The sequence below is a fragment of the Magallana gigas genome, chromosome 1 (genome assembly GCF_963853765.1).
Source record: "Magallana gigas chromosome 1, xbMagGiga1.1, whole genome shotgun sequence".
NCBI lineage: Eukaryota > Metazoa > Mollusca > Bivalvia > Ostreida > Ostreidae > Magallana > Magallana gigas.
In genome coordinates this window covers 25,159,033-25,231,121 of record NC_088853.1, presented here as the reverse complement: position 1 = coordinate 25,231,121, position 72,089 = coordinate 25,159,033, and the positions used below count along the sequence as shown (strand labels likewise).

The following is a 72,089-nucleotide window of genomic DNA, read 5'->3' as shown; positions in this document are numbered from 1 at the left end:
TAATAATGTTATATAAGAATTTGAGATATTTATATTAAACAATTTATTGTTTTATATGAGTCATAGCCTACATGGTATCTTTTTTACAAGAAAATCTGAGTAGAAGACCCACAGCAGTACTCACCCAAAGTTCGACCTATGAGACAAGCATAGCATCAAAAGCCAATGACGGGAAAATTGAGCTTGACTTATACACTGCTTGTGCTCATACTGCGCTAGATCGCAGGAAGGCATGGCTACAGGTCGACTTGGGACAATCCTATAGAATAAACAATGTAAAAATTTATTACAGAAACCAAGGTATGAATTGCATTGATTGTTTTTAAAATGTACACCTAACATTATTTTAAGATGAATGGTGGTATTATGGATTTTCAATATGTTTTAAAATTACGAGCTTGAAGTTGTTAATATATGTTTGAATGAAGAATCTAAATAGAAAATATAATTTGTGTACACGATTTGACAACGTCTAAACAAATACGCCCTCTGTCTATTTATTTTTCATATATAAAAGAGATTTTTTTTTCTTTCAATATTTGTGCACTCTTAGTAGATCTAATGTGTTTATTCATTGTCTTCTGGTCATATCTCATCAAAGCATATCAATTTGCCTTAATAAAAACCATTTGTGTTTAAAACCAGTTTGCTTTTTCATCCAAATGGTTGTAATTAGTGCTGTTGTTTTCTTTTTTCAATTTTCCATTCAAATGTTCTTTACATTGTTTTAAATAGGTAATGATCCAAATGATTGGAAGCAGTATCGGTTCAGACAATTTTACCTAGATGTCTCGAACTCAACAGCATCAGAAACAACAACGTCACAGAGAACTCGTTGTTACACGGACAATTCAACTGCCCCAAATCTTCCCCCAAGCATCATAGACTTACCTTGTAAACACACAGCTAGATACGTCATTGTGGAGACCACCTACGACTGTCCTGAAGATGATCCTACTACAGGAGCTATGCTTGAAATTTGTGAAATACAAGTTTATGGTAACCAAATTTAAATTCAAATTTAATGAATCAATATTGTAATTCTGATGATTCGTTAACAGTTTTTGCCGAGATCATGCAATGATTTACCTTGGTCATTATTTTTCATTATACTACGAAAGTCATCAGTAATTTATTAGATAGAACAGTTACAACATGTCAACTTCAAAATGGTCATAGGTATCAAAACGTAATGCTACTATTTATAATGTCATATATGGGGTTTTTTTTTAGGTTAATGATTATCTAATACATTTTCTAGAATTTTAGATCGAATCTTGGACACTTCCCTTCATAAAAACTCACACACAACTCCCTATTGTGTTCCCATCATAATTCCCTGGGCGATAATTTGTTAAACAAATTTGAATATACACGACCTCAAGATGTTCCACAGAAGTTAAAGCTTTTCTGTTTAAATTATTTTTTTTCTCATTTAAATATGTAAATTAGTTCAAAGGTATCTCCTCTTGAAAAAGGGCGTGGTCTTTTATTTTAGCTAGCTTGAATCTTCCTCATATTTAGATGCTTTCTGTGAGGTCTGCTTAATAATGGCGAAGTGATAAAGAAAAAAGAAGTAAAAAATATAAAACATTAGCAAAGATATAGAGAGTAGAACGCCGAATAAACAGTGATCAGTAAAGATGAATTGAGCTTTCAGCTCAAGTAAGCGACCAACAAACCATCAATCAACAATGTGCATTCATTGTGTTCAAAAAATAAATGCACTTTCTTTTTTTTTTGTTACAAAGCGCGACCCTCAACAATATTCCTGTAAAGAGAATTTTAGCAGGAACAAAGTATCTTCAAATAGAATAGTCTGTGTTAAGAATTTTTATTATAATATTTAAACGAGGTCAAATCCCAATAAAAACATAATATATAACTCCTTCTTAGTTATTTTTGAAATATTGAGGATTACAATTTTTTTGTACATTTTAAGGCACCAAAATTCTGTTTATGCATTCATCACGTCTCTGTTTAACGAATTTAATGTATAATTGTGGGATGTTTAACAATTGTTCAATCATTCTAAATTAGTTAAATATGCATGATAATAATTGCTAGGTAAGAACGAAAGTGAACTAAACCAAATTTACATGACTGACAACATAAAAGAAGCTGACTATTTTACCCCTTAAACTTTTAAAAAGTTATTTCCTTGATGAAAAGATAACAACTTAAATTTTGTCAAAATATCTGCGGTAAATGATTACTTTTGTTTCATTTTTAAATGAAGGAAAGTTTATGCATATATTCATAAAAAAGATTTGCATGAATTCCAAGGTTTTTTTTCTCACAGTATCTGGATAAAACATGCGCGGCCCATAGACCCCAATGTGAAATTTAAGGTGCAATTAATTACAATAATAGAAAAAAAATTGAACCTTTCTTTGATGGAGCACTTTTGTTTGATAACACCTTCAAAATAAAATATTTACAAAGAATATTGGACCATTTTTAGATAACAAAAAAACCTTGTCATTATAAAATTGATGCCTTAAACAGAGAGGCAGTATACTGTCTTAAACGGAAGACATAAATTTGTTGGAAAAGAATATTGATGATTTCATTCATGTTGATGTAAGTATTTAGTCATTAACATAACACAACTTACTTAATAATGTTTATAACAAACCTTATTTTGGTTACAATATATTAAAGCAGCTTTTTGGGGTTTTTTTGTGTCCGAAAAATAGCTCGTAGTTTACATTCTATAATCTCAACAATACATATCTATTTTATATATAATTTATGTTTTCATAACCGTTTGCTTTACTGTTTGCATATCAGTGTGTAATTGAAAGCAAACAAGTTCTGTTATGTAACTATGACTCGACGTTTAATTTAATATAAACATATCAATTTCACCATGCAAATAGCAAAAAGTGCTCAAACACTTTTTTTATTATCCCCTACTGGTAAAAACGGGGGCGATATTCTATAACGCGGTTCGTCGTGTCTCCAATTTGTTTAGGACTTTTTTGTTTTGGTTTGGCGAATTGAACCAACATTTCTGTGTAACTTTTTAATTAAGTCCCAACAGATAAAGCAAAAATATGTTCTTTTCTTTTTTTTTTTACTTTTGATTAACAAGTATTTATGTAGTAGATTTTTAAATGTGACTATTATTGACAATCGGGTTAGACTTGCGTTTCAATAAATGAAAGTGGGAGCAGATAAGACAGGACTCTTTTTTCGTTCAGATCCTACCAGTACCATAGTTTTTTTTAAAAGTAGTACAGTGTATTCATGATCTAGTAAGTGCTACGCCGATGCGTCTATTTACCCGATTAGACCCAAAGTTAAAAAAATTGATTTTAAAGGACTCGATATTCATTAACTACCGGAGTTATTCTTTTAAAAACTTTTTAACCGAATTTCCTCCACACTTATTTAGCCCCCCAAAACGACAATTGTTTGAAAATTGGACGGTGTCGGTATTTGCATATATTTCTTGAACTACTCTAAAAATGCATCATATTGTATCAAATTTAGGATGTAAGACAACTTGCAAAGGTATTCTCTGATTGTTTTAGGATGCGGTACAACTTGCAAAGAAAATGTATGCGATGGCTCTGGTAACTGTACCAATGGGTGTAGAAACGGATACTGGGGACCTGCTTGTAATTTTCAATGTCCTGAAAATTGTAAAGAACCAAACTGTGACAGCAAAACTGGACAATGTACCAGCTGTAAGTCTGGGTATTGGGGATACACGTGTCTTTCACAATGTCCAATGCATTGTTTCGAAAGAGTGTGTGACAAAAACAATGGGAACTGTAAAAAAGGATGTAGACCTGGTCAGTATGGAGACACGTGTAATAACACATGTAGTCCTGGGTGTGTAGGAGTGACGTGTGACCAACAGAGTGGTGCCTGCAATGCTGGATGTAAACAAAACTTGACAGGGGGTATCTGTGATGGTAAGAACTAAAAAAAAAATACTTGTGTATTTAAGGAAATATACTTTATCTAATTCAGGATACATACCCTGAAACGTGCTACAATACAAGTTGCACGGTTCGCTTCGATACGCTTTTTGAACGGTACGGTTTGCTCTGTCAACGATACGGTCCGTTTTGTGAACGGCACGGTTCGTTTCTTGCACGGAACGGTATGGTTCATTTTACAGGTGTAGTAGCACGTTTCATGATCTGTAATTTGATCGAACTAAGAAGAAATAGACATCATGCAGTTATTTGTTCTTTAAATACATGTAAATTTGAACAGGTTCCCATCCTGTGATTTTATTTTATAACACTTTGTAATCATAAAGCAAACTTATAGGAAATTTATTAAAGTCCGGCAATATAAAACAAAGCAAATTCATTCTGGTTTATGTATATAATAACATTCAAGACAATTATTTAATTGAGAATGTATGTAAATACTTAATAATACACCTAAATATTACCTAATAACAAACGATGTTGACAAAATTAGCTTATTAGAAAAATGAATTTATTAGATTTAAAAGACGTGATTTTCAATACCCATCGGAGTTATTCTTTAAAAAAAAATTAACCTCAAAATCTATTTAGCCCCCAAAACGACAATTGTTTGAATTGGAAGGAGCCGGTATGGGGCATGTATTTCTTGAACTACTCTCCAAATGCATTATATTGTATCAATTTAGGATGTAACACAACTTGCAAAGGTAATTTCTGCGATGACTCTACCAACTGTACTGATGGATGTAGAAACGGATACTGGGGGCCTGCTTGTAATTTGCAATGTCCTGATAATTGTAAAAACTGTGACAGCAATACTGGACAATGTACGACCTGTAAGTCTGGATTTTGGGATAACACTTGTAATTCACAATGCCCAATGCATTGTTTCGAAAGGAAACAGTTTGTGTCAAAAGCAATGGGAACTGTAAAAAGGGATGTACATCTGGTCAGTATGGAGACACGTGTAATAATACATGTAGTCCTGGGTGTGTAGGGGGGACATGCGACCAACAGAGTGGAGCCTGCATTGCTGGATGTAAACAAAACTGGACAGGGCGTATCTGTGATGGCAAGTACTCCAAAAAAATTGCTTATATATTTTAATCACAAATACGTTACCTAATTCAGGACAAAATTAATCGAAAGTGATAAAAAATAAACACCGTGCAATATTCTGTTTTTTAAAATGCATGTAAAATTGAATTGTTTCCCATCCTGTGATTGAATTCTATATAAAGGAAATAATAATTAAAGTATAGTAATATAAAAAAAAAAGCAAACTCATATTTTTTTCATAGTAATATAGTTTTAAAAAAATTATTTAGTGGATGATATATAATAACACTAAATGACAGACCTAAGTATTACCATAACGACAAGCGATATAGCCATAACTGGTCTTAACCGATTAGAAAACACGTTTACTTGAGTGACTCAAATGGTGTTTATCAAATTGTTTCATAACATGTAAATGATGACAAATTAGTTTTATTTTAATGCAGATAGAATATACTGTGATTTATTGTCTATAAACAAGGTCTTTATGTACTTATTTTTTTAACAGTGTGCGATGCGACACATTATGGAACTACCTGCTCTCTGGAATGCAATATTAATTGTTTAAACAATGCCTGCAATAATGTGAATGGTTCCTGTAAAGATGGTTGCGCTTTTGAAATGCTGGGAGATTTTTGTAACGAAACGTGTGATGAACTTAGCTTCTCTTGCTGTGAGAAAATTTCTGAAAAATGTAAGTCTAAAATCGTACAAAAAAAACTCATATGTCCTAGCTCTGATTGCTTTCCTTGTTTTACAGTTTTCAAGAATTTCAGTGTACAGTTATAACTATATTTACATTGTTCAGTGTCTTTGTCTGTGATAACACTACAAGTCGGTTTTACAACGTATAGTCCAATACATTTCTTCAATGACTATTTTAATATTTAATTGTACTGCTAAACATTATATATAAATCCGAGGATATATATGTGTTTTCCAGGAGTGTATGAATACCTATTTTGTATATATCTTTACTATGTGAAGTTGATAATTTTAAATTTTCCAATATAGACGTGGTTTAATCCATGACTACTAAAAAATATGGGAACTGTACATTCTGCATTTGCTTAGCTTGAAAAATGTAATAGTGTTACACATATCTTATCTTGTCTTTACAGATAAGAAATTGAAGGATTCAAACTCGGAAATCCTGTTTATTTTGTATGGGGTAATTGCAGCTCTTAGTATCAGTCTCATCGTCCACGGCTACATGATAATATGGTATGTTTAGTTTTACATTTCCTGTAAAAGTTCCACTAAAGGGTTAACGTACAAATGCCTGTATATTCCTCATGACTTTTATTTATATATACTGAATATCACCCGTGTAATATATTTTTATTGCAATTAAATCTATGCAGTTTTACTAGAAATACTGTTTAAATAAGATTATAGTTGTTTCGGAAAAGGTCCAAACAAAAGGAATCAATACAATACTAAATGGTAAAATTTTAAGGCATATAATTAGCGAAACTACCTAGATGATATATTGATATTAATGAACAAGATTTGGGAGGGACATTGGTGAGGTTTGGGTTGGTTAAAATCAAAATACTTTTTTGTCATGCCACTGACAAAAAGAATCTCGAGATATTGTTTAAGCTGTACATAAATTGCGTAGTAGACAATGGCTCCTTTACATAGTTACTTTACGTTGTACACTACAAGACAGTCTCACCATTTAATACATACAGCTGCCAAACAATCAATGCCACGTAAAATGATCATCAATTAAGTTGTTTTTTTAAAGTCCCGATAGTACTCTTTTATTATTTTCCTGCATTCACACTGAATTTAATAAAACTAAGATAATTACAAAATCAATACAAATGTCCTAGGCGTAGGATACAGGAGTACAGACTTATTAAGATATGCCTCTTATATTAGAGTAAATATACTATATTCGCCCCTTTTGCCTTCGTTGTTAGCGGGCGAATTGAAGATTGGCGAATTCCAATGTATCCAATTGTCTCTTTTTAATCACACCTGTGTCTGAGCAAACTCAAGACGTGGCGAAATTCTTTGCAAGTGTAAAAGTGCGACAATTACACAATATAACAGGGCCAAAAAACTCTGCATAAAGTATTTGATTTGATTGATACAGGATTTCAAGACAGAACAAAAGCAGAGGACAAGACGTAAAACAAGAGGCGACGAATTGTAATTCTCCTCAGGATTTCATTCAAAACCAAGAGATGTATGAAGCAGTGGAGGACAACCCAGAATACCAAAATTTAGGTCAACTCAGTGGATCTTCTCATTACGATCAACTCCAAGGGCGAAAAATCTAGTTATTTAACAATTACAGTAAAACACGGTTATAGCGAACACGCTTATAATGAATTGACGCTTACAGCGAAGTGAATTTCATTCCCCAAGTCTCTATTTCATGTTGTAAACTTGACGGATATAACGAATTACGCTTATAACGAAGTTTACTTACCCGTCCCTGGGACTTCGTTATAAGCGTGTTTTACTGTATTAGTAATCAAACAAGTATCGAGTGTGTTTGTTATAAGATTAAAGCAAATTGGTTGAAATCATGGAAGCTATCTGGTCAATTAAATAAGATGAAGAGAAGATCAACATGTATAAAAGCGTTTGATCGTGATCGCAGTGAGCAAAACAAAAACTTTAGTAGTTTCTTTTGCTGCAAAGTAAAATCTTAGTATTCGGAATTTTAGAAATATGTATTAATTTCAGGGTTTTTTTTTTTATTCTTTGTGATTTTTTTAATTGTCGTTTTTTCAGTCATATTATATTTATTTACAAAACCAAGAGCAAACACAGAGTATTGCAGACGATTTTGTACAATTCACTAATCACATTTATGCTGTGAACAAGTGCAATTACTTAAAAATGTTTTCGAAAATAGAAACATTCAGATATGCTTCCCAAAAGAAAATATTTAATATCAGTGATTATATTTTTTTTTATTTTTTTAGTTAATAATTGTGTTGTCGCAAATTACTTGCATGTACTGTATGTTTATTCATATTAACATATAATATCGCTGTTTCTTTTCATTATTGCCGACTGTGAATACGTTTTAGAAACATAATGTAAACTATAGCCTAATTCTTAGCTGAAAGATCTTTTTTATATAGGTGCGTGTTATGCTTTGTTTTTAATGTTTATAGCGTCATTTTCTGAGCTCAAAATAGTTGCTTTCCATATGGTGACATGTAATTTTTTTTAAAGATTTTTCCTCATCAGTTTTGTTAATGTCCGATTCTTTTAGCTGTATGTAGTAATAAAGACGCACAGTCTATGTATATGTACACTATTTTTTTTTTATCAAACAGGAAGGGGTTTAGAAAACACGTAATCAAAAACAAATGCTGGTGTATGCACGAACGTAATTCTTAAGCACCGTATTTCTAAGAAAGTGATCACAGACGATATTGATGCATAAGTGACTTTACATCCGTATCCTTGTGAAAGGTTCTTTCTCTGAGCCCTCAATATACTTATCCTGTGTTTCATGGTGTATGGGAAAGAGATGATGTAATATGCTAAATCAATGATCTAAATATATCGAATCTCATCACCTTTCTATTAATATTTAAGAAATAAACAACGATTATTTAGCGAACATGGGGTTATGAATAGCAACTGCTCTGCTAGCGCATCATGGAAAATATGCCAGCAGAGCAGTTGCTATTCATAACGCCATGTTTACTAAATAATCGTTGTTTATTACTTATATTTGCATGTTACCACTCGCAAATACCCTGCATTAGCCGAAACCTTGACATTTAGCTATTGCATAAAAAATAAACGTTCAGACTGTAAATGTATTTTTTTTTCTTCACATAGATTTGTTAACAAAATCAATGATATGTTATAACAGTAATTCCTTTAAAAGTTAATATAAGACATGTTTTAAATACATCAATTTTAGGCAGTTGGAAAAAAACACATGATGATCGTATAGTGGTTTAAATCTATAGCGTCATTGATAATATATGACTTCATAGTACGCCAACAGTGAGGTACATAATTCATGGTATAGATCGGAAGAGTTATCTTTCCTTATACATTGAATTTTGTACATGAAAATATAAAAATCAAACACTTTCGTTTTATTTAGCCACATTTTTATCATACAATAATAAATAACATTTGTAATTGATTAAAATTAAATATGAATAAAACTATAATACCTTGTATTTTATTTTAAACTTTAGATGATTTATATTAAACACCACATATTTTTTTTATTAGAAATATTCATTATATATATGATTAAAAATCATTCTATAATTGTTGAGAATTCGCTACCCGAAAGTCATTGAGGGCAATTGCGCATACAGACAGAGCAATTGCGATTATAGAGTAATAATTGCAGCTCCTCCGTATGGGCTTACAGTGGGAAAGAACAATGGATATGCAAACATAATCCTGTAAATGTATGAAGAAACCATATTACGCCATCGAATGGCCACAAATTCAGTATTGATGTGTCCTTCCCATTTGATATTTTTTTTGCTTTTACCCTTTATTTTTTTGTCTGTCTTAGTTAAACATACTTTAAATTACATGTACGTGTAAATCTACGTAAAATGTTTACATGTTTCATTACTTCTTTACATATATATTTAAATATAGTGAAAGTGAAAAGGATAAAATTTCGCGGGGGCAAAATAACGTTTCATGACTAAGACTATGATCACAAACTTCAGGCACAAAGGGATAAGTAAGTAAGCAGATGCGAACGATTATGATTTCTTGTGAAAACAGTTTGATTTGACAGATATCAAATAAGAGTAATGATTTCAATCTTAAATGCAGTTTCTTTTATTTTTAAATTGTTTTGCATATTTTATCTTTTTTTAAAGTGTGCAATCATTATAATAAATTATTGGTATTATTGCTTTTTCTTAATTTCTTTTTTCAATTTCTTTATATTCAATAAGTGAAAAGTAAATACAAATTTTAAAAAAAAATAAGAAGAGACTTGTACTCAACAGAAAAATGTGCTATTAAATGAAATAAGTTGCAGATTAAATTGCAAAATATTATTTTTTTAAAGGACAACAACTTGTCGTTATATATTTATATTTACATATACTTTCTTTCCCTCTATAAAATTGCATTGATTGACTTGAGTGTTATTCACGCAGAACACAGAAGACCCAATCACCAAATCTGGTGCGTATGAATACATCCAGTATTCCTTCAGCATTTCTCGAAGGTCATGAACTGACTCTTCTCGCGACTTCAAACCGGATAACGACCTGATATTATACTTACACCAATAAATATTTCATTGCTGTAAATATAATTTTGACAGTTAAATGAATTCAATTGATTAATTTCTTAGTATGCCAAGAGTACATGCATTAAATTACAGAAAGAAAAATAAAATTGTGTTGTTAGAATTTAAAACGCTGTGCACTGTTTTTGCTAGCATATTTTGGCTGTTCCAATGGACATTCCGTTAATTCCGGATTACTTGTTGAATAAGACAGAGTTTTTGAAAAATAAATCGTATTTGCGGGAAGGAAATACATGTTTAAAAAAAGTAAACATAAGCATTGAATCATTATTTTTGTCAGATTTGGTCTTATAACTGCAACGATGAGTGCAAACGAATTATAACGCGCTAGCGTGCGTTATTCAATTTGTATGCACACACCGTTGCAGTTATGAGACCACATCTTTCAAAAAATAATGATTCAATGCTTAAGTGACTCTGAATAGATGCATAATGTATGGCGTCTTAACCTAATGTCTTTTAATGGAATCAAAATTTAAATTAACTACATAATTCAGCGCACTTATAAAGTAATAAAATGTGACATTGTTTTTATTATCACGAAACGCACATTTTTAATTGAACTTTAAATTCAACTTCTCCTGAATAAATCCATACGTGTCCATGACCATTTGTTGTTGATATCGACGATATCGACAACAAAATAACGATATCGAATTATGAAAACATCATTTTCAACAATATCTTAATCATCCTAAACTTTCTCTATCGTGTTCAACCCCAAATTATTAACCGGGTTTTCCAACGGGAAAATACGGTTACTAAAAAATGAAAATGGCAGACGGCTGCCAAAAGGGTACCCTCATTGTACAGATAAATCCTCCTACAGTTTTAAAGATAGGAAGTTGTTCTTTTGCAGATCAATTGTACATATATAGGAGGTGTGCATATTGCTAGAACTTTGATTTCTGATATTTTATGAAAAAAAATACCAGCTTTTGAACTTATTCATTGTTTGGCAAAATGTTGCATAAAGGGTACCCTTATTGTACGGATAACCCCTCCTACAGTTCCAAGTTAGGACGGTGTTTTTTGCAAATCAATTGTAGATATATCAGAGGTGTGCATATTGCTAGGAGTTTGATTTCTGATAATTAATGAAAAAAAACCAGCTTTTGAATTCGAACTTAGTCATTATTGGCAGAATAGTGCATATAGGGTACCCTTATTGTACGGATAACACGGACACTACTTTAAAGTGACCAATCTTGTTAAAAATGCACTTCACTGTATGCATTTCTGTACCTAAAGTAAAAAATAAGATCTGCAAATAATTATCACATTTTCGTTTAGATGTTTAGAATACGCTATTACATTAGGTTTTTGTATTCTTAGATTATATATTCTTCATATTTCCCAAAAGATTGTCAAATCATTTTACAAATTATAAACCTATATTCATATTCAACAGGGGTTTTTATTTTAATAATTAAGTCATTTGTATCAAATCTCTATATAAAAAAACCCCGCAAACGACAAATTTATGTAGTACTTTTAAATATACAAAAGGATACTTTAACAAGTGAAAAGCTGTCAGTGTGACAGCAAACCGGGTTTTCTTTTATGTGAACTTTATCCATAATCCATGTCAACCCATATCCAGTGAAATGGTGTACCCCTATATGCAATATTTTGCCAAAAAGTGACTAAGTTCAAAAGCTGGTATTTTTTTCATAAATTATCAGAAATCAAAATCATAGCAATATGCACACCTCTTATATACCCTATGTACAATTGATCTGCAAAAGAACAATTTCCTATCTTGAAAACTGTAGGAGGAGTTATACATACAATGAGGGTACCCTATATGCAATATTTTGCCAAAAAGTGACTAAGTTCAAAAGCTAGTATTTTTTTCATAAATTATCAGAAATCAAAATCATAGCAATATGCATACCTCTGATATAGGTACAACTGATCTGCAAAACAACAACATCCTATCTTGAAAATTATAGGAGGAGTTATCCGTACAATGAGGGTACCCTTTTGGCAGCCGCCCGCCCGCCCGCCATTTTCACCATTTTAATAACCGGAATTTTCCTTCGGAAAACCCGGTTAAAAATCGGTTATGTAAACTTAACAGAATTACACGCATTTTTTTTTTACCGCATTACACATTTTATAAAATAATTTAACTAATTAAAAAATAAGACAACTTTTTATTTTTCTGTCTTTTATTATAACTTTTTTACAAAATACTATGTTACATACTTTTTTTTTATATGAATCCGTACTGTTACTTCATTGTCGTTTTGATGTATAAGTAAACAAGAGGTCCATGGGCCACATCGCTCACCTGAGGAACAATAGGTATGATAAAATCAGCTTAATGGAGTCATAATACAAACTATCTGGACAATGTACAATAATACATATAGATCCTGTATAAAAAAAATACATTTTTTTTCCCCTGGATATTCTTACGTTTACAATCATTAGTCCCTTTTCTAACAGGATGATTTTATAGTCATATCATATGTTGAGTATTGCAGTTCTCAAAAATATCCTTAACAATAGTTTATATATGGGATATAAACCTACATCAAACTCTGAACCTTCTTGTGAGGCCAAAGAATTGTCCTGGGGCCAAAGTCTTAACAATTATAAAGAATCATCTGGCTGATTAGTTTCTGAGAAGAAGATTTTTAAGGATTTACTCTATATATTCTTTTGATAAACTTTGACCCCCTATTGTGGCCCCACCCTAACCTTGGGGATCATGATTTTTACAACTTTGAATCTACACTACCTGAGGATGCTTTCACACAAGTTTCAGCTTTCCTGGCTGATTAGTTTCTGAGAAGAAGATTTTTAAAGATTTACTCTATATATTCATATGTTAAACTTTGACCCCCATTGTGGCCCAAACCTACCCCCGCGGGGGTCATGATTTTCACAACTTTGAATCTACACTACCTGATGATGCTTCCACACAAGTTTCAGCTTTCCTGGCTGATTAGTTTCTGAGAAGAAGATTTTTAAAAATTTAATCTATATATTCCTAATATGTAAAACTTAAATCCCCCAATGTGGCCCCACCCTACCCCCGGGTGTCATGATTTTCACAACTTTGAATCTAACCTACCTGAGGATACCGTCACACAAGTGTCAGCTTCCCTGGCTGATTAGTTTCGGAGAAGAAGATTTTTAAAGATTTACTCTATATATTCATATATTAAATTTCGATCCCCCATTGTTGCCCCACCCAACCCCCGGGGATCATGATTTTCACAACTTTGAATTAATACTACCTGAGGATGCTTCCACACAACTTTCAGCTTTTCTGGCTGATTAGTTTCTAAGAAGAAGATTTTTAAAGATTTACTCTATATATTCCTATGTCAAATTTCTACCCCCAATTGTGGCCCCACCCTACCCACGGGGGTCATGATTTTCACAACTTTGAATCAACACCATCTGATGATGCTTTCACACAAGTTTCAGCTTACCTGGCTGATTAGTTATGAGAAGAAGATTTTAAAAGATTTACTCTATATATTCTTATGTTATACTTCGACCCCCCCCCCCCCATTGTGGCCCTACCCTACCGAGGGGTTATGATTTTCACAACTTTAAATTTACACTACCTGAGTTATGCTTCCACACAATATTCAGCTTTCCTCGTCTTATGGTTCATGAGAAGAAGATTTTTGAAAATTTCTCAAAATTTTTCATAAATTCCTAATTATCTCCCTTTGCAAAAGGGCGTGGTCCTTAATTTTAACAACTTTGAATCCCTTTAGGCTTAGGATGCTTGTGCCAAGTTTGGTTGAAATTGGCCCAGTGGTCCTTGAGAAGATGGTGAAAATATGAAAAGTTTACAGACAGACGGACAGACGGACGACAGACAAAATGTGATCAGAATAGCTCACTTGAGCTTTCAGCTCAGGTGAGCTTAAAACTGTACACTTTGTATGACTGATTGGCAAAGCCAAGGGCCAGGCACACAGACTTGCAATGATAACCTAGGTCGTGTCAAATGCACAAACCGTATTGCAGGAAATTTGAAAGGTAAATATCCTAAATTAAAAAAATGATGAGTTATTCATTAGGAAAGTTCCATTTGAAGGAAACTTAGTTATGCAAAAGTGATATCTGAATTTTTCACTGTAAAAGGTATTACTGTAAATAGCTATTTTCTACAGCAAAAAAAAAAAAAAAAATGGCTGGGTATTCTTAAGACGAAGATTCATTACCAGACAATTTGAACCCGGCTGTAACCAAAAACAATTCCTGTTTAGCAAGGAGAGATGTTAAATGCAAGATGTAGTGCGCGGTTGCGAATCAAATGCAGAGGCAGCCAAGTTTCACATGAAAGAGCTAGCAGCCAACGGGCTCGGAGGAGTCAACTTGGAAAAGTCTGTCGGAAGGGCTCTAATGACGGTTGTGTTCGGAAAAAAGATGTGCACCATTCCAATATGGATGGAGCGATGGAGTTAGGGGAAAATCTGTTTCGTTATGGTATCAAATTCGACAAGTAAAAATCACAATTGGGAAATAACGAAAACTGTCCATCAAGCCAACAAAAACCATTTTAACACTTGAATAACGACATGCACTAATCAAGTTTTCATTAAGGAATGAATTTAATTTTTATTTGTTTTATACGATATAAATTGGTTTGGGGCAGTTTACGGTTTATGAAAAAGCGTAAACTGTTTCAAACCATTTTATATCGTATAAAACTAAGTAATATTGAATTCCTTGCTGATAATTTTTTTTAAATTAATATTGATACGATTTCGATTTAAGTACAGATAAATTCAGTTCTTAACATAGGCTATTCGATTTTGAAATAAAAATGTCTATATCAACAGCAAGTTAAGAGAATAACAATGAGAAGAACGCTATAACGATTGCAAAATGTTATTAATGTGAACGTCTATATCGCCAAAACTTAAGATAGGCATGATACAGTTTTCTTAGTTACTAGATTTCGTTTTACATTTATACCAATCCATATCGATACGATATCCACGATATCGACAACAAATATGAACAATCTTAGTTGTGCACCTATGCCGACTGATTTCGATACGATATAGACAATAAATATTGACAGCTTTTGTCTGAACATACATGTTTACCAGTCGATATCGATACGAAATTCAAATGATTTTGCCCGTCCCCTTTTTTAAACTACAAAAGGTCAGAGTTCATGATTTCCAATTTTCAAGTTGATGAAATGTAAACAATTTCGTGAAAATGTGTACAAAATAGACATGTCTTGGTCAATTTAAGGAAGCATATAAGTTACGTTTTATCCAATTTACTTCAGTTCACTCCTTTCTTGTTGACCATAATGATACAAATACGTTACTGTTAATACTCTGATATTAAAACAATGCCGTTAGATTTGATCATTATCTAGTGCCAATCCTTATGATCGTTACGTCCGAAGCTGGTCATAGTGTGAGGGTCCACTGACTTGACCTAATTCTTGGTACCCTGCGTTGTCCTCTGCTGTGTTGTATATCCCTTGTTGTGAGACGAAGTCATTTGAATGCGAATCACCTTTGGACTTTTGTCGCGTAACATCTCGTTGCTTACACCAGTTGTGCCTTAAAATCCTACAAAAAATGCACCAAAAAAGTTGTTCTAGTTTCATATTATTGATTCTATTCTTAAATTGATGTAATAAATAAATGTATAGCAATCTGTTAAATATAATCAAATTCAAATCCTGTATATAATTTGATTTGATTACATGTATCAAACATTTTAAATAACTTTAGTTAAAAAGCTAAATCTCAAACGTTTTGCAATTATACTTTATATTTATTTATGTGCAATGCGGCAATAATGCGCAATGCGTTAACTTTTCCAAATAAGTTGAGGATATAATTTGTTTTTCGTGTTCATTCGTTTCTCTTAAAAGCCTTAACACATTCTTTACAAATCATATGAAGGTAGAGTGGAATTAACAACGTCTTTAAAAAATATATTATACTTATTTACCATGTAATTGTACAACCATTCACTAGGACACTTATGCAAAGAATCACACATACTCCTATCAAAATGGAAAGGTTTTCTGTGCATGAATCCTGCCTCGGTTTAACTGTAAAATCAATATATTTTTTGTTGTTAACATCCAACAACGAAGAAAAAATATTATTAGATATGTTTTAAATTTAGCGTTATTTTTTTTTCAAATATAAGTATATTCTTACTATTCTCAGTCCTTGATTCACAACAAGATAAGCATCGATCATCGCACGTTTCGTTACAGAAATCTCCAAATTTACCAAATACACATCCCCCCTCGCAGCTGCCAGTGCTTTTGTTACATCTGTTTTTACAATATTCACTGCATGTTTTGGTGCAAAATTCTCCAAACATGCCAACAGGACAATCTCCAATACATTGTCCCGTTATTCTGTCACACCCTGTTGGACAACTGTTACAGTCTATATCGCACTGATCTCCGTAGAATCTCTGCTGACATCCATACATACAGGAACCAGTGGTATTATTACAGGTGTTGTTTACACAACTGTCATCGCATTCCAAAGAACAGGTTGGTCCATAATGCGTTGTGTCACATACTGTGAAGAAAAGTGTTGACTACTTTAATTCATGCATTGCAATCAAAAATACCACCACCAACTATTTCATAACACTTTATATTTAAATGGTCTGTTTAAATAATCATATTCCGATAATTACCATTTGGCGCACTTGTAATATGCATTATAAACAATAGAGATTAAAGTGACTTAGACACGATCTAAGATCAGAATTTTTAATTTTACTTTTCCATTTTTATTGCTGAGTTAATATTGGTTTATATTGGTATTATAAATGCTTTATCAAAATTTAAATGTCAAATATTGAGTAATACTGAGTTTGTTAACAAAGTTCGAGTCCTGTTATCGTTTATATATGTGATTTATTAGTGTAAGTTACAGTCAAATGCTGCAATCTTCTGTTGATACTATTATTTATGAACACATTGAATCAGTTTACCTTGATAGAGTTATTGTGTTAAAGAAATAATTATTCCTTAAATTACGTTGTTTGTAAACGTATATAAGACTCAAGCTTTGTTTACATAACAATGAATTCCTACATTCAATGTTCGGTCATTTAATCTGCACAATTAAACCATTTATACAGCGAAAAATAAAACATCTCAAATTGTGTTTAAGTTTCTTTAAGACATTGACCCAACATACAATAGTGACATGTTGTTGTCCAAGAGTCATTTATTCACTAATTGCATACTCAACGAGTGTTATAATAAATGAAAATCGTTTTAACGACCGTTTGAGTTCTTGTATCGATGTTTCAATAAATATGTCCTAACTTTTGTTGCTATTTCTTTGCAGAGATGACATATTATCTTTACAAAAACTGCATCTGAAAGCGTTTGTTCCGGAAAAAATATTACAGTGTATATACAATGCACTATGATGTCATAAATCATTTTTAATGGCACCATCCCAAGTCAAGTATTCCATGTATTTGAAAATAGATGATGGGATTGCATAACTATACTTTTGGAATAGAAAATCGCCGCCCCCCCTAGAAAGAGCTTTTGGTAAAGAAGACCCAGATGTAAAACACTGGTCAAGAAAACATTTTTTTGTATTGTTACTAAATTTGAGCAGTACGGAACTACTGGTGACAGAAGAAGAAATACGCCTATAAGACATAGGTCAGGGCGATCGGATAAAATTATTGAAAAGGTAAAGACAATTATTCAAGGAGACTCCAACGGAATCAGTGAGGAATGTATTTTGAAAAGTGGATTTCAATGTCAGTTCTTTACCCATATATCGAATTTTGAAACACGATTTGAAAATCACATCATTTAAAATTTCGATAATGCAACATCTAAAAGATACAGACATTTCATCTAGTTTAAGTTTGGCACATTGGATGATAAAAACATTGGTTTAACTGACGTCATTTGATTTACTGATGAAGCACATTTATTTCTGGATAGACTACATGCGTTTCTGGGAAACTTCAAAACCAGTCTGTGATAAAGAAAGACCACTTTCTAACCCTCGAATCTTGTAAAAATGTTATCAGGAACGTTAGAAATAGAATGATACTAGTGACCGAGAAAAAAGGGCGGGCATAAAACATGTCTTAAAATGACGTTAAACTAAGTACTGTCTAAGTTTTAAAATGCATGTCTGGAAAATAGATGATTCAGCTTTGTTTTAAATTTTGATTTGATAAAATTGTATGAAATGCTCTTAACATTTTTGCAAAATTTCAGGTCATACATGAAGGGTTACTTTTATTCTAAAACTGTAAAATAGGGACATGTTTGCTGAAACATCCTGTACTAGGCATTTCATTCTTTTGTAAAATTGATATTCCAATCCATTCAAAAATATAATAAAAACTAGAGCAAAGCTCGTTGCAAAGCAACGAGTGGGTCTTCCGTTAATGTCGGAAATAAAGCTGGAAGTTCCTGTGAGAAGCAGAGCTCTTAAACTAATAACAAGAGTAACTAAAATAAAAAGATTTTAAAAAATCAAATTATTCCTGGTACGACTTAACAAAATCCGAATGATTTTAAGTACGACTTAACAAAAACCTTTCTTATTTCAAGAACGACTTATCAAAAAAAATCCGAATGTGATACAGTACGACTTAACAATTATTTTATGTACGAGTTAATTTAACTTTGAACATTACGCTATTTTTTAAACCAAGGACGCGGAATCAAAATTTCCGGAAAAATCAATTTTTAAACCCCGATATCTCTGTAATGCATCGTCCGATTTTCAAAAGGATTTCAGTGTTAGATTCAGCTTAATAAGCTCTACAAAACACATATTCATTTTTGATTTGATCAGAAAATTCATTTTTTCGAAAAATTTGTTTCACTTCCGGTTTCGACCGGAAGTGACAGATTTTCACTTCGAGCCTTATTACAGAGGTAAATCGACCAAGTCAGAACCTTTGAAAATTTCAAGCCTCTATCTTAAAGCGTTTTTGAGAAACGCCGCGGACAAAATGACTTTTTGAAAATTTTAAAAATGACGTAACGTAAAAACGGAAGTGACGTTGCTATACAAACTTTAACATCTTCGAGGCATTATAAATGCACATTATCTCTGAAAGTTTCATAAAAATCGGTTAGAAACTTTTTGAGTTATGAAAGCGAAAAGGAGTCAGAAAAAAAAAGAAAAAGTATAATAACTAGAGCAAAGCTCGTTGCAAAGCAACGAGTGGGTCTTCCGTTAATGTCGGAAGTAAAGCTAGAAGTTCCTGTAAGAAGCAGAGCTCTTATACCAACAACAAGAGTAACGCAAATAAAAAGATGAAAAAATTGAATTATTCCTGGTACGACTTAACAAAATACGAATGATTTTAAGTACGACTTAACAAAAACATTTCCGATTTCAAGAACGACTTAACAAAAAAAATCCGAATGTGTTCAAGTACGACTTAACAATTATTTTCGGTACGAGTTAATTTTACTTTGAACATTACGCTATTTTTTAAACCAATGAAGCGGAATCAGAATTTCCGGAAAAATCAATTTTTAAACCCCGATATCTCTGTTATGCATTGTCTGATTTAAAAACGGCTTTCAGTGTTAGATTCAGCTTAACAAGCTCTACAAAACGCATATTCGTTTTTGATTTGATCAGAAAATTCATTTTTTCGAAAAATTTGTTTCACTTCCGGTTTCGACCAGAAGTGACAGATTTTCATTTCGAGCCTTATTACAGAGGTAAATCGACCAAATCATAACCACTGAAAATTTCAAGCCTCTATCTTAAAGCGTTTTTGAGAAACGCCGCGGAAAAATGACTTTTTGAAAATTTTAAAAATGACGTAACGTAAAAAGGGAAGTGACGTTGTCAAGAAAACTTTAACATCTTTGAGGGATAATAGTTTCACATTATCTCTGAAAATTTCATCAAAATCGGTTGGAAATTTTTTGAGTTATAAAGCCGAGAAGGAGTCAGAAAAAAAAAGAAAAAGTATAATAATAACTAGAGCAAAGCTCGTTGCAAAGCAACGAGTGGGTTTTCCGCTAATGTCGAAAGCAACGCTAGAAGTACGTCTAAGAAGCAGAGTTCTTAATCTAGTAACAAAGAAACCTAAGTACAAAAAGATAAAGAAAACGAATGATTTTTGGTACAACTTAACATAATCCGAATGGTTTTAAGCACGACTTAACCAAAAACCCTTAACCATTTCAAGAACGACTTAACAAAAAAAACAATGTGTTTAAGTACGACTTAACAAATTTGACTTCATTTTAGGTACAAGTTAACTTTACCTTGAACTAACATCTTTTTTCTTAACCCAGAATGCAAAATTAAAATTTACGTAAAAAATCAATTTTGTTTAAAACATAATTCTGAGCAACTTTTCCTCTTCACTGCTTTTCAAAGGGTTGACCTTTCGTACTGTGTGCTCGTTGCGTCATTAATTGTCAGAAACTTATCGATGTAAAGTTTACTTTACTGTACCTCTGTGAATATTTTCTATGTAAAATTACTATGAACCAGACAACATTGAAATGGTGAACATTTCAAAGGGCCCCGCTTATGTTATTTCAGAGAATTTTGCTTTGACCTTGACCTTTAACTTGAAATTTTTCCAGCTGGCATAGAACTTTTAATTCAATTTCATTCCCCCTAACATACATGCATTTTTGTTCAATCTGACCAAGATTTAGCATATTTGGAAAATAATCTACTGTCTAAAACTAATTTTAAAAAGGTCTGCTATGACCTTCACATTGACAGACTTGGTTCAAGGTCACTGCAAGCCATTAACCAATAAACTCTGTAAAGGTAAAATATTAGCCAAATAGGGGCTAAAAGGAGAGTATATCTATGCTCTTAAAATATGGATTTTTGTGTGTTCTGATATGACCTTGACTCTTCATCTACAAATATCATTCGAGGTCATTGCATATATTTTGATCAAAGGCATCATGTGGGTGAAGTATGAGGCTGAATGGAGCAAAGGGAGAGAAGATATACTCCAGACAACGATTTTTAAAAATAAAATTTTGCTATGACCTTCACAGTTTCTTTTCACTGAAAATAGGTTCAAGGTCACTACACACCCTTTACTCAAATGCTCTGCTTATGTGAAGTCTGAGCCAAATAGGGGTTAGTAGAAAGTATATATGCTCTCAAAAAAGGATTTTTGCATGATCCGATATGATCTTCACCCGTTACCTAGAAATTTCATGCAAGGTCACTGCACATCGTTTAACCATCGAGACACTCTGCGAGTATTAGCCAGATTGGACCAAAGGGAAAAAAGATATGCCCCAGACAAGGATTTTATATATATAATTCTGCTATGACCTTAACCTTATACCTAAAAACATGGTTCAAGGTCACTGCACATCCTTCAACCAAAGGAACCCTGTGGATGAGGTATGAGCCAGATTGGGCCAAGGGGAGAGAAGCTATGCTCCAGTCAAGCAATCTCGGATGGACAGACGGACAAATTGATCACTAGAAGGAGCCCGCATAAACATGCCTTTTTATCTAATTTAAAATAGTATCCATGCTATCTGCCCTTGGTGAATAGTCATCAAAACCATTCATCAGCAGAATTTGATTTCCCTCCTTTTTAAGGTGGTATGGGACATCTGTCGATATTAATGTGGATTAAAGTACTATATAATTGAAAAATTTTCACCGGTTTAGAATTTTCAAATTTTACAATATTTAACCAAAAAATAGCTTTTAAAAATATTTGAAAAGGTAAAAATTGTAAAAACCCCAGCGGGATTCGAAGTCATGACTTACAGGTTCCTAATAAACCCTCTAACCCACTGCGTTAAGGAGTTAGGTGACCATTTTTGAAAAGAAACTACATGTACTTATATAATTACACTTTATTTTATTGTTTATTTCTATAAACAATACGTCACAACATGGTAGTGTCCCATATCACCTTAAACTCGGACCACCTCTGACCTAATAAGATCGCCGCATTAAATACAAAGTTTGATTTAACTCTTATTTGTTTATCATCAAGAAATTCTGCATCGCTGACAAATAAAGTTTTCTTCTGTATAATGAAATACCAATTAACTGACTATTCGGACAATAGCAAGTTTATTGTCCCACTCCACAGCAACTATTTCCCTTGGCTTTGCCTCATTAAATAGTTGCTGTCTTGGGGGACAATAAACTTGCTATTGTCCTCATACCCAGTAAATACTAAATAGGCATATAATATCCCATCCACCTACATTTCATGTTATATAACCTCCCGTTTGTAACCGTAAAGTCAACACATCTGTCATAGCCGCAAGTTTCACAATTTATTTCTGCTTCTCATGTACTTAAAATTAGGGGCCTTAATATTGCTTACCAATTCCAACAAGAGACATCCCTCTAACTATTGATAATCATTAAAATTCATTTCATGAATCTACGCAACAATTATAAACCTTCACGTACAGTCACTCTCAATTTTACAAAAATATTGACGGTACTTTATCCGAAACTGTTCCTTGTATCTTTAACTTAGTACACTAACATTTTTATGAAAAGACAGTTTGTTTTAGAATAAAAAAGCTAATGCAATTCTGAGAAAAAGAATACCACATATTGCCAATTCCATTGAGGTTTAATAAAAATATGGCCATTTAAGTGAACCCACCATTTCCAATTTCCTTTAGTAAACACAGATTTACAGGGTTCTCCATAGTAAAACATCCTTATCTGACCTTTTAGAGGTCAACTTTTGTTCAACCACCTTTAAAAAGAAACCTTATTCAATACAACATATGCCTACATGATATAATCATGATAAAAGCTTCACATCACTTAGAAATACCCTTACATGTATACCCCCCACCCCCACATCTTTTGATTTTCATAAAAAGTCATGGTTTGAAATGTTTTACCTAATTTTATGAAACATGTGGCAATTTCCTTGAGTCATTTCTCACACATATTTGAAAACAATCATCAATGATTCTAAAATGTGATCTTTATTTGTTTATTGTATGATTTGTACCATTTTAATTAACAAATAGACAGCTGTCCTGCTTGTGATTTCTTGTTTTCATGAAAAAAGTAAGCTAACAATCATATTTAGTGAATATCTAATCTATTCTGATTTCTAGTCTTCTTCTTACCATGCTAAAACAGTAAGTTACAACCTACAAGTTAGACATCTGCCTTAAATTAGAATTAAATTCAAACACACCCAGGTAGCTGGAGACAGAGTTGATTTCAATGAAAAATGTTCAAATTTGACATGTTTTTCTACTTTTTTATGCATATATACCTTAGAAAGGTAGAAATAGGTTGTTTCTTGTTCATTTCAAAAGTAATTATCATAGCAGATGTTATTTCAAAGTCAAATGTACATTTACATATCCTACATGTAATCTTAATGCAGACAATTAAATAGAGGGGGGGGGGTTTCAATTATGTAAACACATCTAAATATCTTTATGAAATAAAAAATTAAAGAAAACATAATTGTATACTTTTATTGAAAAACAAATTTTCACAGCAATTATGAATTTCTTTAAACAGCCTTCATTTTGTTTTCATAATTTCTTATCAAACACAAACCACAACATGGCATGATGCTTTCTTCAAGTTCCATTATTGTTCATGCATTATCGGATTTAATTTGAATTACCAGTAAATAGTCTGTAGAACACAAGGAATATGCATGTGGATAGAGGTGACAGGTTAATCTCAGGAGCTGACCCACAAGAATTAACAGGTACCGGTAAAAGCCATGTGGTAACAAGAGTCTGTTTTGAGCTGAAATAAATAAAAAAAATAATTAGCTGTGTTTACATACATGTACTAGTAATAGCTGTGTTTACATTAACATATGCATAGTATTTCTGTAAAAAATACACTGACCATGCAGTGTAATAAGTATGACATATCCGAATGCATGACATAACATTTAGGCAGTACAAGATCAAAAATTTGCATATCAAGTCATAATATAATATTAAAAAATTTTCATACGTATAAACACTTATCAAATTGAGAAAGAGAGAGAGTTTGAGAGAGAGAGAGAGTTTATTACCATACTTGTAGTGCAACAGTCAATATTTCAATTCGTAAATTACAAACGAATATTACCCACCGAACAGGGTCAAAGTACATGTACTGGTATTAGCTTCTGGTATACCATTTTTTATCAATTCTACTGTGTATTTTTTGTTTGCAAATAAATTTAGCGAGGGTTTTTGTTTATTTTCTTATAAATTACATGTTTTAAAAACAATACTACGTGTAATAAGCATAAAACATGTATGAGTAAACTTAATGAAGAATTTTTAATAGATTATTTTTCAAAGAATGTGGTACATTACATGTATGTCAATCTTTATAAAACTAGCGTATATTTCGTGCGCCATAAATTGCAAGTTTTTTGTAAATATCATTTACTTGCATGATAGGTATATATGGTCTAACCAAAATTTTCTTCATAAAGCTACAGCTGTATGTACCACATATATGTTTTGTCACAAGTATACATTTTAAAAAAAAATACCCAAATTCCAACAGTTTAAATAAACTCAACTCATTCTCTGATAAGTTCATTGTGTTTTGTGCGTGCATATCTTATTTGTCTGCTGCAACAGCAGCCAATCAGCGGTAAGCTGAAGCCACAAAAAGAAAGTTTGTGTTTTAGGAGTGGGTAAATTGTTTATGCGACACTGTCAAGAAAACCACACCAAATAATAACAAGAAACATAAATATTCACTTAAATGTATTCTGTTGTAAAGTAAAGGTTTTTAACACTTATTGCATCTTGCATAACATGTGATGACCTTAATCATCTGTCATATATCTGATATACATGTATATGTAAAAGATGGGAGAAATAACGACGGAACAAAGTGGGATTCGAACCTGGCCCTCTGAATCTTTAGTCAAGTGCTCTACCAACTGAGCTACATGTATCTGGCACCGGTATTCAAACCAGTCTGACCGTCACATTCCTCCCCCTTAAATGATCTTCACCCTCGAAGATCATCCCTGGCAGGATCGAGTTAACCTGTTAGTTCCAGGGGTTGGTCACAACACCAATATTGTAACAGGATGGGAGAAATAATGAAGGGATTTGAACCTGGGCCCCCTGAATCTCTAGTCAGGTGCTCTACCAACTGAGCTATCTGGCACTGGTATTCAAACCGGTCTGATCGTCACATATATAAAGAATTATTTTAAACAATGTTGTTCAATTAAAAATAACACTCGCAACCTTCAGTTTTTGTCTGTAATTAATCAATATTGGAGTGCGATCAGTTCTCGCCGAGTACCATTTCTCACCAGTGCATTGTTACGTCATTTTATCAACACATAAAATTATATACGAAAATATGATGTAACAGTGCACCAGCAAGAAATGGTCTTCGGCGAGAACTGCTCGCACCCCAGTACTGCCAGTAGTCAGATTAAAAAAAGAGAATAAAAAATTACATTTAAAACATTAACAAGGACAATTTAAGTACACATCATAACTGCTAAACAAGAAAAATTATGTGAACTGGTAGAATGGTACGCATAGTTCTAACTTGTAACCTACATGTACAAGTACATGTACCGGGTACCCGTTGGTCTGCTATACCTCTTTTATGATACAATGATCGGCATCATAAAGATATTAAAGTCATGTTTTAACTCTGAAGTCTGAAGTATACAATTTTATTTACTTGAAGTTATGTCTACAGGGTATTCATGACTACATTTGGAGCCCTCTGCACAAGAATATATGATATGTTTCTAATTAGACCCTGCTTTGAATTTTGAGTTGAAAATTCACAATCTGTTATTTTTTTAAATAGATAAATTCAGTTACCCTTTCCAGTCCCCCATGAACCTCGAGCGAGTCTAAACACCCATGAAACATGTAAAAATTACACGTTAGTAAACAAACACCCACACCATAACAAAAACATCTAACAGTGTGCACGTACTTACATACGTACATCTATACTATATACTAAATTTTAACCAGTTAACAAGAAACTTTAAAAGGAGTAAAAGACTCACCTTCTTCAGTAACATCCACATAAATCACACACTTTAATGTCCATCTTTTCTCCTTTATTACTCGTAGCTTATCAACGGCTGATCGTCGACAGAAGTGTTGCTGTCAGAATTTCCTCGTAAACGATTCACACGAGAAAAATATCCTCCTTAAACAAATATGTAGTATTGTTCCCTGTGCATGTTCATATGTTTCACAGCAAATTGAAAATGCATGTGTACACCGAAAGAATACACAACTTCTCTTCTGCATTACGGCTCTCTTTTCTACAATGCCGTTCGTTACTGTTTACATTCGGCGCGCGCGCGCGGGGGTCACAAACAGGGGCGCCCGACAAATAGTTGCACATAGAACGTTTAAATAATGTGTGTTCATTGAATTCATAAATGATATAGATGAAAAAAATGAAATTGAATCACAACAATTTATCTAAGACGCAACACAACGTAATGCAGTAAATGCCTGGGCCTTAATGTGGCATTTGTTCGCTTGTGTGTCTATGTAGACATATTAACTCGTTCATGTACGATTCTCACATAGGCCTATTTGTTTTATGAAATTTGAAAAAAAAATATAGGACAGAACTTGTTTAATTTGATACCAAATGACATTATTTAATATATTAACAATAACTAAATTAATTTTTTTTTCATAAAATGATAACGATTTTTGCTATCAGAAAAATACGTGTATGAGCTGCTGACCCCTAATTATAGGGGCCAGCCCTTTTTTCTTAATTTTAAATGAAAGCTCTCGTTATTCTAAACAACTTTTGTTCTATATGTATTAACAAAATATTTTTAGTTTAAAGGTTATAATACAAAAAGCAACAAAATTTCAGCCCCGAAAAAATCTTAAACTTTGGCGACAAATAGCTCAAAAACTAACAAAGAAATTACCAAAATTTTCATGCCAGCAAAATTATAAAATGTTACCGACAATTTCGCCAAATTTCATGCATCTATCATCTGTCGTTCCCGAGATCAACTCTGGACAAAAGACCCCCCAATTTTCAATTAAAGGGCAATAACTCATAACCGGAATTGAATTTTAAAAATTTGAAAAAAACGTCTAGAGATATTAATATCATCTACATACCCTGAAAGTTTCATAGCAATCAGACAAAAAATGTTCGAGAAATCTCGTGCACAAAATTTGCGGGAAAAAAAAAAATAATAATAAGAAACAGTAGAATAACAGAAGGGTTTTCCGTTGAAAAACGGAAAACCCTAATAAAAAGAAACCGAAGAATAACAAGAGGGTCTTCCGTTGAAAACGGAAGACCCTAATAAATTTATAAGCAAAAGGTTGTTTGCAATTCATATGTTGCATTGCAATAACATGGATGGATAGAAATGCATAAACATGATTTAGTATTCGAAATACCTCGCATAGTGTTTAACCTTTAAAGTTGTTTTAATTAAATGTGCAGGTATATTCAAATTATTTTCACATTACATGTTTATTTATCAAATAACCTTTTAGTTTCATCATCGTCTGTCAATTATTATATGTTTTGTCTTTACGTGAACAATTAAGTTAAATATGCGAAAATATCATAAACACTTTTGGCTAGCATGAATATCATGAACTTTACCATTAACCCACCAGTTTACATTCTAAACAAATTGATTTTGATTCATTGAACCTATCAACTAGTTAATGAATCTGCGTCACTATATACCTGCAAAAATGTTAATTTCCACATTCATAATAAAGAAGAAGAAAAAAAGGTATTTAAAACAATTACTTTAATAATATTTTGTTGTGCCTTAAAGATTTGCAAAATTATCATTATAATTAAAGTTTTCCGCTCTCAGCGGAAAACCTTACTATTATTCTGAAAATTTTTTCAAATTTCTTATTATTTTTTTTTTCTTCTAGACGCCAACTTTGATCCTTAATATCTCGCTCGTTTGTTCACTGATTGGTTTGAAAGTTTCAGGACTGATAACATGCCGCGTGATGTTGTAGTTGCATATTTTAGTTGAGGAAAATCCCTATCCGGTTTTGAGTTATTCCCCTTTAAGTAAAATTTAACGACTTCTTTTGTCCAGGGGGTTTAGCTTTAACGATGACTGGCAGAGTCTCAAAGATGGGCTGGTTTGGAAGCTAATACATTGAATTTGTGCGAGATATATTTTATTTATTATTTAAATGCAAATAAAAGGGAAGGTATAGATGTTGAAACAAAGGTAAGAAAAAAAATCAAAAAAATTCGCGTATTTTCCGTGTTAGTTTTCTACCTGATAAAAATTTGTTATAACATGTATTTTAAAAGTTCTTGGTCTTACCCAGACCTTTCATTCGGTATACCGAAAAAGGGGCTGGCCCTTATAATTAGGGAGTTTGAGGCGTCCAAAGTTTCTTGTCAATAACTTAAAAAGGAATAAACATTTCTAATGCATTATTTAAGCAACGTTGTAAAGAAATTGATTTTGAATCCTTCTATAGTATTGAATTTAATGTTTTCGTAATTTATAGTCAGTATTTGCAGAATTAATTGTTGTCAGTTCGGTCCATTTGTGTGGGGGTGCGCACGTTTATGAGGTTATGAAAGGGCTTCTTGTAATGCACTAACTGATACATGTAGCGCGCAAAAATAATTCCACATAAAATTCCCAAATGTTTTATACATATGTACATTTTCATTTCATATAGATAAACCTCTTTGACCTTATTTTTGTTGTTTGTTTCATAACTGTGCCCCTGTCTATATTTAGATGCATTACGAGACTCAGGTAACCGATCGATAGGACGCTAGCTGTATTCAGGCCGTCGCCTAGACGACAGTGCATGTGCTTGTAGAGCTGGACGTACACGATTAACGCCCCACTGTGTTACTGTAACAGAGACATTTTGAATTGTTTCAGTACTGGGAGATGTGTTAATAAAATGGTTCCAATGCATGGTAATTAAGGTTTTCCGCTGGGAGCGGAAAACCTTACTATTATTCTGAAAAAATTTCAAATTTCTTATTATTTTTTTTTCTTCTAGACGCCAACTTTGATCCTTAATATCTCGCTTGTTTGTTCACCGATTGTTTTGAAATTTTCAGGACTGATAACAATCCGCGTGATGTTGTCGTTGCATATTTTAGTTGAGGAAAATCCCTATCCGGTTTTGAGTCATTCCCCTTTTAGTAAAATTTAACGACTTCTTTTGTCCAGGGGGTTTAGCTTTAACGATGACTGCCAGAGTCTCAAAGATGGGCTCGTTTGGAAGCTAATACATTGAATTTGTGCGAGATATATTTTATTTATTATTTAAATGCAAATATAAGGGGTGGTATAGATGTTGAAACAAAGGTAAGAAAAAAAATCAAAAAAATTCGCGTATTTTCCGTGTTAGTTTTCTACCTGATAAAAATTTGTTATAACATGTATTTTAAAAGTTCTTGGTCTTACTCAGACCTTTCATTCGGTATGCCGAATAAAGGGCTGGCCCTTATAATTAGGGAGTTAGAGGCGTCCAAAGTTTCTTGTCAATAACTTAAAAAGGAATAAAAATTTCTAATGCATTATTGAAGCAAAGTTGTAAAGAAATTAATTTTGAATCCTTCTATAGTATTCAATTTAATGTTTTCGTAATTTATAGTCAGTATTTGCAGAAACAATTGTTGTCAGTTCGGTCCATTTTTGTGGGGGTGCGCACGTTTATGAGGTTATGAAAGGGCTTCTTGTAATGCACTAACTGATACAAGTAGTGCGCAAAAATAATTCCACATAAAATTCCCAAATGTTTTTATTCATATGTACATTTTCATTTCATATAGATGAACCTCTTTGACCTTATTTTTGTTGTTTGTTTCATAACTGTGCCCCTGTCTATATTTAGATGCATTACGAGACTCAGGTAACCGATCGATAGGAGAGTCGCTAGCTGTATTCAGGCCGTCGCCTAGACGATAGTGCATGTGCTTGTAGAGCTGGACGTACACGTTTAACGCGTCGCCCCACTGTGTTACTGTAACAGAGACATTTTGAATTGTTTCAGTACTGGGAGATGTGTTAATAAAATGGTTCCAATGCATGGTAATTAAACTCAACTTTTCTACAATACGTTTACACGACAGTCTTATAAAGCACAATGTGTATTACTGACATGACAAATGTACACTGGCAATTTAAACGAACGCGGGATTGCTCCCGATAGAACAATTCTTTTAAAGCAAAAAAAAACAATACTGATTTGCGATGGATATAATATAATTATCATCGTGGAGATGATTTTAAAAAGTGAACTAAATATTCGTATACGATAATATTTGAATCCAAAGCCGCTAGTTTTAAGTTACGGTTATCAGGGATATTAATTATGACTTGCCCCGCGTTTCAGGTTTTTTACTTGCAAAACATCTACAAACGAAAATACCAAACAACCTTCAGCAGCAACTTATAAATTATTTATTCCATACACAATTCTAAAGAGGTAATTAAATAAATTTTATAAGTGCTTTATACTTGTATACATTCGCTATCTTCCATGGAAAAAAGTGGCATGGAAAAAATGTTCAATGTTCATCAAATACGCTGTAGTCTTAGCAATCGAAAATAATTAACAAACTGTATATTGATAGATTGACATATCAACAAACATTCAGACCCGCAATGTGTTTTTTACAAGTTCTATAAAATGTAGAATCAATGACTGAATTCTTTACCGTTTTCCGTGTTGGTTTTTTTGAATCACGTGTGTACGTTATGTGTAGCCATATAGATGAACACTTTAAGTGTTTAATTTTTATAAGAAATTGTGTACATGCAGAGCAATGCGATGCTAGGACAATTAAATTCCAACAATGTATATGGTGAGGCCGGTCAGACTGATACTGGTTCTGCTTGTTCTACAAATAGCGAATTAAGACGAAGTATTTAGGTGTTATATTTTCAACAAATATAAGTATTGCTTTCTTTAAAGCTTGCATTACTCAACAAAGTATTTTATTGGAATCATTCTTAGTTACCTTAACTGCATATGTACCGCTCGGTCTGTATCCCGGAAAAATTGACTACCATCCGAAATTTTTCATACAAGGTCTACATACTTGCAGCTAACATTACCTTTAAAAATACATTTTAGAATTTGCCGCTGTTTATAAATTCATTAAAAAGACGCGCAGAATCAAGTGGTAATATGTCGTTTGATATGGGATTTATGACGTCTATTTATATTGTTTTCATTAAAATTATTTCATTATTTCAAGCTTGTGGGTGGAATGAAATCAGTTTCACATGTTATATGACATAAAGATGTCCTCTCCCCACTTTTTCTCGCAGGAACTATTTTTTTTTAAATTTACATAAAAAATTGAATTGTCATGGAGTTGCCCCCCCCCCCTTTTTTTTGTAGCATGTATAAAAATGGTATGAAAATCATGATATTATGAGTGAAATTTTGAAAATTTTAGAAATTTCTTTAAAAAAAATTCTTTTTTTGCTTGTCAAGATTTGTTGGATGAGTTTGCCCCCCCCCCCCCACTTTCAAAAACGATGCTACGTGCTAGGAAATTACTCCTCTTTAATAAACAAAACAAACTAACAAACATAACCGATCCAGATAAATATAATTACATCTATCAAAAATAACCTTAAAAAACAAACTACACATTCATCCTTCACCCACAATATTGCCTTTTCGATATTTGTCATCGTTGTAGACCCGTGTAACAATCTGTTACATTATATATGTAAGTAGGTGCTTGCACAACAAAGAACCCCTTGCTGATCTACATTTTCAATAACGCATACAAAGAAAAAATATATTTTGATTTATTTTTGAATTTCTTTTGATGTAAAAAAAAAAGAGAAGAAATTGGTTCTCAGTCTCTCTTTATGCCTGTTTGTTAGCGGTTAATCCAAGTTCGTTTTGTATATCCTTTGGTAATTTAAAAAATGCGATGTAAATTTTTTTTCATGCAATATTTTGGATAAAGCAATGAAGAGTTGTTTCTTGAAATTTTATTAGACCATAAAATTGTAAAATGCTAGCATTGAAAATTGTGCCCGATTTCTTTTTTTTTTTTTAAGGTAAAACTTTATTGATTTAAAAAATGATTCTTTGAGACAAACAAATTGACATAATCAATAGGAGTTTGACAATCTCTAACTGCAGGTCTGTAGCTTTTAGTCAGAAAAAATATCGGATGGACGACCTAGGACACAGATCGTCCATCCGAATTTCTTGAAAATTGCCATTATTTTCGTACGCGGACGCAATACTCACCGAAACTAAATGGTTCGTATCTTAAGTATTAACTGCTTTGAAAGGTTATATTGGTTTTTTGATAATTATGAACATGAATATTTAAATAAAAATGGTTAAAATTATAGTAAAATTACCGGCATTGGTCTTCTCCGTGCGCGGATCTAGAAGGGGAAGGGTTCCAGAGCCCCCCCCCCCCCCCCAGCGAAATTTCTTTCAATTACGTGTACATTATAAACTTACCAAATATGCCTCACACATCCCTTGGCAAAGTCAAATAACCGTCTGACTTTTCAACCCCCACCCCGGAAGAATTTTCTGATCCGCGCATGTTCCCCCTCCTCGAAATACAAAATTATTCTTCAAAACCCCTTGTAAAAGGATCTCCGCATATATACTAAGAGATTCATTGGCGCTTGCGTTTGATAAAAATGTGTGTAAAACGTTTGCCAATGGTCTTTTTACCTTCGTACCGGGCATAACCACAGTCCCACTCTGTGAATAAAATGCGGCGAATCAAACTAGAGACAATGTGTTAAGATCTGTATTTGCTTATAAACATGTAGCATCATCGTGCAAATTGCACTGTTTAATTATATTTTTTTTTTTTTGACTTTACTTGTAAAAATCGTAATTTTTTCTCACAGTTCATATCTTACAAAGTTACTTTTTTATTTAGTGATTGACACTTTTCAGACTTTATATGTGATTTCAAAGAGACAGAGTGTCATGTCTCAAGGACTGTTAATCTCTTAAAACATCATTGTGCAATTATCAGATTTTCATTTCTTGGACATTAAAGACTCATTGAGTTTATTTAATTATTTTATATCTGTGAACCTTTCACTCAGCTTACTTATATCATTACCTGTCAATTTATACTCATTGTTAAGATTCTTATAAATAGTTATGTACAATTGTCAATGCGCAGTCTGGAATACGTCGGCCAGCCCCGGCCACGTCCGACTCTCCCAGAGTCTTGAGTCCGGAGGCCACTACTGGCCATATCCGAATTGTTTGTAACATGTCTGTCTGTTAAATTGTTATAATGTTGCCATCGTTGAGTCTCGTCCAATAATGTGGAATCTTGCATCAATTGCCTGTTTATTTCTCTGGAACTGTGTACTGGTGGACCTTCGGGAATACGGCAAACCTACCCTTCGTTTTAGCTTACGGCCCACAGCGCGCCACAACCTTATACACTTTACGCCAAAATTCCCTCACCCGGTTCGTACTGCACACGACCGATGCAGATCCAGACGAATTCTCTATCACTGTAAAATCTACGCAGTCACAGATATATAATACTTTGTTTCTCAGTGTTTACACATCTAATATTGTACTATGGTCAGCTATCAATTTTTTGTAATACGTCACAAGTATGACACAGCTACGACGGAAAACCTAATCGTTGCTTGCAACGAGCTCGTCTCTAGTTAAACTCAACTTTTCTACAATACGTATACACGGCCGTCATATAAAGCACAATGTGTATTACTGTCATGACAAATGTACGCTGGCAATTTAAACGAACGCGGGATTGCTCCCGATAGAACATACTGATTTGCGATGGATATAATATAATTATCATCGTGGAGATGATTTTAAAAAGTGAACTTAATATTCGTATACGATATTATTTGAATCCAAAGCCGCTAGTTTTAAGTTACGGTTATTAGGGATATTAATTATGACTTGCCCCGCGTTTCAGGTTTTGTACTTGCAAAACGTCTACAAACGAAAATACCAAACAACCTTCAGCAGCAACTTATAAATTATTTATTCCATACACAATTCTAAAGAGGTAATTAAATAAATTTTATAAATGCTTTATACTTGTATTCGCTATCTTCCATGGAAATAAATGGCATGGAAAAAATGTTGTTCAATGTTCATCAAATACGCTGTAGCCTTAGCAATCGAAAATAATTAACAAACTGTATATTGATAGATTGACATATCAACAAACATTCAGACCCGCAATGTGTTTTCTTACCAGATCTATAAAACGTAGACTCAATGACTGAATTCTTTACCGTTTTCCGTCTGGGTTATTTTGAATCACGTGTGTACGTTATGTGTAGCCATATAGATGAACACTTTAAGTGTTTAATTTTTAAAAGAAATTGTGTACATGCAGAGCAATGCAATGCTAGGACAATAAAATTCCAGCAATGTATATGGTGAGGCCGGTCAGACTGATACTGGTTCTGCTTGTTCTACAAATAGCGAATGTAAGACGAAGTATTTGGGTGTTATATTTTATACAAATCTTAAAAGCTTGCATTACTCAACAAAGTATTTTATTGGAATTATTCTTAGTTACCTTAGCTGCATATATGTACCGCTCGATCTGTATCCCGGAAAAATTGACTACCATCCGAAATTTTTCATTCAAGGTCTACAGACTTGCAGCTACATGTAACATTACCTTTAAAAATACATTTTAGAATTTGCCGCTGTTTTTAAATTCATTAAAAAGACGCACAGAATCAAGTGGTAATATGTCGTTTGATATGGGATTTATGACGTCTATTTATATTGTTTTCCTTAAAATTATTTCATTATTTCAAGCTTGTGGGTGGAATGAAATCAGTTTCACATGTTATATGACATAAAGATGTCCTCTCCCCACTTTTTCTCGAAGCAACTATTTTTATAAAATTTACATAAAAAAAATTGAATTATCATGGAGTTGCCCCCCCCCCCCCATTTTGGTAGCATGTAAAAAAAATGCTATGAAAATCATGAAATTATGAGTGAAATTTTGAAAAATTCCTTGTCAAGATTTGTTGAATGAGTTTGCCCCCCCCCCCCCCCCACTTTCAAAAACGATGCTACGCGCTTGGAAATTACTCATTTGTTTATTCCCCTCTTTAATAAACAAAACAAACTAACAAAAATAACCGTTCCAGATAAATATAATTACATGTATCAAAAATAAACTTAAAAAACAAACTACACATTCATCCTTCACCCACAATATTGCCACAACGATATTTCTCATCGTTGTAGACCCGTGTAACAATCTGTTAAGTAGGTGCTTGCACGAAAAAGAACCCCTTGCTGATCTACATTTTCATTAACGCATACAAAGAAAAAATATATTTTGATTTATTTTTGAATTTCTTTTGATATAAAAAAAAAGAGAAGAAATTGGTTCTCAGTCTCTCTTTATGCCTGTTTGTTAGCGGTTAATCCAAGTTCATTTTGAATATCCTTTTGTAATTTAAAAAATGCGATGTAAATTTTTTTCATGCAATATTTCGGATAAAGCAATGAAGAGTTGTTTCTTGAAATTTTATTAAACCATAAAATTGTAAAATGCTAACATTGAAAATTGTGCCCGATTTCTTTCTTTTTTTTAAGGTAAAACTTTATTGATTTAAAAAATGATTCTTTGAGACAAACAAATTGACATAATCAATAAGAGTTTGACAATCTCTAACTGCAGGTCTGTAGCTTTTAGTCAGAAAAAGAATCGGATGGACGACCTAGGACACAGATCGTCCATCCGAATTTCTTGAAACTTGCCATTATTTTCGTACGCGGACGCAATACTCACCGAAACTAAATGGTTCGTATCTTAAGTTTTAAGTTTTAACTGCTTTGAAAGGTAATATTGGTTTTCTGATAATTATGAACATGAATAATTAAATAAAAATGGTTAAAAGTACAGTAAAATTTCCGGCATCGGTCTTCTCCGTGCGCGGATCTAGAAGGGGAAGGGTTCCAGACCCCCCCCCCCCCCCCCAGCGACATTTCTTTCAATTACGTGTACATTATAAACTTACCAAATATGCCTCGGACATCCCTTGGCAAACTCAAATAACCGTCTGACTTTTCAACCCCCACCCCGGAAAAATTTTCTGATCCGCGCATGTTCCACCTCCTCGAAATACAAAATTATTCTTCAAAACCCCTTATAAAATTTCCAGGATCTCCGCATGCTAGTAAAAATGCTAGTAAAACGTTTGCCAATGGTCTTTTTACTTTCGTACCGGGCATAACCACAGTCCCACTCTTTGAATAAAATGCGGCGAATCAAACTAGGGACAACGTGTTAAGATCTGTATTTGCTCATAAACATGTAGTATCATCGTGCAAAATACACTGTTCAATTATAATTTTTCTTTTACTTTACTTGTAAAATTCAACACCTGTTTCGTAATTTTTTCTCACAGTTTATTTCTTACATAGTTACTTTTTTTATTTAGTGATTGACACTTTTCAGACTTTATAGACAGAGTGTCATGTCTCAAGGACTGTTAACCTCTTAAAACAACATTGTGCAATTATCAGATTTTCATTTCTTGGACATCAAAGACTCATTGAGTTTATTTAATTATTTTATATCTGTGAACCTTTCACTCAGCTTACTTATATCATTACCTGTCAATTGCAATTTATACTCATTGTTAAGATTCTTATAAATAGTTATGTACAATTGTCAATGCGCAGTCTGGAATACGGCGGCCAGCCCCGGCCACGTCCTACTCTCCCAGAGTCTTGAGTCCGGAGGCCACTTCTGGCCATATCCGACTTGTTTGTAACATGTCTGTCTGTTAAATTGTTGCCATCGTTGAGTCTCGTCCAATAATGTGGAATCTTGCATCAATTGCCTGTTTATTTTTCTGAAACTGTATACTGGTGGACCTTCGGGAATATGGCAAACCTACCCTTCGTTTTAGCTTACGGCCCACAGCGCGCCCCAACCATTTACCTTATACACTTTACGCCAACATTCCCTCACCCGGTTCGTACTGCACACGACCGATGCAGATCCAGACGAATTCTCTATCACCGTAAAATCTACGCGGTCACAGAAATATAATACTTTGTTTCTCAGTGTTTACACATCTAATATTGTACTATGGTCAGCTATCAATTTTTTGTAATACGTCACAAGTATGACGCAGCTACGACGGAAAACCTAATCGTTGCTTGCAACGAGCTCGTCTCTAGTTATATAATATTATACTTACTGTTGCAATAATCCCCTGACCAGTTCTGTTTGCATCCATTGAGACAAATCCCAATCTGTTGATCACATGTACCATTTGTACATCCAGAGCTGCATATTCGATCACAAATTTCCCCATTCCGTCCCGGTGTACATCCCAGTGTACACTTACCATTAGTTTTGTCACAAACTCCCCCGTAGCAAAATGATGAACACAGTAATGTACAGGTGTATCCCCAATACCCAGAGATACAGGTGACACAGTGTCCAGTAATTCTGTTACAAGACAGTTCTATACAGGTTACAGGGCATACTGAATCACAATTACGTCCCCAATATCCATCCACACATCCTTGGATACAGAACCCAAATGCATCGCAGTCTCGGTTAATGCAATTTTTATTACATCCTAGTTTTGAAATAAATATATACTTCAACATCGTTGTCGGAACAGGAAAAAAAACAAATTCAAATCGGAGCTCTATTCAACATAACAAACCAGTTAAATATATAACAAAAATTATAATTGACCTTTTAATTCACGCTGGTTTGCCAAAACTTAATTGCGCTGATTTAAGGAGTAAAAAGCTTATGATTTATTAACTTCGTCTTTTTAGATTTGTTTTACGATTTGATGGAACAAGAACTTTTATATAACTGCAAAATCTTGAAAGAAAATGTTTACCATAAACTTCTATTTCACATATCTCAAGGATAGCCCCATGTACACCATTTTTATCATCTTCAGGAGCGTCGTACGTTGTCTCAACAATAACATATCTAACTGTGTGTATACAAGGTATGTCTATTTTATAGGGAGGCAATGATGGGGCGGTTGTATTGTCCTTGTAGCAGCGAATTCTTTGAGTCGTCGAACTTTGTGCTGCTGAGATATTCGACACGTCAAGATAAAACTGTCGGAACCGATACTGCTTCCAATTTGAAATTCCATCATCTAAAATAAACCATCGTACATTTTGAGATTTTAAAGTCCGATGTTGTATATAATGACATTGAACAAAAAAAATCCTTACCATGACACAGTTATTCCATACCATTAGTCATGTTCAGTGGTAAAAAAAAACCAACCAAAATATTTGTGCAGTAATGCAAATTTAAATTATAATATTAAAAAATTGTACATTTTGAAAATGTGCACTACAAAACGTAGTAATTTTGTTCCTCAGTCATTACTACATGTATTTGTATTTTTATCTTGCCATTATATCCTGTCATATTAACAATGAAAAAGAAGACGGAACAGTTTCTATCAATGTATGCCTTAAAAAAGTTGTTAAAATCTCATGAAAATACATATACCACCCTTAACTCAAATGTATATAAAGAACAAAAGTATACTATAATTCTGTTTTCAAAAGAGAATAATTACTTTAACATTATGTCATATTTCCAACATCATAAATCGGATATTTTCTTAGTTTTTTGAAAGGAAAATTTGTCCGCCGCCGATCTCGACAAAGAGTATAGCAAGGCCAAGGTACGCTCGTTCACATTAAAATGATTTCCAATTGTTATGAAAGTCTATTTTTCATGATTTTTTGAAATACAGGTCCAGTTGTCATTTTATTTGCAATGTGGACAGTCAATTGTACATATTTCTTAATTAAGGTAATATAAAATTAACAGAAATAAAACATTCATACCGTCTTTTCTATAATATATCTTGACACTACTAATGCTGTAAGGTTTGCCAAGATCCACCTGCAACCATGCTCTCTCTTGATTAACATCAGTGTGTGAACAATATATGGAAGTCGTGTTTAAAATACCGTCATTCGCTTTGCTTGCTGAATAAGACTCGAAGGTCGAACTTAGAGAAATGATTGTAGTAGATCTTCGTGAGAGATTATCTGTAAAATATGATGATCAAAGAAAAAGTAAAAATGAAATGATTGGGTACTTTTTATATTTTTCACGGTGTACCTTTTTGTTCACAGTAGGTAACACCTTAAACGTCTAACGACGTAACTCTATGTTCTTCTTTGACAAAATGTTGTAGTCAATTTCAATTAGTACTTTCTGAATATATCCCCTCAAATTTAGACATACAATATTAATAGCATACTGAACTTGAGCTCTAAATGATATTTAGTTGTTTCATTCATAATGCCTAGAAAAATGGCTTTTGACAATATATTTGCCTATTTTTTAATTAACAACAAGGTTTTTCAACCCCCGTCGTATTACTTCTGCATTGTTTTTAATCTATATATAAGTATATAGAAACCAGGAGGGCAATATAACTCTTAAGATATATGACTTATTTTCCTCATTATAGGCATTCGAGTATTTTTATTATGATCAAAGTATTCCTTTAAATTGTTTCTGTACAGTTAAAAAATAAATTTGATATTGTAACGGTAAATACTATGTTTTACGGTGCTACTGTTATGGCAGGCGCAGCAAGAATTACACATACCTTGTATCATTGTCAACTTGTAGTTTACGTCAAATAATTTTTGAGAGAGTATTGCCTACAATAAGTATGCCAAAGGTACTAATGATAATGGTTATGATACATACAGCGCAACCTACTACACACAGAGAGAGAGAGAGAGAGAGAGAGAGAAAGAGAGAGAGAGAGAGAGATATTTAGTTCAAAATGTCTTATTGTTTATTTCCTCCCTACTCATATACTTACATTGTACCTGGCTACTGTACATGCATGCACAATTAGCTTAAAAATGAATCGATATGACAGTAAAGTATGGCTTTTGCTGGTGTATATATATATATATATATATATATATATATATATATATATATATATATATATATATATATATATACCTGACTTATGCATTTGGTAGACCGATTGTATTATTTTATCTTTATTAGGGAGACCAGTAGATTAGGGAGACATATTTTGGTCTCCGTATTATTTTGACCTTGTCTAAAATGTACTTGGCTTATCTTTAAATGAATGAACGGTGTATATTTGCCTAAAATGCATCAATGTGTCTATTATTTGACATCCAATAGTTGCCTTTTGTCTATATTTTTTCGTAAAAAGGAATTCAATCTGCCTCCATCGTATAATTAGCAATGACTATTTTTCTGCATTTAGGAGACCAACGAAAACTTGCAATATTGCAAAAAATCTAACATATATAATTTGTTTAGCCTTTAATTATTCTAAATGAACTTGTTTTCAAAATACTTTTTCACTTTTTATGTATAAAGCCTAACTAGAAAAAAAGTCGTTAATTTCTTGACCATGTTTGAACATTTGGCAAGTGCTCTCCGCCATTTGTTCCGAGTACTCTCGGAACGTCTCGGGTTAAAACAATGGACCTTTTAACGCCAGCGTGTTGCCTTTTAGGAATCAAAGCCATTTTATGGTAAGTACTTTTGATAATCCTACTACAATTGAACAAAGTAGTGTTTTTATGAAGTTTTTTTTTAAAATATTCAAATAAAATAGGGCGATAATGTGTGCAACTTGACTATTTTACACCTAATGTTGATTAATCTTCGAGGACATTCGAAACGAAGTTAACAACAAAAGCATGATTTTCATTTCCACTGTACGTTTGATGTAATATGTAATTCAAGGATTTATCAGTACCTTCTCCAGAGCAAAAGTCGTCCCCATTCCCAATTGGAAATAAGTTCACTTCAGCAGCTGTCCAAATTATGATCCCAATTAGTATAGCAGTATTTTTCCCCAACTGGTAAATAGTTCTTATGTTTATTTCTTATCAAAAAATACTTCGTAAAATAACCAGAATGTCCATAAATGTTCAGTATTAACAAATGATTAAACCCATTTAGCAAAACTGCAGTCATAAAAGTTTCCAAACACGCTGTAAACATCGCCAACTTTTAATCCGATTTTCCTCTGTTTTTCTAAAACATCGTTATTTTGTGGTATACAGTACAGTACTGTAAATGGTACATGTTTTTTTTTACACACACTAGACTGATATAAAAGTAAAAGGTAAATGTTATGAAATATTTCAAACAGAAAAATACATTCTCAATTTAAAAGGGGATGTTGATAAATTCTTAATATTTACATTCTACTGTGTTTTTCCATTAAATTCTGTGATCTTCAAATGCCTCTAAATGCAACAAGTAGTCAAAGGTCAAATTGACGAGTTTTTGTTATGACGTCACAAACGTTAAACGTTGTAAACTGCAACGCCACAAGCAAAAATCAAAGTTCACGCTTGTGGCTGTTACTGTGGCTCTTCCATTAATATTAACTTACCCTTAGGATAAGATAGGAATTTTAAGGTATGAATCGCATTTGCAGACAAGGCAAGAAGTTAAAAAAATATAAATATAAGCATTAAATCATGATTTTTTGAAATATACACTCTCATAACTGCAGCGGTGTGTGCATACAAATTTTCATAACGCGCTAACGCGCGTTACTCAATTTGTATGCACACACCGCTGCAGTTATGAGAGTGTATACTTCAAAAAATCATGATTCAATGCTATAATAATGTAATACTTTTATGACCAGTGTTGAAGGTGTTTATTTCAGGGAAAAAGACTTGTTCTAATAACTAAATATAGGAATATTATACATATATCTATATTGTGAAGTTAATTAGATTCTATTCAATTAAAGTCTAGCTCTTTGATTTTCCATTATGATAATAAATTCAGAAATCATGATGTATGCAACATATGATTTCTCCCAACTGCATGAAATTGTCGATACAATTTTCCCAATTCCAAAAAAATTGGCATTTTCAAAATAAAAAAAGGCTGAAAAATCCCTGTAATTATATAGCTAGTTTATTGAAAATGGACAGAAAAGTTAACCGAAGAATGTCGCTTTATGTAAATAGATCGACATGAAGAATTTTCTATATTACAGTTATATGTACCAGTAATATTGTTTTAAATTAATTATGTACGTAATGTAGATATATGTACATGTACCCCTTGTTACCTAAATGAATTAAAAGCAAATTAAGATCAGTTGCTCTTTTTCACTTGTATAGTGGAAAGATAGCCGACTATTCTATGTACGAATTGACTTAATATTATAGGTAAGATAGTCAGGCCTCCATGTTTACAACCGGGATGCTCACCCCACATTTACAATTGTGACCCACATTTACAAATGTGACATCATAGTATCACTCTCGTTTGGCTTTTCGGATATTATCAGGTTTGTAAAATTTTTGGCTTTTGATGATTAATAATAATGTAAACAATGTGTCTGCAGATTCCCGTTGGGCTGAGTGTGATCTGTTGACCAGGCAAAACATTATATGTCTTGATTACACAGCGTTGTGCACAATGTGCTCTCAAGAACATTCAATCAAGAAGCATGACCAATGTAGCAACACTTTTAAAACTACTTTTTGATACTTGTATTAATTTTAATGTTTATGCGCACCCGGGGCGCCCTTCCCCCTGTAATTGTTGATTTATTAGAATAACATGACATGTTTCATACATGATAGCATTAGAAATGGTCGATGGTTGTAAATATTTTGTTGTTTACCAATTTAATGTATGTTCTCACTAGAACATGCACATATGATATATGGTAGACTATTATCACATTCAACTCTCTCTCTCTCTCTCTCTCTCTCTCTCTCTCTCTCTCTCTACAGCAGCGATTCATCTTATGACCTTTAAAAATCATGCACCTGCAGTCTTGCGAGTATACAAAATGTTGTAAAATGTTCGTACTATATATTGTTCGTGCATTGCACTGCGATGATTTGGATCACATTCAGTCGCGTCTGAATAGTGTGCATGTCCACAATTTTTAAGGAGACTTGATGCAAGCACTAAAACGCATGCAACAAATGCGAGACCTCATGCAATATATGAGAGAGCTCGTGCGAATCTAAAACATTCCGATCGCAAAGAGTTGTAAAGTGCTCGTACGCCAATTGTGAATGGGGCTTAATGTAGATGTTTATGAATCCAAAAGTTTTCTTTGCATATAAACAATGCTTTCACACAGGTGCTTGTGGTTTTAATGTAGGTTTTGGAGTTATTAGCACAACCAGTCATGTCAGTGGAGATTTTCTCCTGCAGGAGAAACATTAACAGGACAGGATGGGGAGGAGAGATTGAAGACAAGCACAGAAAACAAAATATTTATCTATAAATATAATGGAAAAGAACTTTGGTAATACGATTTATACATATTTACATGAAGCTGGAGGTATGTAGCTCCTGATGTGAAAAAAAAAATTGAAGCAACGTTTATCCAAATTTTTTTTTCAGACCAGGAGATACAGACCTGCAGCTAAATGTAATATTTTAACATTTATGTATGGCAGTAATGTTTCTAGAAATAACTATAAACAATTCTAATTAAGTCAAGCAAAAATACCAGTAATTATATGCTTCTTATTTAAGGTTTGATTTCTTTTTATGTACACTGTAGTATTGATGCTGTCAGGAGTGAACAACCATACATGTATCTGCCAGTTTGTAAATGATGGCAAGGACGATGCAAACTCCACCATAAATTCAGAGTGTATTATGGAAGGGAACACCTATGATTGTTTGCTAAGAGAGACATTGTGGTTGGGGAAGAGATACTTCATGTATATGACTATGGTTGTGATGGGAAAAGCTTGCGGTGGCGCAGCAAGGTAGGAAAATGGTTGGATTAATTATACACAAAAAATAATTATTAAGAGAGAGTTTAGTGATTTACAATCAGGCTTTGGATATCTTGTTATCTGGCTTTGGTTTTGTTTTTGCATTTTTTCGTACATTGATTTGTTTTAAACTAATCTAAAAAATAGGTTTTTCTCAAGAATTTAAAAAGTATCAGAATAGATAATTTATATGTTTTTATTGAAAAACAAGCCTAAAACTTCTGTTAGTGTTGTTAAATAGGTTAAAAATCGTGATCAATTAATCAGCAGAATTGGTTGTCTCTTGCCATCTGATGATCGGTCAATAATCGAATCGGTAACAAATTATATTAAATTCAATAATATGGGGCACTAAATTTTATGCTATGTATAATCTAAAATATATAAGTGCTATTTTCACTTCCTTTTAAAAGCGTATAAGACTTTTGCTGTATTTTTATTAGGTAGAATGTTACACATCTTTTGAGATTGAAGAAAACCCCCAGCTCACAACAGTTTTCATTTCATTCAATACAGATTAGAAAACAAAATGATAGGTATAATATTAATGTAATAAACCCAGACTGAGTATAATTGATTATAAAATCTAAAATCGATTATGATAAATCGACAACCTTTTCAACTGATCATTGATTGAAATTCAATCATCGTGACAACACTAGCCCCTGTTCATGTAGGTACATGTTTTTACCGGTACTAGTTTTGATTGATTTCAGAAAAGGCTGTGATCCTTTTGATTTTGGTAATGGTTTTGTTAGGTTTTATTTCACTTTATTAGGGTCTTCCGTTTCCAACGGAAGACCCTCTTGTTATTCTACGGTTTCTTTTTCTTTATTAAGGTCTTCCGTCTTCAGCGGAAGACCTTACTGTTTTTCTACGGGTTCTCATTCTTCTATATTATTATTATTTTTCTCCTTGGTAGACACCCTTAATATCTCAGCCATTTCTCAATCGATTTTAATGATTTTTACAAGGATAATGTCTTTGGTGAATATCTCTTTGCATCCCACTTCCTGTCTGAAAATTTACTTCCGCTTCTGAATTATCTCCCTTTTTCCTGTATTTTGGAGCATGATGTTGTCCACGCATCTCCTCAGGAACCGTTATAGTTAGAGACTTGAAATTTATATGCAAGACAGAGTGGTTATTGTAGATATGCTTGCTTGTTTTAGATTTGTCAAGAAGCCATTTTCCTTGAAGCTCGCCTGGACCCGAAAATTGGGATTAAAAAACGTTGTAATTTTTTGTGGTTTTCTTTAATTATCTAATTTCTGAAAAATATTTTGTTAAGACATGTAACGTAAAAATAGTTTCTATTTACAAGACCTTTCTTTTAAAATCAAGAAAAAGGGGCTAGCCCCTCACATAAGGGGACTAAACGGCTCTAAAGTCTTTAATATGTAGCCCTTTACTAAACGATATTTTGTGAAATGTTATATAAGCAAATATGTTCATCTCACAGTTATGTATCCAGGCAATGTAATGATTTTTCCATGTGTTAGGTAATTAAGGGTTTTTAGGGGCCAAAAGTCCAAAATTTTGATCACCCATATCTCAGAAAGGAAAACTATTTTGAAATGCAGTACAGAAGAAAATTTGTTCAAATGAAGTTTTTAACAATATGCAATTTTCAAAATTTCGTTAAACGGCCCCTATAAGGAGATAAGGGACCAGCCCCTAAAATCTTTTTTCTCATATATCTCCAGAACGGTAACGAATTTGTAAACACTTGTTAAACAAAATGTGTTTAGAATTAAGTGACCTTTTATTTGATATCAAGAAAAAGGGGCTGGCCCCTTAAATTAGGGAACCAAAGGGCTCTAAAGTCTTTTATCTATAGCCCTTTACTGAGGGATATTTTGTAAAATGTTATAGTAGCAAATATGTTTATCTCACAGTTATGTATCTAAGCGATGTAATGATTTTATCATGTGTTACGTAATTTGGGGTTTTTAGGGGCCAAAAGTCCAAAACTCTAATCACCCATATCTAAGAAAGGAAAAATATTTTGAAATGCAGTACAGAAGAAAAGTTGTTCAAAATGATGTTCTTAACAAAATGCAACCTTCAAAATTTTGTTAAACGGCCCCTATAAGGAGATAAGGGATCGGCCCCTAAAACCTTCTTTCTCATATATCTCAAAAACGGTAACAAATTTCTAAAAACTTGTTGGACAAAATTGGTTTAGAATTAAGTGACCTTTTATTTGATATCAAGAAAAAGGGGCTGGTCCCGTAAATTATGGATCAAAGGGCTCTAAAGTCTTTTATCTATAGCCCTTTACTGAGGGATATTTTGTAAAATGTTATAGAAGCAAATATGGTTATCTCACAGTTATGTATTTAAGCGATGTAATGATTTTATCATGTGTTATGTAATTAGGGGTTTTTAGGGGCCAAAAGTCCGAAATTCTGATTACCCATATCTCAGAAAGGAAAAATATTTTGAAATGCAGTACAGAAGAAAATTTGTTCAAAATGATGTTCTTAACAAAATGCAACCTTCAAAATTTCGTTAAAAGACCCCTACATGGATATAAGGGATCGGCCCCTAAAACCTTCTTTCCTATATATCTCAAGAACGGTAACGAATTTCTAAACATTTGTTGACAAAATGTGTTCAGAATGAAATGGCCTTGCATTTGATTTTAAGAAAAAGGGGCTGGTCCCTTAAATTAGGGGATCAAAGGGCTCTAAAGTCTTTAATCTATAGCGTTTTACTAAGAGCTATTTTGTGAAAGGTTATTTAAGCTGAATTAGGTATAATACGTTTATATATCCTAACAATATAATGATTTTCTCTTGCGTTACCTATTAAGGGTTTTTTTAGGAGCCAGAGGTAAATAAGTTTAATCTTTTCTATCTTAATTTGAAGAAATGCAAGTATTTAAAAAAACAATATAAGAGAAGTTATAAAATGTGATACAAAAAAGCATTAGTTCTCCACTCTTTTTTCCATATCATGTTTTTTTGTCGAAAATCAAAGTCGATGATGTTAAATTTCCTTCCAAAAATCGGACGGAAGACCTCCTCGTTGCTCGCAACGAGATCGTGTCTAGTTATTCTTTTTTTTCTTTTTCTGACTTTTTTGGAGCGCTATTTCTCAAAAACGATACAACCGATATGCACAAAATTTTCAGGACTGATAAAGCATGATCGGTGCTACATATTATTAAATTTTCAAATGATGACGTCACTTCCGGTTTCAGATATTGACGATTTTGTAAATTTTTAAGGGTCATTTTGTCCACGCATCTCCTCCAAAACTAATCAAGATAGAAGCTTGAAATTTTCAGGGATTGTAGATGAATGTATGTAGATGTACCCCCATGCTTCCAATTATGAAAATTGCTCAAGGCCTCAAAGCTCGCCTGAACCTGAAAATTAGCACCAAATTTTTTCACGAAATTTTCGCACATTTCCTTATATATCTTTTGATGTATAAATATTTTGTAAACACATGTAATGCAAAAGTTGTTTAATTTTGCAAGACCTTTAATTTGATATCAAGAAAAAGGGGCTGGCCCCTCATATTAGGGGCCAAGATGGCTCTAAAGTCTTTTTATAATAACTCTTTACTGAACAATATTTTGATATTAATTATAGAAGCAAAAATGTTCACTGAACAGCTGTTTATCTATTCAGTTCAATACCTTAGTCATATGTTACGTAATTAGGGGTTTCAAGGGGCCAGAAGTTGAAAAATTTGATCATTAATATCAGAAAAAGGAGAACTATTTTGAATAGCACTGTAGAACAAAAGTTGTTTAAAATAATGTTCTCAACAATACGAAAACTAAAATTTTGTTGTTGGTGGCCCCGGTAAGGAGTTTAAGGGTCGGCCCCTAAAACACATTTATACAGATATCTTCAGAAAGGTAAACAATTCCTAAACACTTGTTGAACAAAGTATGTTTATATTTGCAAGACCTTTAATTTGATATCAAGAAAAAGGGGCTGGCCCCTCATATTAGGGGCCAAGGGGGCTCTAAAGTCTTTTTATAATAAGTCTTTACTGAAAAATATTTCGTTATTATTTATAGAAGCAAAAATGCTCATTGTACAGCTGTTTATCTATACAGTATCATACCAAAGTCATATGTTACGTAATTTGGGGTTTCAAGGGGCCAGAAGTTGAAAACTTTGATCATTAATATCTGAAAAAGGAGAAATATTTTGAAAAGCAATGTAGAACAAAAGTTCTTCAAAATAATGTTCTTAACAATATGATACCAACAATTTTGTTGTTAGTGGCCCCGATAAGGGGTTAAAGGGTCAGCCCCTAAAACACAGTTGTTTAGATATCTCGATAACGTTTTACAATTTGTGAACACTTGTAGAACAAAAGATGTTTAAATTAACGATACCTTTTATTTGATATAAAGAAAAAGGGGCTGACCCCTCAAATTAGGTGCCAGAAGGGCTATTAAGTCTTTTTATAATAACTTTTTTCTCACCAATAATTTGATATTAATCATAAAGCAACAAAGAAGCCTTTTTTATGCTTAATTTTAAACTGAAATCCGTTTTAAAATCAGACGTTGCATTACAATAATATTGGAATTTAAAAATTGAGTTTTCCGGAAATTTTGATTCCACGTTCTTTGTTAAGAAAATAGCGTTATGTTCAAAGTAAAATTAACTCGTACCAAAAATATTGTTAAGTCGTACTTGAACACATTCGGATTTTTTTTGTTAAGTCGTTCTTGAAATCAGAAAGGTTTTTGTTAATTCGTACTTAAAATCATTCGGATTTTGTTAAGTCGTACCAGGAATAATTCGATTTTTTTCATCTTTTTATTATCGTTTCTCTTGTTATTGGTTTAAGAGCTCTGTTTCTTACAGGAACTTCCAGCTTTACTTCCGACATGAACAGAAGACCCACTCGTTGCTTTGCAACGAGCTTTGCTCTAGTTTTGTTTATAGTTGTTTGATTTTCTTTCAATTTTAACATTATATACGGTTCTTGTGCTGACCTGAATAGATTTATTTTGTTTTCATTATCAAGCACTATTAAATTAAAAGCTTGAAAGAGGTGTCCAGTTGTGCAGTGGACAATGCACCTGCTTATCACCACTGCGACCCAAGTTTAATCCCCATGATCGACAGTTGTTGTATATGATAGGGTACATTGGTCGCCTGCTTGGACACGTGGGTTTTCTCCAGTCACCCCAACTTCATCCCACATCATGACCCACTCGCGCTAACATCCATGCCAACAAAAAGCTATTAATATAAGTCAGTGTGCATTGTGAATCTGTCACTAATGTGGAGAGTCTCCTTTGCAGAACAAAATTGTTTTTTGTTAGATAAATTACAAAATCTGTTTCTGTAGTAAATATGTATATTTTGCAAATTGTTTACAGAATGTACTTCTTGAAAAATATACATTTACATAGAATTATCAGATTTGGTAGGTTAGTTAATTTAAGCATCAATCTGAATTGGAATTCATTTTTCACTGAATATTGGTACAGTAGTGTTGTTGTACCATGGCTGAAAAGTTTGATTTAGTTAGTGGTCTGTTGTCAGATTTATAAAAAAGAAACATCAATTACCAAATGTGGTAAACTAATAATTGATGAATGTTTATGAAAGAAAATTTTCTATATTGTTTTAATTTCTTTCAGTTCCCTCTGATGTGGATTCTGACCCATTTAGTGTATCAAACTACTCGCCAAGTTCTGATTCTGAATCAGATGAAAATAAGAAGGTTTTGGGTAATGTTATTATTTAAAGAATAATTTTGCATCTGCAGTCCATTTTCACTTTGCAAAAAATACCTGAAAGAACAAGAGGCTGAGAGCCCAGTCATTTTAATTCAGACTAAAGTAAATCCATTTATATTAACTAGATATACTTTGAAATGTAGTTGTGTATAACAATCTACATGTTGATCTGATCTCCCTAATGCTGTGATAATGCATTAGATTTACATGATATGAGTGGAATGTAATATATTGTAACAGTTATATTTATTTTGTTTAATCATTAGGAATAAAATTTGCAATGATTTAAAAAAGTAAACGTAGAAGGTTGTATTTACAATACAATATATTGGTATTTTTACAGAGTCCACCCCAAATTCATTGAGAGCTAGCCGCAACACAATGGAAAAACAGGGCATCTTGACCCTCAGAGAAAACAGTGAGCATTTTGAAGCAGGTAAATGAATTAAATTCAATGTTGCAATGTTATTATGTTTTTAAGCAAGAAACATTAATACAGTCAGTTGGGTAGCTAGACCTGAAACGAAGTGCATGCTTAAAATGGCAGGGGGTGTGGGGGCCACCATGAGGCCCCCAGTGGGTCCAGGACAAAGCCCAGGGGGCGAAAGCCCCTGGAAGCTCATGGATTCTGACGATTTTTAACACCAAAAATTAAAGCAGAAATTGAAAGGAATGCTTACTATTTAAGCCTATTTTTAGGCAGTTAAAATTGTTTTGGCTATAGTTTAGGCATAAAATAAAATCACAAAACTTATTAAAAGTTAAAAGAAGAATTTTTTTTTGACATTTGCCTTTGACCCACTCAAAGCTTTTATTCTTAAGTTCATTTTCACATAGTTTATGGTAATGAATATCTCAATAAAGCTGTGATATTCTATCGGGGAAATTTAAAATGTGTAAAACTAAGTTCAACTGCAAAATAAATAGTTGCCTTTTTAGGTACATGCATTGTGTACTGTTTCTTTAATATGGTACTTTAAGACCATATTGTGTGGCTATATTTGGTGCTTAATACGTCTTTGTTTAGCATTGATTTCGGATAAAGTAGGACCGAGTGACGGAAACGGGCTGATGGAATAACTAAGTATGGGCCTTAATACTTGAATTCTTTTTTTTACATTTTTTTTTTCTTTATTTATTTTTTTACTGATTTTTCCCCCAAATGATGTGCATGCTCAGGCATATAAGCATACATGGTAGCTACGCCACTGGCAGTGTACAATTTACTACTCAAGTCTAAGATTGCTCGTGATCTTGGGGCTTGGTCTCCCTAATGCTGTGATAATGCATTTGATTTCCATGATATGAGTGGAATGTAATGGATGTAATATATTTGTTATACTTATAAGTACATGTATAAGTCATTAGGAATAAGTTTTGCAAAGAGATAAAGAAGTAAACTTAGAAGCATGTATTTATGATACAATATATTGGTACTTTTTTACAGAGCCCATCCCAGTTTCATTGAGATCTAGCTGCAACACAATGGAAAAACAGGACAGCTTGACCCTAAGGTAAAGCAGTGAGCGGAGGTTGACAATGGTTTTCGAGGGGTGTCAATTTCAATAGATACCCTCCCAAACAGGCACTATTTATTTTATTTTACTGAATGTCTTATTTCTAAAGAAAATTTTACTGCTTTTATTTAGAAATGAAGTAAATTCTACGACAAACCGTACGCTCATAATTTAAGCGCATGTAACAGTTCGTTGTGTTACCAATTGCCAAGTGTGTTGCTAACGCTGAGGGTAATAGAACGGATTACCAACTGCGTCTAAACCAATCAGATTTCAGTATTTAACATTTAACATGAAAGTATAATAAAATTGTTCGTCTGGTCTCCCTAATGCTGTGATAATGCATTAGATTTCCATGATATTAGTTGAATGTAATGGATGTAATATATTTGTTATATTTATTTTTATTAATCATTAGGAATAAACTTAGCAATGATATAAAGAAGTAAACTTAGAGACCTGAAATTGCAATACAATATATGGTACTTTTTACAGAGTCCACCCCAAATTCATTGAGATCTAGCCGCAACACAATGGGAAAACGGGACATCTTGACCCACAGAGAAAACACTGAGTATTTTGAACAAGGTAAATGAATTAAACTAAATGTTGCATTGTTATAATGTGATCCTGGGGCTTGGTCTCCTTAATGCTGGGATAATGTATTTGATTTCCATGATATGAGTGGAATGTAATGGATGTACCGGTAATATATTTGTAATATTTATTTTAATTAGTCATAAGGAATAAAATTTGCAATGATTTAAAAAGTAAATGTTGAAGCTTGTATTTACAATACAATATATTAGTACTTTTATACAGAGTCCACCACAGATTTATTGAGAGCTAGCCGCAACGCAATGGAAAAACAGGACATCTTGAACCTCAGAGAAAACAGTGAGCATTTTGAACAAAGTAAATGAATTAGAATCAAAGTTGCAACGTTATTATGTATAACAATTAACATGTTTGTCTGGTCTCCCTAATGCTGTGATAATGCATTTGATTTCCATGATATGAGTGGAATGTAATGGATGTAATAAATTCTCCTATATGTAATAATATTCCTAAATATAAATACACTGTGTTAGAGTAAAATCCCAAGAGATCCGAATATCAACATGGTGTGTAATTTTGAAGCGAGCAAAAAAGTGTTGATTCCTTCAATAATATGAATTAAATATTTAGATGAAAAGTATTTACAGCCTCAGAATGGTTTGTTATGAATAATTTGACTGTTATTTTCAATACAACTTCATTATTTTTCTCAAAAATCGATTCGGAGCGATTCTGCAATTTTCTGCTACATTACAGGTATATGGGAGGCATTCCTGTCAGATTATTATAACTAAGTAGAGTGTAGTGAAATTAATAGCATTATTGTAGGCTTAAAGCTTGGTTATGTAATTGTAAACAATACGGTGCGTCGATGTAGTGAATGTCCGATATCATATGCAATGTCAACCCGTGCACGCACGGGTCAAAGTCTAGTAAGAATAATTAATTTTGACTTGTGAAAGAAAGTAATCATTTTAAGATTGATAAAGCCACAAAAGGGGCAACTGTTTCTTTAAAAGATTTCTTGTTTTAAACTTTATTTATGCAATAACGATTCTTTGATCTTTTGCAGTTCCATACCATTGTTTTCCCTCTCTCAGTTCCTGTGATGAAAGAAGTCAACTTGATAGGTTTGTTTCAATCTATTTTGTGAATGTTTTTCTTGTTTGATAATAGGATAGTCATACATATGTAGCTGCAACAATGTAGCCCTCTCCGATTTTTTATAACTGATGTTTACTCCCCCCCCCCCCCTCCCCCCCCAAAAAAACAAAAAAAAAACAGGAGAGGGCTACATTATTGTAGCTAGGTGTTAGGCTTCTGGCTTTTGAATGACAATGTATAGATGGAGTTATTTCCTTGTGACTTGTGACAGAGGCTGTAGTGCACAATTCCATTTGACTTTCAAGAAATGTTCAGATAGTAATGAAAATGTAAAGTGTTTAATAACATTTGCTGAGTACCACTTTCAATACTGTAAAAGGGATTATTTACATGTAAGGGAAAATTTACACTTAAGCTTAAAACTGGGTAAAATACCCCCACATTTGCATATGGGCAGTGCTTTAGTGTGGTAAATCACTGTGTATGTATTTCTTTTTCTTTTTTCTTCATTAAATAATTTTTGTATTTGTATACATTTTTGAAATTTTATCTAAAAGGGTGAGTGTCGGAGTTACATGTGCACAATCCTAAAGGTCCAAGTACAGCACCTGAATCACATGAGAAGATTTGATGTCCAAACCCTGCGATAGTGGAAATGCAAATGCATCGGATGTTACACCACAAGGTGATCAGTCTTTTTTTTTATTTGTGTGAATATGTGTGTGGTAGTGGTGGGGGGGGGGGGGGGGGGGGGGGGTAATAGAAGTCATATTATTGAAATGATAAAAACTTTTCTCAATAATTTTCTTTCTTTATTTAAGATGACAATGGTACATTGATTTGCATCGTTTAATAATTAAAACCCATCCATAATGTTTTCTCTTTTCATTACGTTTTATGCATGCCTGTCCTTAGTATTTGCAAAGTAAGATATTCATGATATTGTTATTACAGAGTGCTTCTTTGAGATCGAAGATGATAATGGAACTAAAGTTCTTGCAAGCCCAGTTGCAGCCAAGAAGACTAAAAGCAGCTCAGGTGATATATATTTGTTGCTTGGTCTATCTATCCACAATTTGATGAATTAGCAATTTTTAGGTCACCTGAGTTTATTGCAATCCGTTTTCGTCCGTTATCGTGCATCGTGCCTTAACAATTTTACATTTTTAACTTCTTCTTAAAAACTACAGGGCTGATTACATGTATTACCATTTTTGATGTGAGGCATCTCTATGGTGAGAGGAATCTAAATTGTAAAATTCATGGCTCTACTACCCCTGGGGCGCCACATGTGGGGCCAAATTTGCAAAAAAAGAGCCAAATTTTAAAAAGTATTCTTCTCTATTCCCACACATGTTAGGAAAAAACTGTTTGCATAGTTATAATGTCCATGAAGCCCTCTACATAAATTGTGAAATTCATGGCCCCTGGGTCAGGGGTTCAGGCTCTAGAATGGGGCCAGTATGGCCATATAGTATATATGTATTTAATCTTAGAAAATCTTCTTCTCTACCCCATATATATTTGTTAAAACTAAATGCATGATTATGATGTCCATATTGTGAAATTCATGACCCCTGGGTCAGTGGTTCAGGCTCTACGGTGGGGCCAATATGGCCATATAGTAAAAATGTATTAAATCTTAGAAAATCTTCTTTTCTACTCCCATATAAATATATATATATATATCTGGTTATAATGTCCATGAAGCCCTCTACCAAAATTGTGAAATTTATGACCCCCGGGTCAGGGGTTCAGGCTCTAGGGTGGGGCCAATATGGCCATATAGTAAAATGTTTTAAATCTTAAAAAATCTTCTTCTCTACTCCCACACATGTGGGCAAAAAACTGAATACATGGTTACGATGTCCACTAACTCCTCTACCTAAATTGTACAATTCATGGCCCCTGGGTCAGGGGTTCAGGACATGAGGGGGGGAGGCAATATAGTGTTAATGCATATAATGTTATAACATTTTCTTCTCTATTCTCACACATCTGTATAAAAAACTGACCTATAATTATGTTTACCAGGAAGTCCTCTACTGAAATTTTAATTTTCATGTCCCCTGGAGTATGGGTTTTAACTCTAGGGCAGGGCCAAAATGGATGTATAGGTGTTATTGCATATAATGTTAAAAAATTATCCTTTTTACTCCCACACACCTGAAAGGAAACTGAAATCATGATTTTGTAGACCCGATCTTATAAGTTTTTTGCCAAAATTGTAGGTTTCACAGTTCTTTTTGAAAGATTTCAGGCAGGGAGGTGGCCGTCATTACTAATTTATAATTTTTCTACTCCAGAATAAAACCTAATTAATTAAATGCATATATGAGACTCCTCGACAAGTTTGGGTATGGGTTATATGCTACTCAGGTGACCGTTACAGGAATAGAAACAAATTTCTCATGGAGATTTATAATGTGAAATGTTTACATCTTTTCACCATTCGGAACCCACTTGAAATACCTCATACAATTTTTCAATTATGTCATCCAGGCTATTTCATGGCCGATGCAATGCAAAATCCCTATAGGCTTTCTATTTTGGGTTGTGTATTGAAGCCTAAAGCGGTAGAGGGGGCATTTCAAAACAGATAATCTTGACATATAAGTGGATGAATGTAGTTCGAGCATGAATGTATTTATGAAAATCAAAATATTCAGCAAGAAGTAGTGGAAGCAAAAACCATACAGAGTATGGTATGCCTTGAATCTATACATAGGTATCCTTTTTACATGAATATGTAACAATATAATAATTCTGATTGTTCATATTATTTTTAAAATCTTTTCAAGGTAAAAGAGAAATCCAGGAGTTTTTGGAAAAACATGAAATGTATTCATTGGAACGGCTTGATGAGAGGACCAAATTTTTGAAGATAAGATCTAAAATCTTCAACGAGAGAAAAACAACAAGACTTTGGACATTTAAAAAATTAAATGAAATGAAATCAATGAAAAAGCAAACATGAATCTCATCATTTTACATATAATGTAACTGTAATGTAACAACAAGACGTAGGGCATGTATGATAATTTATTTTTAGCTCACCGAGACGAAGTTCGGGGGAACTTATGCTATACTGCTGGCGTTGGCGTCCGGACCTGGTAAAAGTTTTTGTTGCAGGTCCTTTATCTTAGTTATTTCTTGTCCTATCTTCACCAAACTTGCATGGATGATGCATCTGGACCTTTTTATGAACTTGAAAAACTTGGATGCTGAATCTGGGCAATGAATTTTAGATGCTGGAGGTTAAGGTTTTTGGAACAGGTTAAAGTTTTTGGTGCAGGTGGCCTTTGATAGCAATTTCTAAATTACTACTGATCCAAACTTGCATGGATGATGCATCTTAAGATACTGATGCACCTGAAAGGCTTGTTTGCTGAATCTTAGCCATAGGTTTCGGATGCTGGATGAGGTTATGTTTTTTGGAACAGGTCATATATTAAATTTATTTAGTACTATTTCAAACTTGCATAGTTGATTTAGCTATAATATAAATGAATTGCAAAGGTAGCTTTAGATGCAGAGCCTGATCTTCATAATCAAGGATGCTAAAAATATATCTTAGTAATGACTGGTCCTAACTTAACCAAACTTGAATTGATGATGCGTCTTATGATACTGATGCATCTGGCAGGCTTGAATGCCGAATCTGAGTCATAGGTTTTGGATGCTGGATGAGGTTTAGTTATTTTGGAACAGGTCACATGATTTATAGACAATAGCTTGCATAGTTAATTTAACTATAATATAAATGAATCATAGAGGTTGCTTCAGTTTCAGATCCTGATCTCTATTATTAAGGATGTTTAAAAAGAATATCCTACCTCACTCTTACCTGATTGATAGATGTGTTTGTTGTTAAATGATATAACATGATTCATATGATATAGTATTGTCAGATTTGATACACTATTGTTTTATATGATACAATGTTATATCATATATTATATTATAAAAAGTTAGTAGGATATTGTATCAATATTTTTGTGCATTATGATATGATATTGTATCATTATATTGTAATGTAAAGTATTTTTTATTATGATGCAATGTTGTATAAAATGATAATGTATTATATACTATTTTATCACATGCTATTGTTTCATATTATATTGCCATATTTAATATGGTATAATATGATACAATATTGTATTGTAATATATAATATCTTATCACATGATATGATATTGTATAAAATGATATTGGTTTATATAATATATTATTTTATCACATGAAATAGTATTATTTGATATTGGAATATATAATATTGTAACATATGATATGATATTGTATAAAGTGATATTGTATTATATAATATATTACTGTATCACATGATATTGTATCATATGATTTGATACAATGTTGAATCAAGTTATATTGTATCTTATGATACAATATCATATTATGTATCAAATATGATATAATATCATACAATATCATACTTAAGTATACAATATAATATAATGTGTTACAAAATTGTGATGTATTATGTGATATGACATTGTATCATATATTATGATATTGTATTATGTGATCAAATACAACAATATTATTTTACATGTCACTATGTCATATCATATGTTACAATATCATATTGCATCATTATTTATTACAGTATTTTATTTTTATTATTATATGTGTGTATCTTATATTAATATATGAAATGAACATATGATTATTATCCAATTTTTTAACATATGATATAGTAATATGATATTGTTTCGAAACAGTATCCATAGATATCTAAGATCATTAACTATGATTTTCAGGTAATATGATAAAGGTGGTCTCATAAAGGTGATGCTTTATAAAGGTGATGCCTCGTCTCGGTGCTTTGTAATCTGTGATGACCTTTGTTTCTTATAAGGCAAGAAAGTGGCCCCTAAACGTGATATGTATTGCAGACGACATCCTAATGTCTTTATGTTTGAACATTTTGAATTTTTTTTAGCTGCATAATCCTGTTCGTCCTTTAATATTTTTTATGCCATGCATTTGATCAGTCATTTTTGCTCCCAGAGTAACTTTTAAACTTTGTCAATTTCTTACATGTGTACTTATTATCAATGTTATTCATTAACATTTATTAATGAATGGTTCATTCAATACGTGATCTTTGATCACCTTTTTTTATTGTTATATATGAATTATGAAGAATATTAAGTAAATCAATTTTAAAAGCTTTATTTTCTTGAAATGTATGAAATTTGAAATATGAAGGTTGAAAATAGATTATGAATATTTTGATTTCATAAATTTACAGATCCTTACATACATGATTTTGTTGCACAGAAAAAAATGAAACTGTTGTAATTGAACTGCAAGTTCACCAAAATAATGGACATGTTATGTACACTGAATTTTGAATGGAAATGATTGCTCTATTAATAAATTTGAAATGATTAATTGTTTAAACTTTCAAAATTGAACTAATGTTTACACCCTGGTCCATAAATTATAAATGAAATCTATTTGAAATTAGTTTTGATGATTAGTAAAGTTTGTTCATGAACTTGAAATGTTTTTGTTTTTTCATTTATTAATGTGAAATTCTAAAACACATTAGGATACATGTAGAATAGATTGAATTGAGAAGATAATCTTCAGTAGGGACGCAAATTTGAAATGCTACATATTTTCCCCATTTTCGCAAATTTCGTGACATGCGAAAAAAAAACCGGACAGTGATAATTAAAGGGCTTGCAAATCACGAATGTTATGGTTAAAAAAAAGAATGGTCTACCTAAACCCTAATTAAGTAATATTAATAAAAATGTATTATCGGTATCCCATAGCCGCATAAGACAGTAGCAAAATATTAGAGGGACAATATAGTATATTTTTAAGGGCTAATAGTAATGAAAAATTAAAACAGATGTGAGATTATTGCCATTCCACAGACCTCTAAATGACCATCTATGAATATTAAAAGTCCACACCATCAACTATGTGAGATATTAACAAAGCTTACATATACATGCACATGTACACAGTGACCTTGCATTATATCTTAATTCTATGTTGCGTGGCGATAAAAAATGATAGAGCACTTGCAAATCATGAAAATTATGGGAAAAAAGAATGGTCTACTTAAGCCATAAAAAATATATATGAAAATATATGCACGGTCTCCTTAAGCCTTATGAGAGAGTAACAAAATATTAAGGAGACCATTTTTGCTGTATTTTTTTAAGGACAAGATATATTGAAAAATTAAAACACATGTAAAGTTATTTGAATCTTGAAGACCTCTAAATGACTATTTGCAATAAAAAATATGCACATATAAAAATTTTGTATATTGTCTCCCTAAACTACATTTTAGGGTATGGTCTCCTCAATGCCTAAATCAGATTTATATATATATATATATATATATATATATATATATATATATATATAATCTCTATATTAAAAAAATTAGAAACAAATTATATGTCAACGGGGCAGGTATTACAGTCTATACTGAAATAGCCAGTACACTCATTACAGATGTTTGATCCACCTCTAAATTTATCGCGAGAAATAAAGCGCGAGTGCACTGTGACGTCATCAATAACTTCGTTCGTCTTTGTTTACGTTTCTTGACTCAATACGAAAGTAAAGAAGCATGTAACAAATCTTTTAGAGTCTCGCCAAAGCATATACGGTACTCAACACGTGTCTTCAAACTTTAAGTCACCGTATATTACGAGTTAAAAGTCGGCCATTTTTGGCATAGCAAAACGGGGGAAAACATTAGAGAGCATTATGGGACGTAGACAAATTTTTTGTTTTGATGAACTGTAGGTTTAGCTCATTCATTTCCCCGCGCACACTGGTTCTTAGAGCTCGCCTCGCTCGCCAGCGCTGCGCGCTGGCGAGCTGCGCTAGCTATAAATAACAATTTAAAGACTGTTGATATAATAATGACGGGGTTTTCGTCTCTCGTTTGTCAAAAAGAATTTTTGTTATAATTAGTAATATAACCATTCCCAAAACCGATCTTTTTCCCGTGGGTTGGGGAAAATTCAACAGACCCGTGGAAAATCTGTGTGGCCCAATTTTTTAACTTCGTGACTCTCCGATAAATTGAATAGCACCACTTGTCTACGCTATTTTAAAACAAACAGCATCATTGCACATTAAAAAAATTAACTATATTAAATGATTATTCTGCGTTAGATTTAATATTTAGTACACAACGTTACCGCATTTATGTCCCTTGATGGCCTCTGTAATAATGATCTTGGATAACGAAAGTTCATACGTACATGTATATTTCAAGCATAACTTAGTTTCAGTAAAGCACAATGTAAACATGTATAACTATGCATACAGATACAACTTATACATGTATAAAATGCGTCTAACTGAATCAGGTAAATGTAGTCGATCTAATGGAACGAATAATGATTTTCTGGTCGGAGATAAGACAACAGATACAATTGTAAACAGCTTTTTACGAGTCGTGTTCACGCTTAAAATCACAATTTAACCAAATGCATAAAACCGTCTATTAGAATGAAATTCTAAAGAACTAAAAACACCTACTGTAACAGTATACACAAGTCCAAACCAGGGCAGAGAACGTCAATACGACAGTGTGCATTTTGAAACAGGAAGTTATTTTCAGCCTGTTTGAATCTTAAAGCTTTATACCTAAGATAGTTTTTTTTTACATTTAAAGAGGTCATGTTTGTCAATGATTGTACATTATGAGACACAGCATTGTAGCGTCTGCATTTACTGTACAGGATATGTTCTATGCTGTATATAGTGATGGGAATCGGTGAGATTTTCATAATCGATTATTGGTTTCCCACAACTAACTAATTATCGATTATAATCGGAATTTTCTATATTTTTTAGGTTAATGCCAAATAAATGTTAATAAACAAGATACAATTAACTAACTTGGTATTTGGCCTTTTGTAATTTAATTTACTTAATATTTCTTGCCACAAAATTTTTGTATTTAAAAATTTAAAGCTTTACATGTACTTAATTAAAATTCAAATAAAGACTTGAAAAAATATATATATATATTTATGTTGTACTAGTTTCTTGCTTTCTAAAACACATGTGAGTGGTTACATTGCATTTTATCATCAACAGTAATTCAGAACTATAAATTTAGTATTCCTGACTTCACTTTTTTATTAATTACACACAATCAAAGAAAAAAACCTAGCAGATTTTAAAAGTTAATCAAACAGTCAAAAAAGTAAAGAACCTCTGAAACTGAGACACACTCAGTCATTCATATGGTAATTTGGTAACTTACAAACAACTAACAATTACATTATTGAAGTATTACTGACAGTAATACTAAGTCAGACTGTTCAGTGTTCACTATTCAAAATTGTCAATTTACCAAAAAACTCCATGTTTTTATTCATAAAAATAATATTGTCAATGTTGGATGGGTTGAGACGAGCTCTTTTCTTCTTGAACAAGTGACCGGCTAAACTAAATACTCTCTCAGCTGGCACAGATGAAGCTGGAATAGCAAGATACTTCTTTGCAAGAACACTCAATCTAGGATAGTAAATTTCATTCTTCTTCCACCTCTTAAGTATGGTTAAATCTGTGTCACACTGAGAAGCTCCAATGTATCTCCCTACTTCCTGTTCTATGACATCTCTCAATGGTTTAACATATTTCCCAACACACACAATATCTTGTAGAAATTCATCACAAACACCTAGATTTAAATTTTTGGCTTTAGGCGGTCCATCCACCTCTTAATTCAGGCTCCCTCTGCATCAATCCCTTTTTCATTTTTATTCTTATATTTTTTTGCTGCTTTTTTATCTGAATTTAAGGCAATTCTCAAAAGAAGCTAATGTGCATCAAGGCGTTCTTCTGTGGGTAAAAAGTTCAGATCTTTCGTGAATGGGTTTAGCATACATGCCATTAGTGCCAGTTCCCTGACTTTTGTTCTCCTCTGAAGTTCTGACTTCATTTTTTCTTTAATCTTCTTGATCAAAGTTGGGTCCTCAGAATTTATTTCTACACATTTGGACAGTTTTATCAGCAAGGGTATAATTTTGTGAAGTGTAGGTGACTTGTCTCCACAAACACAGTTTGTTGCCTTCATGTAAGGTTTTAGTGCAGCAGCAACCCTCTCTACTAAAGACAGTTCATCAAAACTATATCCAAAGGTCTTAAGTGTATTTGCTGCAGCTTTTGCACAAGTGTTGTCACTTATAACTTATAACTGCCATGAAAGCAGGAGTGTGTATATTATCCAGTTTGCTACCTGCTAACTTAATTTTCATTCTTCTTTCTTGTTCCCAAGTCTTGAAATCATAGTTTTTTGGCTAGGAATTTTTCATATTTTTGATTCAGCAGATGAACAAAAGCTCTAAAATAGACTAATAGGTAAAACTTTGCCTACCAAAAGCTGCATAAGTGCATCATCAATTTCCTTTTGTTTGGTTTGAGTCATTTTTATTTTTTGAGGCGGACTTTTAAAGCTAATACACAGGAAAAATGTCCACATGTGTAACATGTGTTAACATATATTTTACATATATATTTTACATGTGTAAAACACATAAAAAGAACACACATATATAAAGTGCTTAATTTCACACATGTTTAACATGTGTTTAATATGTGTTAAACATGTGTGAAATTAAACAGAGCATATTTATATGTGTAAAACACATATTCTATATGTGTAATATATGTGTTGCGTTTTATATATGAAATTTATATGTAATTTTGTGTTAGCAATTTTCAATAATAAAGGTACATCTTTTCTTAAGCTTTCATTTAAAATATATTACATACAGTGTGCTTCATATGCAAACTATTCCTTGATATCAAAGTATAGATCATCAGTTTACTATTGCATATGCATACCAGGTATATAAAAAAAATAATGACAAAAACTTCATTAATTTGTTCTCAGGAGTTTATTCTTCATTGCCATGTTACAATTCATTTCTCACTTCCTTGTTCCTGTATATAAAAAGAATAATTACACATACATAATTATGTATTGATTCTATTTCATATTTAACACCATTAGTTATTATTTTCCATGTCTCTGTTTTACAGTATACATGTACACTTGTTACACTATCTAATGATATTACATTATACAGATTCAATACAAAAATTCATACAGAAATATATTAAATAAGTACCTGGTAATCTAGGTCAGAATAAGTATTAATTTTGTAAAAGAGTGAAATCACAACAAATCTTTTAACTTACCCCTTGGTAACCCTTGATTCTTCTTTTTCCCGCAGAAGCTCCCAGATGTTTGGTCTATTGTCTCTTTTATTGATGCATAGAACTCTGGTGACAGCAAAAAATCTCAAGTTAATATATAGTCATGGTATATTTCATAGATTGAAGATATAAATTAAATTGTCATTAGAGAATCAAATTTTCATTTTAATTTAAATACATGTATTTCTCTATCAGAGCTTACATGTAGTTATTACTATATACAATAATGTATATAATATAATTATAATTCTCACCTTTAAACTCTGGCCAGAACTTCTAACATTCGGTAAACTTTTTCATTGTTAAGAATGCCCACTGAAAGAAATGAAGAAAAAATAAGCAAAATTCTTAGATAAAGTATCATTCAATTAATAGTTATATATATTTATACACATGTACATGATGCACTTTATTTGTACATAATTATGTCCAAAAGAAGGGACTGGTTGCATGTTAAGTTCAATCATTTGAGTCGTTAGCCAATAGTATCCATACTTTTAAGATGCCTAGTATTGTTGATTGTTATTCTTATATTAGTATATCATACACATGATATTACAAAATCAGACTTACAGGTGCTACTGTCATTTTCTTTCTCCTCATGTCCACAGGACTCTTTTCTGGTGGAGTGAATTGCCTGTACAAATAATTGCACAGGCCATTCATGGGGAGAGGGTCTTAAAGTTCATTGTAGAGTAAAACAGCTAAGCAAAATAAACATCAGACTTTCAATATTAAAACTAAAAAAAACAAATATTTGTTTAGAGCATTATGAGCTGCAATTTTCATGTCAATCCTTATTTTTAAGAAAATGTTTTTTTCTACTAAAATGACAAAAAATATCATGTCTTTTAAACTTCTGTCAGCTCTGTTTTTGTGGGAAAAGCCATTTAGAAGCCTTAATTGGAGCAAAATTGAATTATTGTCGTCCTGTACAAAAATTTATCTGATAAACATTTATTATTTTTTCAAATCTTATTTACCAAAAAAAGTTTGAGTTACAGGCAGACTTATCACATAAAACAAACATTTTCATGCAGCCATCAGTGGATACCAAGCAGCTTAAACAACATTTTGATACTACACATATTTTTGCAACAGAACTGGCAAACTAATCTAAAAAAAACTAGCCATCTCTATGTCGATATAACTTCAACTTCCTTCTTTTCAATGCATTGACCTTAGTAATTCATGTGTGGACTGGGTTCTTTCTAAAATGGTAATACCAACTTAAAACACAGGATGAATGACCATCTTTAAGTTTTCCTTAAAGATAGCTTAAAGATGCTTAAAGGTAGCTTAAAGACGATCTTTAAGCCACCTATAAGCTATATGTGTTGCTTAAAGATGGCTTAAAGAAAGCGTAAAGATGGCTTAAAGGCAGCTTAAAGACTATATTTAAGCCACCTTTAAGGACAACTTATACAATGTATGTCCTAGTATATTATTAACTTTATGATAATGATAGAAAATGTATTAAAAACGGTTTTTGTTCTAGAAAAAAAAATGGAAAAAAAAATAATCAAAACACGCAATACGAGGATTGAACCTGGTACCCTTCGTTTACCAGCATCACCTCGCTTCTTCTGCGCCACGGCAACTTACATACTAAGGGAGGTTTTTATATCCTATATATCAGTGGATATTGAATCAATGTATTCAATGTGTATTTTTTACTTGAAAAGATTTTTACTTCCATTCAAATTGTAACAATCAATCATATCTAATTTATAAATTACATGCATGCATATATTTAAAATGAAATACGGAACTTGGTCTTCAGTGAAAAAAAAAATATATTATACCTTAATGGAATCCTTTAAGCTTACTTAGTAAATAAATTTAAACCGAGTAGATAAACGTTCATCTAATTCACAGCTAAATGAAATGCAAGGAAGAAGATGAAATCAGTTCTTTTATTCAATGCATTGAAACTATTAGGGTATTAATTCTACGCAATTTTCCCGGTTTTCATGATCAAGGCGCCGTTCCAGTATGTTTAAACATTTACTTGTATACATGATTTTTAGACTATCAGTTCTATGACAAACAATACCAATTACGGGTGACGTATTTACTGCATGTAGCAATTGCAAATGATGTATACATATACCTGTACATACAATTGTATGATGTACCAGGCAGGGTATGTGACATATTTACTCTTTATACATATATTTAAACAATTAACCCCTATTTATGATCACCGGTACAGGAATTGATTAGCTTCTATATTTTATTCTTACATACATGTATCTTTAATTTGTAGACGAAACATTTTTAAAACCAAGAATTGGGAAATAATACTTTGAAAATGAATTACAAATGTAAATAAACTTTTATTCACTAGACTTATCGTATACACGTACATACTAAGATTTCAACGCCTTTAGAAACCCCGACTTGCACCTGGGCACACGACACACCTGTTGTGTATATCTTGTATATTCTGTGTTAGTTCCAGGGGTTTTCTTCAGTTGGACAAAAAATAGACTCTAATTAGATATACACAAACGAACAAAACTATGTCTAGACAAACAAAGCAATAATATCCTGCCCGATATAACAAAGGCAGTTGAGAGTCTTTTCATCTTTAACATGTATCTAGCAGATCTAGAATTAGACCTAGAAATAATTAAAATTGAAAAAAAAAATCATACCTTCAATTAAATTAAATCATGCAGTTTTGGTTCATTAGCTTTATTTTGTTTAATAACCGGATGAACTGAGAGAGAGAGAGAGAGAGAGAGAGAGAGAGAGAGAGAGAGAGAGAGAGAGAGAGATTTCACCGATTAATTTATAATAGGAAACAAACATACTTAAATATAATTTCGTGCACAAATTTAGATACAGAGACTGCGCTCACCCCTACAATAATTTTGAATAATTTTGAAACCCCAAAAAAAAAAATTATAAAGAATTTTATAACGGCAATCTGTGTCCATCGGTGCGTTGTTGATGATAGCGATATGTGTTTAATGGCACGCCAATTAAATCCGCCTGGAACACCCCCTCCTTCCTTGGAAATTATATCATCACTCGGATCACCCCCTCCCCTCCCTATAAAAGAGCTTTTGCATTTAATACATGTTTTTATTGTTCAGTTTTATCAAACTTGACTTAAAGGGAACTTAAAGTTGGTTTAAAGACAACTTAAAGGGAGCGTAAATGCCACTTAAAGATGCTTAAAGGTAGCTTAAAGATGGCTTAAAGGTGACGTAAAGAAGTTCGGACATTAAAGACCTATAAGCTCAGCTTAAAGGTGACTTAAAGGTGGCTTAAAGATTGTATCTCCTTTAAGCCACCTTTAAGCAACCTTTAAGGACTTGCTTAAAGATTGTTTTTCGCCCTTTGAAATACAATCATCAGAGGTGTTTAAATCGACATGAAATAAATATTTGATTTTGAGGAGGAAAACAGACATATTATGATAATATTTGTTTCAAAAATAAAACTGAAATATTTGTAAAAGTTTTCAACACTTACGGTACAATATACAGAAATTCTTAATAGTAACAATACAGTAAGAACTCTTCGTATTTAGATTTAATTACCATGATTTGTCACTTTTATACCAGCTGCAGTTTAGAACTATTTATGAACTCAAGAAGAATGTCTGGATCTTGAAAAATAAATTACCCTATGTCTTCGGACTTCCTGACCGATCAAGTATTTTTAGGCTTTGTACTATAGCAATTTTCTACAAAAAAAAACTTTTCACACAATAGTTGTATATATACAATAAGTAGTACATTGCAGGTATATTATTGCATGTGTAATAATAAAAAAAACAATTAAAACATGACATTTAAAATTAATATGAAAATTTCATTGATTTTCTTTTACAAAATTTAAATCATGAATACTTTCCAAAGAGAGTCAAGCAACAGTTTTGAAGATAAAAAACTGAATTTTACTTATAATTCTTACAACTCCATAAACAGTTTAGAGAGACATATCCCTGCTATTCACTGGGTTAGTTTATGTGACCTGTCTGGAAATAAAGTGTGATGTTTACATTCTACTGTGTTTTTCCATTAAATTTCGTGATGTCTAAATGCCTCTACATGCAACACCTATTTACTGCGCATGAATTTACGAGTTATTTACATAAGTAGTTCTCAAACAGTGATTTTTATGTTGTCGGTTATTAAATGTATTTCATGAATTTTGTCAAACCACCATGATTTATAATCATTCAACATGAAAGTTGACTATATTGTTAAAAGCAACATTTCAAGAGTTATTTATCATGGATTATATTTCATGCTCGTCGATCTCATCTCAACAGTCTATATGAAAACCAGTTTAAACCGGCTTTACAAAACAGCTGTTCTTGCTGTTACTTATTCACTCCCTCTATGACCTGCACTTTATATCGATTTATTTAAGTAAACAATTGATTTCTTCAGTAAGAGAATGTAAATACAAGCATTAAATGATTTATTTTTGACGTCGTCGTGTCAATAACTGCCGTCAGGTGAGCAGACAAATTATCATAAACCGCTAACGCGCGTTATTCAATTTGTCTGCTCACCTGACGGCAGTTATTGACACGACGACGTCAAAAATAAATCATTCAATACTATATTAATTAGCATACAATAAGAACTCACTTAATATATATTAAGTAACTGACTGAATATTGTAGCAACTTGTTGCATAATAAGTAACATTTTAAACAATCAATTTAATTTTCAGTTTTGATATAACAACGACAAGAACAACAAAACTCTATAAAACTTTCGACTTGCTGCTTTAACTTTTATGGAATACCTACTCGTCACTTTGCTGGAATTGCAACGAGCTTTACTCTAGTTAATTCTACTTTCACTTTTCAAGATTGAAATGTGTCTGATCTAAATAAAAATACATTTGATAAACATATATTTAATGTTCGCTTCATTTACAAGCACTGTAATGTTCTGTCTATAAATGTGCTTTTTGCCAGCTACAACTGCTTAATTGAAGCTTTGGTGAAAACGTTTACCCACAGACCTACCGTTTACTTGTAGCAGTGTAGTATATACCTGTTTGTGTATATAAACATTTTATCACCGAATTCGCCTTTACATTTCATCTAAAAACTTTCATCAAGTTCACCTTAGTAGATTGGATCAGCATCGATCGTTTCCAATACAGGTTTCTTGTTTTCAACCTGAATTTTCCTGGGAAACACAAGCTCTGAGCTACTTTTCGCGTTATAAGATGACTAGGTTGCTACCAGCAATATTTATATAATTTTACAATACAAATAAATGAATAAAAATGATTGACAAACCTTACCATTGCCCTTTAGCCTCAAATCGAATATCTGCAGCTGCAAATAATTCAACATCTTCTGCTTCCGTGACGTAAAAAATGACGTATGATTGCAAACGACAAAATTAAAGCCAATTGAGATTTAAATCCGGAATTGGTTAGCAAATAAATTTTCTGTAAGTTAGTCGGCAGACATTTGTTAAATAAATTTTATTTTACAAGTATTTACTAATAAATAATGGTGAAAGTCATGAAAATGAATAATAAATTAAACATTTTTTTTCGTGTACATATGTTCTCTGAAACATGTATTGAACATATATTATTTTATAAATGTGTTGAACATATGTAAAATGTATATGTTACACACGTGTATAATGTATGTGTTCAACATATAAATTTTAGAACATGTGTTGTACACATGCATTATATGTGCAAAACATGTGTAAAATTATACACATATTTTACACATGTGGACATTTTTCCTGTGTAGTAGTTTGGCAAAGAGTTTGGACAGGTTAATCAGCCCCACTTGGAGTTAATGTCTCGGGGTGTTCATGGTCCAAATGGAATGCAAAATTTGTTGTATTTCCTAAAATAAAAGTAAAATGTTTAAATAAGTTGTTGCGAGATTTTAAAATATACTGTAGGGATATACTCTGTAGAATGCTCGATATTAAATGCAGTGTAAAGCACATCAACTATTTTTACTTTTGAAAACGAAGTAAATATATCCCTGTAGTTTGTTTTAAAAGCCAACTGTCAATGTTTCTGACCTAACGTTCGTATCTTTAAAAAATAATTTTATCTATTCATTAAATTTGATATGCGAAATCGGATAACGTCACACGTCCTTATTGTCTACGTTCAACTATAAAAATACATGTGCACAACAAACACATCTTACCTTTAAAAGCGTATTCCTTTCGATATAACTTGCAAATGCCCTTTGTTATATCTAAATTGTCTTTACTAGGATCTTTCTGAACCCGAAATAGGTCCATACCCGGGAACATGCCTTATTTCCTGGATATGGATATAACTTGTCATCGCCATCGGCCATTTTCAAACACCGCGCGCCTTTTTGGGGATTTGATAGTTGGCGTCTAGAATATTCTGTTTATGATATGCGCTTTTTTAAACAATACTAACAACTCAACCGATTAATCGCAGTGAAACCTTTTATAATCGTGCGCTTAGAATGCGGTCAATATCGATCGATTTCCGATTATATTTGATGATTGGAGCATCACTAGCTGTATATAAATTATTGAGCAAACATCCCATATTTCAGTATTAAAGAAACGATGCATTTTAAAATGGGTAGCATTTTTAAAAGTAGAGCACAATGTGGAAGAATTGCAGAAAAACAATGGTATTTAGAAAAAAAAACAGGAGGCAACGTGACATGCTAGATACCTGAAGATGGTTTGGTGAATACGAACAAATGAAACACAAAAAAGCGAAACAAACAAAAAACAATATAACATACCGTTTCCATTGACCTTGGTTCAGGGGTTTAAGCCCGATGAAGGGGCAGATATGGTCATATAGTAAAACTATTGCATATTACAACAGTCGTTTTGTCATTTCCACTTTAGCGGAAGATATGTAATGTCCATGAAGATTTCTATGAAAATTGTAATATTCGTGGCCCCTTGTTCAAGGGTTCAGGCCATCTACCTAAATTGTGATTTAGAGGCCCCTAAGGCATGTGCTTAGGCCATAGGGCGGGGCTAAAAATGGTATATATATGATACACATTTAGAGGCTAGGGGGATTAATATCATGTCCTCTACTCAAATTGTGCGATGAACTTCTCTTGGGCAGGGGTTTGCGACTTTTGTTAATATGGAGGATATGGCCATTTAGTCAACGTGTATGTTTTAGTTTACTTGTGTCACGTATTGCCTTTGGTTGTGGATTATGTATAAACATGGATTGGCAAAGTGATGACTATTCCACGCTAAAAAAGCAGTGGTACGCTAGTAATTTCAACATGCATTATTTTACATTTTCATAACCCGGTAGCAATACACTTATTCATTGTACATGTGCCATATTTAAAGAAAACAACTCTCATGGCCCATCCTATAGAGCTTAAAAATTGGATTTCTTTTTAAAATACATAAACAAAGCAATTTTAAACAGGAGGAAGTTGGAGCCATTTTTAAGAAGGAAGAGCATCGTACAGGTGTTGCGAGGACTTGGATAGTGTTATCAGAAATTTTGACACACACTCAACCCCTCCCCCCCCACACCCACTACTATGCTTCCCGTCAGCGAAACGATATTTCAGCACCGTCTAGCCTATACATACACTATACCTAAACCCCTAGATTATGATATGCAGAACTATTGTTATTGACATTAATCGAAATTTGTCGTTTGTCGATAGACTTCCTGCTGTAGTTTAATTATTTTCTCTCTCTCTATCTCACTAGCACGTGAAAATGCCTTCTTAGTACATGTTTGCCCTGATGGAAAATCATATTACGCTTCTTTACAAACAAAATAAAATACATCAAAATAGTTATAGGAGAGAACCTGTAAAAAGTTTTATAACATGTATATGTACCAAACGCCGCAAACTTTATACATTTCTGGACTCAAACCGTAATAATTTCTCACCTTAGATATATCCTACATCTTTGCCTGAAACTTCGAGAGAAAACAGTTCTCACGAGTTGTGTTGATAGTTTGATTAAGTGTTTGAATATCGTAGAGTTATTTTTTTTTTCTTTTAAAAGCAGAGGTTTCAATGAAAATGAAAGGAGTTCCGTTTCTACCATAATTTGATGCAAAGTTTCTCAATATTGTTTTTTACAGATCTCTCAGTCTCATAAATCATAAAAAGAGACAGCTTTCGACGAAGTGCATTTTGAATCAGGAACACATTAAACACAAGACAAGTACGTGTTTTGAAACGAAAGATAATTATTATTGAAAGAAAATTTGACACGTTTTAAATAGTTTTATCCACATCAACAGATATAAATACTACATAGGGAAATAATACAATGTGGCAAATTAAATTAATAAAAATCAGTGGTACTCAATGTTTTAAAACTCTTATTCATATGAAGTGTGATCAGGAAGTGTAATGTCATTAGCTGTAATAAGTAGGTCAGAATTAGGGGCCTTGATTTTGAACTTTATTTGGGTGATTGTTCTCTTTTCATGTTCTGTAACACACAACTCTAACTCTATAACAATGCATTTATATCCAGCTTTCAAAAACATTTAACAGTTTTATTGTTTAAAGCTTGTTAATATAAACGCAATATCATGAACAAAATACGAGTATCAGATAAACCGTTGTCTTGTCAAATAATTCAACATATATAAACACATTTTTTTTTTTACAAAAGAATGATGTGTTTGGCGATGTTTCTGTTTAATGATGGACATTAAACTACTGTTTCGTGATTAATGGTTTTTAGCTCACCTGAGCTGAAAGCTCAAGTGAGCTATTCTGATCACATTTTGTCCGTCGTCCGTCTGTCCGTCCGTCCGTCCGTCTGTCCATCTGTAAACTTTTTACATTTTGAACTACTTCTCTAAAACCGCTTATCCAATTTCAACCAAATTTGGCACAAAGCATATTTATGGGAGG

At 32.6% G+C, this 72,089-nt stretch overlaps 2 protein-coding genes and 2 long non-coding RNA genes across 16 annotated transcripts; 1 reads left to right on the top strand and 3 right to left on the bottom strand.

The window, feature by feature from the left end:
* Positions 1-15,336: 15,336 nt before the first annotated feature.
* Positions 15,337-60,611, bottom strand: LOC105343501 (scavenger receptor class F member 2). The gene is made up of 7 exons (XM_066089004.1): positions 60,518-60,611; positions 39,119-39,325; positions 38,140-38,409; positions 37,477-37,863; positions 16,470-16,844; positions 16,255-16,357; positions 15,337-15,866 (listed from the first exon to the last, which is right to left on the bottom strand). Exons 1-7 carry the CDS (start codon positions 60,573-60,575, stop codon positions 15,686-15,688), a joined length of 1,581 nt encoding a protein of 526 aa, XP_065945076.1. The 5' UTR covers positions 60,576-60,611; the 3' UTR covers positions 15,337-15,685.
* LOC136276630 (uncharacterized) lies at positions 23,739-26,796 on the bottom strand. The gene is made up of 2 exons (XR_010715172.1): positions 26,290-26,796; positions 23,739-24,035 (listed from the first exon to the last, which is right to left on the bottom strand). It is a non-coding gene; the product is annotated as an uncharacterized lncRNA (long non-coding RNA).
* LOC117689737 (uncharacterized) lies at positions 40,413-58,503 on the top strand. Of its 13 annotated transcripts, none has more exons than XR_010715156.1 (12): positions 40,413-40,816; positions 41,031-41,149; positions 42,485-42,606; positions 43,438-43,584; positions 43,846-44,056; positions 49,695-49,784; positions 50,137-50,229; positions 51,806-51,898; positions 52,133-52,207; positions 52,941-52,998; positions 53,927-54,010; positions 55,774-58,503. XR_010715156.1 is itself a non-coding variant. In XM_066089132.1 (11 exons), the coding sequence occupies exons 7-11, from the start codon at positions 50,175-50,177 to the stop codon at positions 53,937-53,939; spliced, it is 312 nt and encodes a 103-aa protein (XP_065945204.1). In that variant the 5' UTR covers positions 40,413-40,816; positions 41,031-41,149; positions 42,485-42,606; positions 43,438-43,584; positions 43,846-44,056; positions 49,695-49,784; positions 50,137-50,174; the 3' UTR covers positions 53,940-54,012. The 13 variants fall into 13 exon arrangements, 10 of the variants coding, with proteins under 10 accessions (XP_065945204.1, XP_065945196.1, XP_065945150.1 ...); XR_010715155.1 differs by having other exon boundaries at positions 52,133-52,225; XM_066089132.1 differs by lacking the exon at positions 55,774-58,503 and having other exon boundaries at positions 52,133-52,225; positions 53,927-54,012.
* A 2,235-nt stretch (positions 60,612-62,846) lies between the features above and the next one.
* Positions 62,847-63,910, bottom strand: LOC105343499 (uncharacterized). Its single transcript, XR_010715173.1, has 4 exons — positions 63,785-63,910; positions 63,466-63,526; positions 63,194-63,277; positions 62,847-62,935 (listed from the first exon to the last, which is right to left on the bottom strand). It is a non-coding gene; the product is annotated as an uncharacterized lncRNA (long non-coding RNA).
* Positions 63,911-72,089: the final 8,179 nt, after the last annotated feature.

Bases quoted from the DNA above. Each gene is read 5' to 3' on its own strand.
- LOC117689737 (XM_066089112.1), top strand. From the start codon at position 50,175: ATGGAAAAACAGGGCATCTTGACCCTCAGAGAAAACAGTGAGCATTTT. The intron at 50,230-51,805 runs GTAAATGAATTA...TACTTTTTACAG, and splicing joins CAGTGAGCATTTTGAAGCAG to AGTCCACCCCAAATTCATTG. The intron at 52,999-53,529 runs GTTTGTTTCAAT...TTTATCTAAAAG, and splicing joins GAAAGAAGTCAACTTGATAG to GGTGAGTGTCGGAGTTACAT.
- LOC105343501 (XM_066089004.1), bottom strand. From the start codon at position 60,575: ATGCACACTGTCGTATTGACGTTCTCTGCCCTGGTTTGGACTTGTGTA. The intron at 39,326-60,517 runs GTAGGTGTTTTT...CATATTTTACAG, and splicing joins GACTTGTGTATACTGTTACA to ATAATCTCTCACGAAGATCT. The intron at 16,358-16,469 runs GTAAGAATATAC...TTGATTTTACAG, and splicing joins TGAATCAAGGACTGAGAATA to TTAAACCGAGGCAGGATTCA.